The sequence below is a fragment of the Phyllostomus discolor genome, chromosome X, assembly GCF_004126475.2.
Source record: "Phyllostomus discolor isolate MPI-MPIP mPhyDis1 chromosome X, mPhyDis1.pri.v3, whole genome shotgun sequence".
Lineage (NCBI taxonomy): Eukaryota > Metazoa > Chordata > Mammalia > Chiroptera > Phyllostomidae > Phyllostomus > Phyllostomus discolor.
In genome coordinates, this window is record NC_050198.1 from 58,186,572 (window position 1) to 58,258,660 (window position 72,089).

At 40.0% G+C, this 72,089-nt stretch overlaps 1 protein-coding gene across 2 annotated transcripts; it reads right to left on the reverse strand.

The window, feature by feature from the left end:
• Positions 1 to 23,305: 23,305 nt before the first annotated feature.
• PLP1 (proteolipid protein 1) lies at positions 23,306 to 39,182 on the reverse strand. 2 transcript variants are annotated; one of them, XM_028523155.1, is made up of 7 exons: positions 38,985 to 39,182; positions 31,072 to 31,258; positions 30,146 to 30,302; positions 28,803 to 28,971; positions 28,266 to 28,339; positions 26,269 to 26,334; positions 23,306 to 25,165 (listed from the first exon to the last, which is right to left on the reverse strand). In XM_028523155.1, the coding sequence occupies exons 1-7, from the start codon at positions 38,986 to 38,988 to the stop codon at positions 25,094 to 25,096; spliced, it is 729 nt and encodes a 242-aa protein (XP_028378956.1). In that variant the 5' UTR covers positions 38,989 to 39,182; the 3' UTR covers positions 23,306 to 25,093. The 2 variants fall into 2 exon arrangements, with proteins under 2 accessions (XP_028378956.1, XP_028378955.1); XM_028523154.2 differs by having other exon boundaries at positions 30,041 to 30,302; positions 38,985 to 39,143.
• Positions 39,183 to 72,089: the final 32,907 nt, after the last annotated feature.

Below are 72,089 nucleotides of genomic sequence, written 5' to 3' on the forward strand. Positions count from 1 at the left end.
ATTCTCTTCTAGCATGTGGAGTTTTTGTTGAGAAGTCAGCTGCTAGCCACACTGGGGCTTCCTTTTATGTTACTTCTTGTTGCTCCCTTGCTGCCTTTATGATTTTGTCTTTATCTTGAACATTTGGCATTTTAATTATGGTGTGTCTTGGAGCAGGCTTCTTTTGGTTCATCTTGATTGGGAGCCTTTGTGTTTCCTGAACTTATGTGGCTTTTTTTTTAATTGTGTGGCTTTTCTCCTCTCCAGATTATGGAAGATTTCTATCATTACTTTTTAGAGCAGGTTTTTATTCCTTGTTCCTTTTCTTATCCTTCTGGTTTTCCTGTGATTCAAAAGTTGTTGTGTTTCTTGTTTTCTTGCAGTTCCCTTAAACTACCTTCATATTTTTAAGTCTTTTTTTCTTGCTGTTCCTCTACCTGGATATTTCTTTCTACCTTGTCTCCAGATCACTTATTTGGTCCTCTGCTTCATCCAGCATGCTTTTAAGTCCTTCTAGTGTATTTTTCATTTCTGGAATTTTATTCTTCATTTCTTTGTGGTTCTTGTTTATAGTTCCTATTTCCTTTTTCATACTGTTGCAGTTCCCACTCAGTTCCTGTAGTTGTCAGTGAGTTCCTTGAGCATCCTTATAATCATTCTTTTCAATTCTATATCTGATAGTTTGCTTGCCTCCATTTCATTTTGCTCTATTACTGGGGAATCTTCCATTCTTTTTGATTGTGGGTTCTTTTTTTTTGTATCTCCATTTTAGGTGACTCTTTCTGTTTGTTTCTGTGATTCCCAATGTTATTATTTGGCAGGTGCCTTCACAGAGTGCACTTCTGTGGTAGGGGTTCTGTGGGACTCAGTGGTGCCGTCTTTTTGATCCCCTTGTCTGGATGCTCTAGGGTTGCCCTTTTTTCCCCTTTGTGTGGGCTCTCTTGTTGTACTCAGGCTTTGCCTTTTGGTGGCTTCTTTGTTAGTGGGTTCTCCCCTCTTGCAGACTCACTGGTAGTCACAACTCCCACCTTTTCTGGTATGCATTGTACATGTGTTGGTTAACAAAATAGTATTACCAGACAACCAAACTTACACCAGGAAAAAGAATCCCCCTAGCACTTCAGTAGTCTCTACTGGAATTGAACTAAGATTAAAAAAAGTGAATAGAGATCATGGATATTATAAGATATGACAAAGGTAATATGAGATGACTAAAAGAGAGTAAAATGTTGTTGTATGGTAAGAGGGAGGAGAATTGGTAAGAGCTGTGGTAGAACTGAGGCAAATAAAAGGAGAGAGCAAAATTTATAATGGAAGTAAAACAGAAAAGGTTGATGGGAACAATGGGATAAGAAAAGGTAAGAGTATGCTAAAAGGTTTGAAGTAAAACTGAAAAGGTACTGGAACAACAGGAGCAAAAATTGCAAAAGAACCTCAGCAGGGTTGATAGCAGCAACTGCTGAATGAAGTTTAATCAGGTGTAATGGGAATAAGAATAGTGTAGAAAAACAAAAAGTGAATATGAGATGTCTACAGTAAAGAAAAATGATTATAAGAGGGTGGAGAAAGCAAACTAATAAGAGTAGGGAGTTAAGTCCAGGTTGAGAAAGGGAGAATAAAGAAAGAAAAATAAAAACAGGGAGAAAGAAAACAATGAAGTAAAATTCCTTACTCAATTGATCTTGGTCAGGGAGAAGGTAAAATGGAATAAGACAGTGGAAGAATATCTATGAGATTTAAAGTACAAATAAATAGTGAATAAATAGGAGTCCCTTTGGAGAAGTACAGCAATAACCATGATATTTCACTCAACTATCCACTGTTTATAAAAGGTGAGGAGTAAGTCTCTTAGTTAAAAAGGAAAAGGAGTGTGAGCTGACTTAAGAAAAGAGAGCGCTTATGTGAGGTTAGATGGAGGAGAAATATAGACAGAAAGGGATAGAAATGTGGCATAGTGTGAGAGAAAAATAAAGTTAAACACAACAGTAATAAATCTCAGGAAGATGGTTAAATGGATTAAGACCTGGGAACAACACTGTGTGGGATTTGGAATGACAATAGTATGATAAGAAATATGTAATCTGACTAGAAAGAATAAAAAGTAAAAGACCAAGAGTACTGTGTTATTAGGAATATGAGTGAAGTGAAAGAAGAAAAATTAAAATGCAATATGAATGGGAGAATAAAAAACAAATCAAACAATAAAAACAAACAAAATAAAAAAACCAAATTAATGGAAATGAGAGAAATTAAAAAAACATGTAAGTTCTGAAGGATAGCAACGTGAAATTTGTCTCAGCTGTTGGTGTTCACCTTCTTACTTCTTTCTGGATCTGTCTCTGGTTTTCTCACAGCTCTAGGTCTTATTGTCTATTCTTGAAAAAACAATCTCCTGCTGATTTTACACTTGCCAAACCATTTTTGCAGGTCTTCCTGGATCCTGCAGGCACAGCGGGGTTGGGCCCCATTTTTTTCTTTTCCTGTGGTTCCACAAGGATGGGGGCTCAGTCTGGGATGCAATAATCACATGTGCCCAGTTTCCAGCCCCCGCCGTCCAAGCACTGTGTGACCTGCACTGTCTATTGCACATTTGTGCCAGGCTGGTGCTGATAATCCACCTAGTCTTGTGACCCTTGTTATCAATCTATGAGGTGCACTGAATGGGAGCAAATGGTGGCCTAGCCACTTCGCATGTGAGGTCCCTACACAACTGCTCACTTTTTGTTTTTTTCTTTGTTTGTTTGTTTGTTTTAGAAAAGTCCCATTGTGTGCCTCCTGCTGATCCTTACAAGAACTCAGCTTTCCACATAGTCCAACTATCTGATCAGCCCAAGGTCTATCTGGGTCACAGTCAATCCTGGCCCATCTCTTCTCCCAGCTCCAGGTGTCGCCTGACTCCCTAATTTCTCTGGTACTGTTCCAGCTGGGGCATGCCACAAGCTATGTGTCACTTACTGACTTTTTATCCCCACAGTGACTTTACGCATCCAGGTCTCTGCTGGTGCAGGTATGAGTCTTCGCTGCTCTGGGAGGGTAGGGAGACACTCAGTGGCCATCACTGACCTGGCTCTCCTTCAGTGCTCCCTTGGCAGCCTCCATCTCTGGAACACAGCCCGGGGACCTTGTCATCAGCCTACAGAATATCCTTACTGGTCATTTTGAAGCCTCCTCTGAACAGTTTCACTTCAAAACTTCATATCAGCTCAGATTCTGTTGGCTGTTCACTCTGTTCTTCAGAAGATCAGCTAGGTGTCCCGGTTGGGTGCACGAGCAAGTGGACCCAGCTCCTACCTACATCGCTGCCATCTTCCTCCCACTTAAGATGGTTTCTTATCCTAATTCTGGCAGCCACTGTATTTTCTATTGCTCTCAATCTTGTCATCTGCAGATTTAACATGCAAACCCTTTATATTTTTACCTAGGTCATTAATTAAAAATTGGACAGGAGGTACTGAAGGACAGAGTCCTTCAGATTGACATAAACCCACTAATTAACACTTTTAGTGTACAATCGTTAAACTTATTACAAACCCCCTGAATTAAATCATTCAACAATTGGCATTTTACCCTAAGTTTCCCTCAAGAGTCATGAACAGACCTGGTTAAATTTATTCCTGAGGTATTAATACATTCTCTTATTACTTTGGAATAGATTGGACCTGAGCAACCTTCAGGACTATATCCCATATATGCATCCAACAACAGAGCCCTAAAATATACAATGCAAAGAAAATCATAGTGAATTGAAAGAATAAATAAACAATTTAAAAATAACTACTAATGACTTCAAGACACACTTTTCAAAAATAAATATAACAACTAGACAGATGATACACAAAGAATTAGAGGACTTTAACAACATTCTATATCAAGTAAACCTAAAGGGGATCTATAGAAAAGACTACCCCAACACAGCAGACAATATATTCTTCTCCAGAACACAAAGAACATTCTCCAGAAGAGATCATATATTATACTATAACAGAGGTCTCAAAATTTTGAATTAAAAATATATAAAGACTATAGTATTCTGACCACAGTAGAATGAAGATAGAAATGAACAACAGATGAAATTTGGGAAATTTATAAATATGTGGAAATTAAATGCATACAAAGAGAAATCACAGGAAAATTAGAAAATAGTTTAAGATAAATGAAAATGAAAGTACCATATGCTTAAACTTAGAGATGCTGTGAAAGTAGTATCTAGAGTCATTTATATTTGTAAACACCTATATTAAAGAAAAAGAGGGTGCAAGTAGGTGGAGGAGTGGATGGAAGCCACATTAACCACCTTCCAGGACCAACCTGGAATTACAACTAAATTGTGGAGAAATCACCCCAAACAAACAACTGAACAATAGTGAAAGAGAAAACTTATAACTTCTGAGAGATAGAAGAATCCAGTTCAGCATAACCTGACTGATAAGGAGTGTGGTGGAGGCTCTAGAAGGTTGGCTGGTCACCCACAGCTGGCAGCACCATGGGGAAAACTAAGCAGCCAGTTGGATCTCCCTGAAAAGTGTGGGGTCTAAACCCTAAGCTGGGATCCCTAGCCTAGAGTGCCAGAGCCCAAAAAACTACGCAGATAACAACAAATGGTGAAAAGCAGCAGGGCTGCTCTCTACCAGAGACAGATGGCTGGAGATGCAAAGAGCTGTTTAAATAGCCATGGCATAAATTTTCATTTGTAGCCACTTATCCTGGGCTCCAGCAAAAGCAGGGGCAGAGTGGGCTAGAGATGCCCGAGGAGAGACTGGGGACAGAAGCTTTGGGGAGAAAACTGAGAGAGAAGACACTGGGGTCCTGGTGCTGAGTCATGCTCCATAGGGCAGCAGCCATCCTGCTCAGGCAGACCACTCCCCTCTGAGCAGCAGCAGCCTGAAAAGAAACAATAGCAACAAACCCAGGGAGGATTCTGCTCTAGCTCTGCAGGGCTTAAACCTGACTGCTGAGTGCTCAGTGACTAGATTACCACCTGAAGTAAGTAAAAAGCCACAGACAGTAGATCCCTGGCAGTCTCAGAGCAGGCTGCCTAAGGTCAGACAAGGCCAACATCTGATGTCACTAGGGGATGATCCAGAAAAATAAAGTAGTAAATACTAGAGGCTACTGAGACAAAACCCACTGTGATCTCCATGATTTGTGATATTTCTTTTCCTGCATAGCTTTTAAACATTAATTACTTGTCCATCAAGTTTGTGCATATTAAGTCACTAGATTTTATACTATAGTTTATTTCTCTCCTTTCTTATAATAGTCTTATTCTCTTTACACCCTTATTAATACTGGTTCATTTGCTGTTGATAGTGTGATTGGGGAGGGGAAGTTTTTTTTGTGGATGCAGATTTGTTTCCTAGGCTTTGTGGTTTTGTTCTGGCAGCACCTGCACAACAGCATACAAGATGTAGTGGGCAGAGTGATGCTCAGTCAACCTGCTGGAGGAAAGGACCCACCAAATAACTACCCAACAACAATCAAAACCCAATTACATCCAGAGAGCCAACATAAATGGCTAAAGGGTATACCAAGAGCATCATGTTAAGGAAATCAGGGAGACTGCACCACTGAATCTCACAGATGTCCTATGATAAAAGTTAACACCACAAACTCACAGAGTCAAAACAGATTGATTTAAGAAGCAGAAGTAAAACAGAAGAGTCTCACAAATAATGCGAAGGAAAAGAAACAATCCCCAACTGAAAGGAGAGGAGGAATTAAAAGGAGTACTAAGTGAAATAGAGGAAAGTCAACTATCAGATATTGAGTTCAAAACAAGGGTTATAAGGAATCTCAGTTAGCTCTGTGAGAATTACCAAAACTACAAAGAAACCAGGAGGAACTCACTGCAAAATATATCATCATGGAAAAGCACATAGAAACAATCATCAAGAGCCCAGAGGAAATGAAGAATATAATTTCTGAATTGAAGAACACAGTAGAAGGTATCAAAATTGGACTAGATGAAGTAGAGGATTGAATCAGAGAGCTGCAGGACAAGCAGAAAAAAAAGTCCCAGAAAAAGAAAGAAACGACTCAAAAAAAATAAAAAGGGATTAAGGGAAATGCAGGACAACATGAAATGTAATAATATCCATACAGTAGGGACATCAGAAAGGGAAGAAGAAGAAGAAGAAGGAATAGAAAACCTGTTTGAAAATGTAATGATTGGAAACGTCCCTAACTTGATGAGAGGAAAAAAAAATCACACAAATCCTGCAATCAGAGGGCCCCAATCAAGAGGAAATCAAAAAAGCCCACTCTAAGAGACATCATAATTAAATTGGCAAAATTCAAAGACAAAGAGAGAATCTTCAAGGCAGCAAGGGAGAAACAGGAAGTAACATACCAGGGAGCTCCAGTAAGGCTAGCAACTGATTTCTTTTTGGAAACACTACAAGCCAGAAGGGAATGGCAAGAAATATTCCAAGTAATGAAAAGCAACGGCCTGCAACCAGGACTACTCTACCCAGCAAGGCTCTCAACTATAATGGAAGGCAAAATAAGGAGTTTCCCAGGCAAAAGAAGGCTGAAAGAATAAACCTCAACCAATCCAGCACTACAAGATATGCTAAAGGGACTGCTTTAAGAAGAGGAAGAAAGAGTGAGAGATGAACACAGGTACAAAGGAGGTAAAATGGCAATGCATAAGTTCCTATCAGTAATAACCTTAAATGTAAATAGATTAAATGCTTCAATCAAAAGACATAGGGTAGCTGAATGGATAAGAAAACATGACCCAGGCATATACTGCCTACAAGAGACCCACCTCAGAACAAAAGATCTACACAGACTAAAAGTGAAGGGTTGGAAAAAAATATTCCTAGCAAATGGACAGGAAAAAAAAGCTGAGGCACCAATACCTATATCAGACAAAAGAGACTTCAAAACAAAGGCCATAAAAAGAGACCCAGAAGGACACTTCATAATACACAAGGGAAGAATCCATCAAGAAGACATAAACAATATGAACATGTATGCACCCAATATAGGAACACTGAAATATATAAGGAAAATGCTGGAGGACTTCAGGTAAGATAGACACAACAACACACTTATACTCAGGGATTTTAACACCCCACCATTAACAATGGATAGATCTACCAAACAAAACACCAACAAGGGTATTGTGGCACTGGAAGACGCACGACATCAAATGGACTTAAATGATTATATATATATATATATATATATATATATATATATATATATATCTCCTCTCATCTGGGAGGAGCAAAATACACATTCTTTTCTTTTTTTTTTTATTCTGAAAAATTTATTTATTTATTTTTTTAAATATATTTTATTGATTATGCTATTACAGTTGTCCCATTTCCCCCCTTCTCTCCCCTCCACCCTGTACCCCCTCCCACCCACATTTCCCCCTTTAGTTCATGTCCATGTGTCATATTTATGAGTTCTTTAGTTTCTACATATCCCGTACTATTCTTGCCCTCCCCCTATCTATTTTCAACCTACATTCTATGCTACTTATTCTCTATACCTTTTCCCCCTCTCTCCTCCTCCCACCCTCCTGCTGCTAACCCTCCATGTGCCCTCCATTTCTGTGGTTCTGTTCCTGTTCTAATTGTTTACTTAGTTTCTTTTGGTTTTGCTTTAGGTGTGGTTGTTGATATCTGTGAGTTTGCTGTCCTTTTACTATACATGTCTTTTCTTTATCTTCTTTTCTTAGATAAGTCCCTTTAGCATTTCATAAAATAAGGGCTTGGTGATGATGAACTCCTTTAACTTGACCTTATCTGAGAAGCACTTTATCTGCCCTTCCATTCTAAATGAGAGGTTTGCTGGATAGAGCAATCTGGGATGTAGGTCCTTGTCTTTCATGACTTGGAATATTTCTTTCCAGCCCCTTCTTGCCTGTAAGGTCTCTTTGGAGAAATCAGCTGACAGTCTGATGGGAACTCCTTTGTAGGTTACTGTCCCCTTACCTCTTGCTGCTTCTAGGATTCTCTCCTTTGTTTTTCCCTTGGCTAATGTAATTATGATGTGCCTTGGTGTCTTTCTTCTTGGGTCCAACTTCTTTGGGGCTCTCTGAGCTTCTTGGATTTCTTGGAAGACTGTTCCCTTTGCCAGATTGGGGAAGTTCTCCTTTATTATTTGTTCAAATACGTGCTCAATCTGTTGCTTTTCCCCTTCCAATTCTGGTACCCCTATAATTCGGATATTGGAATGTTTAAAGGTGTCTTGGATGCTCTTAATCTTTTCCTCAATTTTTTGAATTCTTATTTCATCATGCTTTCCTGCTTGGTTGATTCTATCTTCCTTCTGGTCCACTGTATTGTTTTGAGACTCATAGTCCTTCCTTTCGCTATTGGCTCTCCTCCGCGTGTCTTCCTGCATCTGTTTTATGGTACTCCGCATTCTTTCATCTAAATTTCGTCCAAAATCCACCAGTTCCGTGAGCTTTCTGGTCACCAGTGTTTTGAACTGCGCATCTGATAGATTGGCTAATTCTTGGTCGCTCAAAAGGATGAGTCCTGGAGGACTGATTTGCTCTGTTGAAAACATGGTTTTTTTTTTTCCCCCTGTCTCTCTTTTTTTTTTTTTTTTCTGGTCTGGTTGCTCTTGTTACGGTGGGGGGCGGAGCCTTAGGTGCTCACCGGGGCTGGGCACCCCGGTCGCTAGATTGTGACGTTATATGTGGGGGCGGGGCGGGAGCGGGGCGGGAGAAAACAATGGCGGTAGTTCCGTTCCCCTGGACTCAGACCCTTGTCTGGGCTTCCGGGCCGCGAGTTCTGCCCTGGTCCACAATCGCTGCCCCTCTGGGTCTGCCAGCCGCAGCTTGTGTACTCAGGGGTCACCGCTGCCTTCTTACTCGCCCGATGGCTTTTGCGCCAATTTCGCGCCAAACCTTCCCCTGACCTCCGCACGCCGCCACCCGAGCCAGCCCCGCACCCGCCGGCTCGTCTTCTCCTACCAGTCCGGATGAACGCGTCTACTTCAAGTTCTTGGCTGCCCGACTTCCATTCAGATAAATCCTCTGCTGGATCTGGGTGTTATTCTGATAGTAAATTATTGTTGTAAATTATTGGTTTTCTAATCTTGGTTGTATGAGGAGGTACGGTGCAACCACCTATTCCTCCATCTTGCCGGAAATCCCAAAATACACATTCTTTTCAAATGCACATGGAACATTTTCTTTTTAAAAAATATATTTTATTAGCCCTGGCTGGTGTAGCTCAGTGGATGGAGCACGAGCTGGGAACCAAAGTGTCCCAGGTTCGATTCCCAGCCAGGGTACATGCCTGGGTTGCAGGCCATAACCCCCAGCAACCGCACATTGATGTTTCTCTCTCTTTCTCTGTCTTTATCTCCCTCCCTTCCCTCTCTAAAAATAAATAAAATCTTTAAAAATTTTTAAAAAGTATACACTTAAATATATATATATATATATATATATATTATTGATTATGCTATTACAGTTGTCCTACTTTCCCCCCTTCATTCCCCTCCACCCTGTACACCCTCTCCCACCCATATTCCCACCTTTACTCATGTCCATGTGTCATACTTATAAGTTCTTTAGCTTCTACATTTCTCATACTATTCTTACCCTCCCCCTGTCTATTTTCTACCTGCAATCTATGCTACTTATTTTCTGTACCTTTTCCCCCTCTCTCCTCCTCCCACTCCCCTGTTGCTAACCCTCCATGTGATCTCCATTTCTGTGGATCTGTTCCTGTTCTAGTTCTTTGCTTCATTTCTTTTGGTTTTGCTTTAGGTGTGGTTGTTGATAATTGTGAGTTTGCTGTCCTTTTACTATACATGTTTTTTCTTTATCTTCTTTTCTTAGATAAGTCCCTTTAACATTTCATAAAATAAGGGCTTGGTGATGATGAGCTCCTTTAACTTGACCTTATCTGAGAAGCACTTTATCTGCCCTTCCATTCTAAATGAGACCTTTGCTGGCTAGAGCCATCTTGGATGTAGGTCCTTGCCTTTCATGACTTGGAATACTTCTTTCCAGCCCCTTCTTGCCTGCAAGGTCACTTTTGAGAAATCAGCTGACAGTCTGATGGGAACTCCTTTGTAGGTTACTGTCCCCTTACCTCTTGCTGCTTCTAGGACTCTCTCCTTCATTTTTACCTTGGCTAATGTAATTATGATGTGCCTTGGTGTGTTTCTTCTTGGGTCCAAGTTCTTTGGGGTTCTCTGAGCTTCCTGGACTTCCTGGAAGTCTATTTCCTTTGCCAGAATGGGGAAGTTCTTCTTTATTGTTTGTTCAAATACAAGTTCTATCTGTTGCTCTTCCTCTTCCCCTTCTGGTACCCCTATAATTCAGATGTTGGGATGTTTAAAAATGTCCTGGAGGTTCCTAAGCTTCTCCTCATTTTTTTGAATTCTTATTTCTCCATTCTTTCCTGTTTGGTTGTTTCTTGCTTCCTTCTGGTGCACTCTATTGTTTTGAGTCCCAGTTTCCTTCCCATCACTATTGGTTTTACGTGCATCTTCCTTCATCTCTTTTATGGTAACCTGCATTTTTTTCATCTAATTTGTGCCCAAAATCAACCAATTCTGTGAGCTTCCTGATCACCAGTGTTTTGAACTGTGCATCTGATAGATTGGCTATTTCTTGGTCACTCAAAAGGATGAGTCCTGGGGCATTGATCTGTTTTTCTGTTTGAGACATCTCTCTCTCTCTCTCTCTCTCTCTCTCTCTCTCTCTCTGGTCTGGTAGCATCTGTTATGGTGAGGGGTGGAGCCTTAGGGGTTCACTGGGGCTGGGCACCCCAGTCACTAGATTGTGACATTGTATGTGGGGGTGGGGACGGGAGGGAACAATGGTGGTAGCTCCGTTCTCCTGGGACCTCAGTCCCTTCTCTGGGATCCTGGGTTTCCACTCTGCCCTGGTCCACAATCTCAGCCTCACTGGGTCCGCCAGCTGCCGCTAGCGTACTCAGGATCCACCCGCTGCGATCTTGTGTGCCCAGATGCCTTACATGCTCCTGGTTGCCTTATGCGCCCAGTTCTCCCTGTTCTCCACATGCCATGACCCGCACCCCGCTGCTCCTCTCCGCTCCTCCTACTGGTCTGGATGAACAGGTCTACTTCAACTTCTTGGCTGTCCGACTTCCATTCAGATAAATTCTCTGTAAGTTCTGGTTGTTATTCTGCCTCTAAATTGTTGTTGTTCTAATCTTGGTTGTGTGTGGAGGTACCGTGCATCCACCTATGCCTCCATCTTGCCGGTAGTTGGAACATTTTCAAATATAGACCACATAATAGGACACAAAACAAGCCTCAACAAATTCAGATAATTGAAATCATAATAAGCATTTTCTCAGACCACAAGAGCTTGAAACTGGAAACCAACCTCAAAGAAAAACAGAAAAGCACTCAAATTTACGGAGATTGAATAGCTCGGTATTAAAAAATGAATGGGTGAATAATGAGATCAAGGAAGAAATCAAAATGTTTCTGGAAACAAATGAAAATGAACACAGAACAGTCCAAAACTTATCAGACACAGTGAAGGCAGTCCTGAGGGGGAAGCTCATAGCATTATAAGCCTATTCTAAAAAGATAGAAACATTTCAGATAAACAACCTAGACCTAAAACAACAACAACAACAACAACAACAAAACGGGAACAAAAACAAAGTCCAGAGTGAGTAGAAAAAAGGAAATAACCAAGATCAGAGTAGAATTAAATGACATACAAACTAAAAAAAACAATTCAAAGGATCAATAAATCCAGAAGCTGGTTCTTTGAAAAGAAAAATGAAATTGAAAAGCCTTTAACAGAATCAACAAGAAAAAGACAGAGGATGCAAATAAATAAAATCAGAAATGAAAGAGGAGAAATTACAACTGATACCACTGAAATAGAAAGGACTGTAAGAAATTACTATGAAAAACTATATGCCAAGGAATTTGAAAAGCTGGGTGAAATGGAAAAATTTCTGGAAAAATATAATCTTCCAAAACTGAATGAAGAAGTAGAAAGCTTGAACAGCCTGATAACAACGCATGAAATTGAAGCAGTGATCAAAAAACTCCAGGCAAACAAAAGCCCTGGACCAGACAGTTTCACAGGAGAATTTTAGAAAACATTTCAGGCAGAGCTAACCCCTATCCTTCATAACTATTTCAAAAAATCCAAGAAGAGGAAAACTCCCAAACTCTTTTTAGGAAGCTAGTTCTGTCCTAATCCCAAAACAAGATAAAGACGCAAACAAAGAAAGGAAACTACAGGCCAATATCCCCAATGAACATAGATGCCAAAATCCCCAACAAAATATTGGCAAACCACATTCAGCAATACATTAAAAAGATCACACACCATGATCAAGTGGGGTTCATCCCAGAGATGCAAGGATGGTACAATATTCACAAATCAATAAACACAATACATCCCTTAAACAAAAGGAAAGACAAAAATCACATGATTGTATTGATAGATGTGGAGAAAGCATTTGATAAAGTACAGCACCCATTTATGATAAAACACTCAACAAAGTGGGAGTAGAGGGAGCATACCTCAATATAATAAAGGTCATATACAAGAAACCTACAGCCAACATCATATTTAACAAGCAAAAAATAAAACTTTCCCACTAAGATCAGAAATGAGACAAGGATGTCCGCTTTTACCACTTCTATTTAATATATATTTGAAGTCTTAGCCACAGACAAGAAAAAGAAATAAAAGGCATCTAAATTGGAAAGGAGGAAGCAAAACTATCATTTTTTGTGGATGACATGATGGTGTACAGAGAAAATCCTATAGACCCCACCAAAAAATTACTCAATCCAGTAAGTGAGTTTGGCAAAACAGCAGGATACAAAGTCAATATTCAGAAATCGAAGACATTTTTGTACAACGATGAAATATCAGAAACAGAAATTAGGGGGCAAAATCCCATTTGCTATAGCAACCATAACAATAAAGTACCTAGGAATAAACCTGACCAAGGAGATAAAATACCTGTACTCAAAAAACTACATAACACTGAATAAAAAAATTAAGGAAGACAAGAACAATTGGAAGCATATATCACATTCATGGATTGGAAGAATTAATATCTTCAAAATGTCCATACTACCCAAAGCAATTTATAGATTCTTTGCAATCCCTATTAAAATACAGATGACATGTTTCACAGATATAGAACAAACATTTCAAAACTTTATATGGAAGTATAAATGACTCTGAATATCTGTAACAATTTTAAGAAAGAAGAAAAAAGTAGAAGGGATCACCATATGTGACATCAAACTATATTACAAGGCCACGGTAATCAAAACAGTCTGGTACTGGCATAAGAACAGACACATAAATCAATGGAACAGATTAGAGAGCCCAGAAATAAACCCAAGTCCATATGTTCCATAAATATTCGACAAAGAGGGTAGAGGCATAATCCGTAGTAAAAATAGACTTTTCACCAAATGGTGTTGGGAGACCTGGATAGCTACATGCAAAAAAAAAAAAAAAATGAAATTTGACCACCAGGTTTCACCATACACAAAAATAAATCCATGGTGCATAAAAGACTTAAATATGTGTTTGACAACATAAAAGTCCCAGAGGAGAACATAGGCAGGAAAATCTCAGATATTCCATGCAGCAATATTTTCACCTATAAGTCCCCTAGAGCAAGGGATACAAAGGAAATAATAAACAAATGGGACTATGTCAAGTTAAAAAACTTCTGAACAGCTAAAGAAAACATCATCAAAATTAAAAGGACCCAAATACCACTAGTCTTTGTAGGGTGAGCTTCTGTGGTAGGAGTTCTGTGTGACTCACTAGTGCGGTCTCTTTGATCTCCTTGTCTGGATAATCTAGGGTTGCCCTTTCTTCCATTTGTGTGGGTTCTGCTGTTGTACTTGGGCTTTACCTGTTGACGGCTCCTTTGTTGGAAAACACTTGCAAAATGAAAAGGGAACCAAATGTATGGCAAAATATATTTGCCAATGATACCTCAGACAATGGTTTGATCTCCAAAATATATAAAGAACTCACAAAACTCCACACTAGGAAGACAGAAAAGCCAATTAATAAATGGGCAGAAGGACTTCTGGCCAAGATGGAGGCATAGGTGGACACACCGTATTTCCATGCACAACCAAGATTGGAACAACAACAATTTAGAGGCAGAATAACATCCAGAACTGACAGAAAATTGATCTAAATAGAAGTCAAACAGCTAAGAAGTTGAAATAGACCCATTCATCCTGACCGATAGGAGGGGTGGAGACGAGCAGCCAGGCATGGGTTGCGGCATGGAGAGCAGAGATAGTTGGGCGCACAAGACATCTGGAGGTGTGTGAGGCATCCAGGGTGTGCAAGACTGCAGTGGGTGGACCCTGAGTGCACAAGCGGCAACCGGCAGACCCAGTGAGGTGGCGATTGTAAAGCAAGGCAGTGCGCACAACCCAGGATCCTATCGTTGGGAAATAGAGCCTCAGGACACTATTTGAGGTGGCCTGTGGGAGTTGAGGCACACAGAGAGACATCCAGCCTCACAGGACAGGTCCTTGGAAGGTCCCACAGTGTGCACAGGCCCACCCACATGGGAACTGGCACCAGAGGGGCCCAGTTTGCTTGGGGGAAGCAGCAGAAGGGACTGAGGTTCCACAGAGAACAGAGCAACCGCCTTGTTCCCTCTCGACCCTGCCCCCACATACAACATCACAATCCAGAGACTGGGGTGCCCAGCCCTCATGAACACCTAAGGCTCCATCCCTCACCATAACAGGTGTGACCAGACCCCCCCCCAAAAAAAAAAGAGAGAGAGAGAGAGAAATGGCTCAAACAGAAGAACAAATCAGTGCCCCAGAACTCATCCTACTGAGTGACCGAGAGATAGCCAACCTATCAGATGCACAGTTCAAAACACTGGTGATCAGGAAGCTCACAGAATTGGTTGATTCTGGCCACAAATTAGATGAAAAAAAATGCAGGCTACAATAAGAGAAATGAAGGAAAATGCACAGGGAACCAATAGTGATGGGAAGGAAACTGGGACTCAAAACAATAGACTGGACCAGAAAGAAGAAAGAAACAACCAAACAGGAAAGAATGGAGAAATAAGAATTCAAAAAAATGAGGAGAAGCTTAGGAACCTCCAGGACATTTTTAAACATCCCAACATCTGAATTATAGGGGTACCAGAAGGGGAAGAGGAAGAGCAACAGCTTGAACACGTATTTGAACAAATAATAAAGGAGAACTTCCCCATTCTGGCAAAGGAAATAGACTTCCAGGAAGTCCAGGAAGCTCAGAGAACCCCAAAGAACTTGGACCCAAGGAGGAACACACCAAGGCACATCACAATTACATTAGCCAAGGTAAAAATGAAGGAGAGAGTCCTAGAAGCAGCAAGAGGTAAGGGGACAGTAACCTACAAAAGAGTTCCCATCAGACTGTCAGCTGATTTCTCAAAAGGGACCTTGCAGGCAAGAAGGGGCTGGAAAGAAGTATTCCAAGTTATGAAAGGCAAGGACCTACATCCAAGATGGCTCTAGCCAGCAAAGCTTTCATTTAGAATGGAAGGGCAGATAAAATGCTTCTCAGATAAGGTCAAGTTAAAGGAGTTCATCATCACCAAGCCCTTATTTTATGAAATGTTAAAGGGGCTTATCTAAGAAGAGAAGATAAAGAAAAAACATGTATAGTAAAAGGACAGCAAACTCACAATTGTTAACAACCACACCTAAAGCAAAACCAAAAGAAATGAAGCAGACAACTAGAACAGGAACAGAACCACAGAAATGGAGATCACATGGAGGGTTAGCAACAGGGGAGTGGGAGGAGGAGAGAGGGGGAAAAGTTACAGAGAATAAGTAGCATAGAATGTACGTTGAAAATAGACAGGGGGAGGGTAAAAATAGTATGAGAAATGTAGAAGCTAAAGAACTTATAAGTATGACACATGGACATGAACTAAAGGGGGAGAGAAGTGGTTGGGAGAGGGTATACAGGGTAGAGGGGAGTGAAGGGGAGGAATGGGACAACTGTAATAGCATAATTAATAAAATATATTTTTTAGAAAATGGGCACAGGAGCTGAACAGACACTTCTCCAAGGGGGACATACAGAAGGCCCAGAGGTATATGAAAAGATGCTCAGCATGTCTAGTGATCAGAGAATGCAAATTCAAATCACAAATAGATGCCACTTCACTCTGGTCAGAATGGCCATCATAAACAAATCAACAAACAAGTGTTAGAAAGGACATGGAGAAAAGGGAACCCTAGTGCACTGTCGGTGGGAATGCAGACTTGTACAGCCACTGTGGAAAATAGTATGGAACTTCCTCAGAAAACTAAAAATGAACTGCCTTTTGACCTGGCAATTCCACTATAATACTGGGATTATACCACTACAAATCCTGAAACACCAATTCAAAAGTACCTATGCACTCCAATATTCACAGCAGCACAATTTATAACAGCCAGGTGTTGGAAGCAACCTAAGTGTCCATCAGTAAATAAGTGCATCAAAAAACCATGGTACATTTATCCAATGGAATACCATGCAGCATTAAGAAAGAAGGAGCTCCTACCCTTTGTGACAGCATGGATAGATCTGGAGACGATTGTGCTAAGTGAAATAAGCCAGGTGGTGAAAGACAAATACCATATGATCTTGCCTGTAAGTGGAATCTATTCATCAAAACAAAGAAGCAAGCAAAATATAACCAGAGACTTTGAATTAAAGAACAAACTGACAGTAACCTGAGGGGAGGGGGAAGGTGATAACAGGTGGAAAAAGGGGAAGAGTCATCAAGGAACATGTATGAAGGACACATGGACAAAGCCAAAGGGGGTAGGTTTGAGGGTGGAAGTGGGAATTGGTGGGGTTGGGAGAGTCGTGGGGTTAAAATGGAAACAAGTGTACTTGAACAACAATTTAGAAAAAGAAAGAAAAAGAAAAATATGTAAAGTACTTTGTAGGGAGCTCAATAAAATATCTGTATTCTTGTTGGAGGTATGGCTGTCTGTACACCAGGCCAGGATTCTTTTCAGACATTTATTTTAGGTCTTTCTTTAACGTTGAGACAAATAGATGATCAAAACTTCATTTCACAAAGGATGACATTAGATTTTTTAAGTGGAAATATTTTAAAGTGGTTATAACCATCTCAGCTACTACGAGCAAACAGAAAGCAAACACACAATAATAGCAATAACATAGATGCACACATACACTTCAGTAAGAATAACCTGGCTTTGAAAAATGTAACTTACTTGTGTCCTCCCAGATACACTAGCTATAGAATACATCCCATGATATGTACTCTACAGAATTATTTATGCTATTCACCAATAAAAAGTTGGGAACAGTGACTAAAAATTATAAATTTTTTGTAAAGATTTTATTTATTTATTTTTAGAGAGAGGGGAAGGGAAAGAGAAAATGTGTGAGAGAAATGTCAGTTTGTAAAAGATACATCTACCAGTTGCCTCTCACACATCCCCCACTGGGGACCCAGGCACCTGCACTGACTGCGAATCGAACCAGCAACCCTTTGGTTTGCAGACCGGCACTCAATCCACTGAACCACACCAACCAAGGCTGAAAATTATAATTTCTTTTAGGAAATTTGATATGTAGACTTTTTTTTTCCTTAGCAATAATTAGCTGAGGCATTGCTTTACTAAGACCACTCCTAAGTTGTGGTAATAATATCATATGCATATAGGACAATGGTTATGGTTCTGATTACACTTTTTGTTAATGTGGGCTGCTTTCAGATTTTAAATGAAATGAGAGTTCACACAATTCATATTTGGTACATTTGGGTACATGGAAGAGAGCTTTGATCACAAGGGCCACATTTCCTCTCTTTTTAAGTGGCTCTACATGTAAGCTCAAGTCATTAAATAAAATTAGAGCCATCTATACATTTTCAAATATCACTGGCTTATTTAGTTTTAAATTGTAACCCTCAGATCCAGCTTCATGGTCTTCCCTTTTCATGTTTGAAAGGTAGAGTTTCAAAAAAAATTAAAAAAAAAAGAAAGGTAGAGTTTCACATAGTACATGGACTATCAGTGAAGCTAATTTCTTCTGAGCCTAGAGTTGGCTTACTATTCACATTGATGAGCAAAACAGTAAGAGGCCATTTTTAACATTTTTGACTATAAATACAATAGCATACCAGACTCCTTCTCTAGATACAGAATTGCATCCCACGTCTTTTACTTGACCTTTTGTTTTTCCTGGAACTATGGAAGTTTCTCCCTGATTCTGTCTTTCTGCCTTTCTGGTCAAAGGATGTTAGTTTCATCCTTTACCACTCTCCTATCTCCCTCCCTAATCCTATTTGTATTTAGTTGAGTTCTATGAGAGCGGAAACTGTTTTCTTCATTGCTGTATTACTAGCACTTAGCATAATACTTGGCATAGAGAATTTATTAAATAAATATCTGTTGAAGGTTTGAATAAAATGTTATGGTTGGATTTCTTTTGGTTATTTCATAATCTAGAAAATACTTATTGCTTTATCTAATTTTTCTTTCCTTTGGAATAAAGTATATCAGTTCAAGGAGTACCAGAGTAGAAACACAGGCAGCAAACTTTGCAGGACAACAAAAATTGTGAAGAGCATGGCTGCTTGTTTCAAACACAAGTGAATGAACAAGGAAAATCTTTCCCAATTTGTAGATATTGACTTGAATTCTATACCTGCTATTGGTATAGGAAAAGGCCAAATTTTGATTTTGTTTGTGTAAGAATCAATTTTTCTTCCATTTGTTACTTAATATTTATCAACCTAACTGTTAATGTCAAAATAGACACGCTGTCTGTGCTGACAGTAAAGAAATTCAGAGAGAAATATCTTGTATCTTATCACATACCCTCCCATGGCTTATCAGATTTAGCCTTGATGGAAAGCAAAAGCAATGATAAACAGCCTGTGTTCGTGTAAATCCTGATCCATGTGCCCTCTAACTCCTCAGATGACTGAGTGGGTGAAAACACACACATGCATTGTAATAGTGTGTGAATAATACTGTCACATGTAAGGCCAGAAACAGGCTGACATAGAGAGGGCAAGTCACAAGCTTTCAGGACTCTAAATTGAAGTTTTGTTTTGTCAGGGCCTAAGAGAACCACAGCCACGTGAGATCATGGCCCTTAACCACCATATCTCCCACATACTAAGAGAAGAATTCAGATGCCTTTGCAGTCAGCTGGTCAGATTGCTTCTTGCATGCTTCTTGCCTCCACTCTGTTCCACCCTAGGAGATGTCTCTGTTCTGGTTGAGGCTGAGTAAGATCTTTTAATGTAAGATCATATCTTCATCACCTTTCTACCCACATGGCCCCCAAACTTGAAACTCCCAGGTTTTAGTATAAAGCTTAATATGTGCTCCATAAATGTATGTAGACTCTATTAATGAATAAACAAATGTAGCTCTGGCCACATTTGCAGCTTCAACACCCTGCATAACTGTATGCAGTATTGACCCTGAAGATAGGAAAAGCAACATAACTGACACTGTAAGAAAATGTTTCTTGTTTATACTCATGCATCTTGAACTTTGACTGATCTAAGCACAAAGAGAGCTCTTTCAGTTCAGAGAAAGGAGGTTTATGATGTGTGGGAGAGCTAAGAACAATGGCCTCAATTGATACACTGGAGATGCTCTCAGCTTCCGAGAGCCTGGAAACTCCATCTATAGTTCGGTCCCAGAGGGCAGAGCTAAATAAGGGTAGACTAACACAGCTTTCTTGGGAACTAGCTTTCTGCTCCTCTGAGGGGAAAATACATTCACTTTATAGTATAATGAATCAATTCTCCAAAATATGGTGCTGTGTCCTTTTGTGCCAGTGTCTAAAAATAATGCCTTGTCAAATCTTTATCCTTTTTGTCTTAAAGTCGTCCAACCAGACTTTCTTGAAGATTATTGATTGTGATGAAGCAGAAATCAGAAAATTAAATTGAAACAATTTTTTAAAATTTATTTTTATGGTATTTTTTCAATTACCATTTATCCCTCTTATATGTTTTTCTACCTCCACCCATGAAACTATTTTTAAATGGCCATTTTAATTCATTTATTTTTCATTTTTATTGATGTTTGAATATAGTTGTCTCCATTTTTCTAACACCACTTTCCCCCATTCTACCCATCCCCACCTCCCACCCTCTATTCTACCCCCTTTTGGCTTTGTCCATGGGACCTTTATACATGTTCATTTACAGCCCTTTCTCTTCTTTCCCACATTATTCACCTCCACTCTCCCCTCATGAAACATTTTTGAATGGAGCTCCTTAATTGAGAGCTGACTTGTTGCCCCAGCTAAAGTTCCCTTTCTTTTCAACCATGTTCCTTGCTAGCTGCAACTATAAGACAATGAATCTACACCTAGTTTTAGGTCAGAATTCTTTTTTTAAGATTTTATGTTTATTTTTAGAAAGAGGGGAAGGGAGGGAGAAAGAGAGGGAGAGAAACATCAATGTGTGGTTGCTTCTCAGGTGTCCCCCACTGGGAATCCACCTGCAACCCAGGCATATGCCCTGACTGGGAACTGAACCAGTGACCCTTTGATTCATAGGCCAGCACTCAATCCACTGAGCCACACTAGCCAGGGCTAAGTCAGATTTCTTTCTTTTTTTAAATAGTTTATTGATTATGCTATTACAGTTGTCCCATTTTTCCCCTTCACTCCCCTCTACCCTGTATACCCTCTCCCAACCACTTCCCTCCCCCTTTAGTTCATGTCCATGTGTCATACTTATAAGTTCTTTAGCTTCTACATTTCTCATACTATTCTTACCCTCCCCCTGTCTATTTTCAACGTACATTCTATGCTACTTATTCTCTGTAACTTTTCCCCCTCTCTCCTCCTCCCACTCCCCTGTTGCTAACCCTCCATGTGATCTCCATTTCTGTGGTTCTGTTCCTGTTCTAGTTGTCTGCTTCATTTCTTTTGGTTTTGCTTTAGGTGTGGTTGTTAACAATTGTGAGTTTGCTGTCCTTTTACTATACATGTTTTTTCTTTATCTTCTCTTCTTAGATAAGCCCCTTTAACATTTCATAAAATAAGGGCTTGGTGATGATGAACTCCTTTAACTTGACCTTATCTGAGAAGCATTTTATCTGCCCTTCCATTCTAAATGAAAGCTTTGCTGGCTAGAGCCATCTTGGATGTAGGTCCTTGCCTTTCATAACTTGGAATACTTCTTTCCAGCCCCTTCTTGCCTGCAAGGTCCCTTTTGAGAAATCAGCTGACAGTCTGATGGGAACTCTTTTGTAGGTTACTGTCCCCTTACCTCTTGCTGCTTCTAGGACTCTCTCCTTCATTTTTACCTTGGCTAATGTAACTGTGATGTGCCTTGGTGTGTTCCTCCTTGGGTCCAAGTTCTTTGGGGTTCTCTGAGCTTCCTGGACTTCCTGGAAGTCTATTTCCTTTGCCAGAATGGGGAAGTTCTCCTTTATTATTTGTTCAAATACGTGTTCAAGCTGTTGCTCTTCCTCTTCCCCTTCTGGTACCCCTATAATTCAGATGTTGGGATGTTTAAAAATGTCCTGGAGGTTCCTAAGCTTCTCCTCATTTTTTTGAATTCTTATTTCTCCATTCTTTCCTGTTTGGTTGTTTCTTTCTTCTTTCTGGTCCAGTCTATTGTTTTGAGTCCCAGTTTCCTTCCCATCACTATTGGTTCCCTGTGCATTTTCCTTCATTTCTCTTATTGTAGCCTGCATTTTTTTCATCTAATTTGTGGCCAGAATCAACCAATTCTGTGAGCTTCCTGATCACCAGTGTTTTGAACTGTGCATCTGATAGGTTGGCTATCTCTCGGTCACTCAGTAGGATGAGTTCTGGGGCACTGATTTGTTCTTCTGTTTGAGCCATTTCTCTCTCTCTCTCTTTTTTTGGGGGGAGGGGAGGTCTGGTCACACCTGTTATGGTGAGGGATGGAGCCTTAGGTGTTCATGAGGGCTGGGCACCCCAGTCTCTGGATTGTGATATTGTATGTGGGGTCAGGGTTGAGAGGGAACAATGGCAGTTGCTCTGTTCTCTGTGGAACCTTAGTCTCTTCCCTGGGATCCTGGGTTGCACGCTCTGCCTTGCTCCACAATCGCTGCCTAACTGGGTCAGCTAGCTGCCACTTGCATACTCAGGGTCCACCCGCTGCGACCTTGCATGCCCCAGATGCCTTAAGCACCCCCAGATGCATTATGTGCCCAATTCTCCCTGTTCTCCGTGCCACGACCCACGCCTGGCTGCCCGTCTCCACCCCTCCTACCGGTCTGAATGAACGTGTCTATTTCAACTTCTTGGCTATCCGACTTCCATTCAGATAAATTTTCTGTCAGTTCTGGGTGTTACTCTGCCTCTAAATTGTTGTTGTTCCAATCTTGTTTATGCGTGGAGATATGGTGCATCCACCTATGCCTCCATCTTGGCCGGAAGTCTAAGTCGGATTTCTTTAGGCTGGTCATTAGAGTGCTCACCAAGAGCATCAGATTCTAGCCTGGGGTTGTCACAGGCATTTAATGCTGTGTCCCAATGGCTAGTGGGTTAACCAATCACAGTTGCCACAAACTGATTAAATTTATATTGCTCTTGCCATATGTGCTCTGCCTTGACATTCAATCTTTCCTCTAGTACTTTCCAGATAAAGCTAAACATTACTCATGTATGAAGCATTAAGGGGTCATTATTGGAAAATTCAAATATTTCAAAGAAAAGCTAAGAATAACTTAGTCCTAAAGACACCAGAGCTGGGCACCATTATCGTATCAAAGAAGTAACCTTGTTTGATTCTGAATTAGCAGACCACTCTGAAACCTAACTTAAGATAAAAGAAACCTTAAACCATGCAATGAATTGTTATCAAGATCTGAATTTTAGTCCAAGCTCAAAAATGTTCTTTTTGGGTTTCTTTGGGTTATCACTGTTGCTTCTATTTCTCAGTGTCACCAACTATAAAACTAGAAGTGATCTATCTAGTATATTTTAGAGAATTGTGATAATGACTTGGATGACCTGAAAAATTAATGAACTTTTTAAACAAAGCACAATAAAGATATAATCTTTCAAGTTCTCTTGTGGGGTTAAAGAGAACAATTCACTCAGAGGACACAATGTTTTATTGAGAACATTCTTAATTTTATTTTCTTTAATTTTATAAAATACATTTTATAAGATAAGTTTCTAAAAGCTTATCCATTATGTGTGTTAAAATTGAAATTCTATATCAGAAATGAGGCAAACTCTTGCAGTTGATTAACTCTCTTTGTGTGTGTACGTGTGTATGTGTGCTTGGGGGGTTTTCAGGAAAGGCTGGTTATTTATGTTGTTAAATCAAAACAAAACACAAGGTATGAATTACTTCACTTTTTTTTTTTTGATCTTGATTGGTTTCTTACAGAACCTTTTGCATCTCCTTCTTCTATGCAGCCTGGAAGCTTATCTGGTATACTGGTCTGAAAACAAATATCAGGTGTCTTTTTGTAAAGATATATCTCCTTAAACATTGCTGAAACCAGTTTGGGAGGGAAACATACAACTTTTTACAACAAAAGAGCCATCTACAGTTATACCCATAAAATCTTTCTTTCAGTAAAGACAAAGCAGCCTTTTATCTTTAAACCAAAGTTAATAAACAAGAAAGAGAAGACTAAAACCTGAGAGCTATTCAGGTTTCAAAATCTTTCCACCTTTCCTTTTCCGTGGAATCTTGCCAACTGAATATCTGACAGGTGGTGCATTCAGTTATGTGTTCTACACCAAGAGAGAATAACCTGTATGATAAATCCAACTCTTTAACACACCAAGGTAATATTGCTATATTAAATCACTTCCCACTAGCTAAAAAGAACAATCAACTAATAATTAAAATAATAGGTTATTCAAATTCACCAAATCTGTTTCTGCAAAAGGCAGAATAATTTATAGAAGATTGCAATAGATGCATGGAACTAGCCAATTTTATGTATCATTTGTGATGTTTACTATCCAGTTTTCATTTGTTAGAGAATCATATTCAAAGAATCATTCTCCAGACTGTTCTGGTACAAACCCATCCAAGTGAAAAACAAACTGGAAAATGTGAAATGTGCATCAATCTGAAACAAATCAAGATCTTCAAATCACCTATAGTGACTGAATGAATAATACCCCATGAGAAGAGCACCACTGTGAAGATATGGCGGAGGCCAGAGTACACAACTAATTAACAGAAAAAAAAATGCTATCATAGAGTTATCTACCCTGTGTCTATCAGAGGGCTGGCTCAGTTTACACTATTAGCCACTAGCAACTGCTGCTTCTTAAGTGAGTCTTTTAAAAATCTGAGCTAGTTTCTCTCTATTCTCAGCTCCTTGGAAACTACAGGGTTGTCATGGTAGCTGCTCTTAAGGAGGAGAGAATAAGAAAATGCTGATAACACCCTGTTTCTCTTCTCTAATAAGGTGTAAGAGCAGGTTTCTCCTCTGTCTACACAGACACTACGCTCCCTTATGCTGTAAGTAAGGTTGACTGAGTTACGGCTTAAATAGTCCTTCGCCATTGGGGTCAGTGCTCTCTTTCTATGGGTGAAAGATCCTTGCTTTGACCCCCTTCTCCCAGCTGCAATAGGTAGATTTGGAGAAATGCTTTTATTGTTTTACTGGCATTCCTTTTTTTCTTCTATCTTCAATGGTAATAGGGAAACAGAACTGAATTCTCTGTTTTGCATATCAAGGAGAATATATTTGGTCCCTATAGATGGTAATAGGATCAGGTACATTCCTTCTTTCTACCTGAGCATCTTTCTTTTCACTTTGTTTCCATCAGTGGAAGTGCCCTTTGAGAAGAAAACACTCCCTGGTCCTCAGGGGATGCTTGAAAATTGTGGTAGATCCTCCATTTCTTTGTGGCTTGCAGTTGGGGAGTCACCATCTTAAGCATTTCCCATTTCTACCAGGAGCCAGCTGTGAAGCAAAATGACTAAAACAAGTACATACGAGGAGAGAGTCCACAGAGAGACATCAATTACCACAAGACTCTCCTTTCTTGTTACACTCATCAAGTAAGAAGAGGGCCAGTCAGTGGCAAAGGCAAAAAGTTAACATGGGAGACGTAGTATGTAGGCTGTGCGGTTAGAGCCTCGCTAACTAGGGAAAGGGAAGTTTCTACAGGCAATCAGAACTTGGTGCCTCGGCCCATAAGTTTAAGGACGGCAAAGTTGTAAGTGGCAGCAATCATGAAGGTGAGCTGTAGGGAACAGAAGAGAGAATATGAGTGCAAGTAGGAAAGGAAACTATCTCCCTCCTCCAATATTCTTGGGAATGAGGAAGGAATGAACTAAATTATAGCTAAATAAAGGAAGAAAACGTGTTCTTTAAAAAGTATCACATCCCAGGCTTTTGTCCTATCTACTTGACTACCATTCTTCTCTGAAACATTTCCTTCCAATGGCCCAGGCCCAGAGAACAAACTCATCAAGGATTTATTTCACACCTATGCTTGGCCTAACACAGACATTTCCCGGGGAAAGTGAATAATACATGGGCTCTGCCATCATCTTACCCACATGTTTAAGTGACCTGGAATGATAGGGTGTTTGCTGCAGGCAACACAGGCCTCCAGTGCTTAATGCATCAGTTTATTTTACAAAATGAGAAACAACTAGACTATATAAAACCCTCAGCAGTAGGGGCCAGGAGTTCTGTGAGGTTATCCTTGAACATTCACCACTTACTCAATGACTTCAGATAAATTGTTTCACTCTTCATTGCCCTAGGTTTTTAATGTGAACAATGAATGCACAACCTTGACACTGTGCTATAATACCACCAGCAGGACTTGGAATATAGAATTACATCATAGTAATAACAATTCTCATACTGTTAGGGGGTCCTTCCGGTTTTTACAGGAGAGTAATTAAATCCCTTGGAGAATATCCAAGATGGAGTCATATTTACAGTATATAGAATTTCAGTGTTTGGAACACTATGTTTGGTAATGTTTCAGTGTTCTTAACACTGATCTGACCAAGATGTGTTGGGAATTAACTACAATGTATGACTGACTGTAAGTCATTTGATGATATTGTATGTTCTGTAAATGCTAAATATTATTCTTGACTACAAATCTCTTACTTCCTCTTTCCTCATTTGTTTTGTTCCTAATTTCTGTCTTTTATGCCTTGCCAACACAAAGTAGAAGTACACAGTCTCTACACTTTGCTGTCTCTTCCCAGTAGCTTCTCTCTATCATTTTAAGGTTAGAAGAAGTCTATTTTTTGACTTTCAATATAAGTAGACCCCAGTTATTCAGGCCCATTTATTTGCCAGTATCATTCAAAGATAACTCACCAGTGAAACCAGTGTGGCTGCAGCCCCCACAAATGCAGCAATAAACAGGTGGAAGGTCATTTGGAACTGTAAGAAAATGCAAAAGGAAGAACCATTTCTTGCAACAGAAAAAACATGCTCTGCTATATATCATGAACCCAGCTTTTTAAAAAGAAAAATATTTTATTTATTTATTAAATATTAAATAGTTTTATTATTTAATTAAATATTTGACATATTTAAAATATATTAAAATATATAATAAAATATATTATATAAAATAAAATAAAAAATTTTTATTTTATTTTAAAATAAAATAATTTTTATTTTTATATAATAAATAAAAATAAATAAAAATAAAAATAAAAACTTATTTTTATTTATATAAAATAAATATATAATATATAATAAAATGTTAAATATTGTATTAAATATTTAATTTTATTAAATATGTTATTAAATATTTAATATTAAAATGTTTAACAAATATTTAATATTTGTTAAATATTTTAGAGTAGAGAAAGGAGGGAGAAAGAGAGGGAGAGAAATATCAATGTGTGGTTGCCTCTCATGCACCGCCTACTGGGGACCTGGCCTGAAACCCAGGCATGTGCCACAGACTAGGAATTGAACCCACAACCCTTTGATTCACAGGCTGGTACTCAATCCATTGAGCCACACCAGCCAGGGCAAATTCAGCTTTCTGAATATGTGTTGATATCTTTCTCTGTGTTACTTCTGCATCTCTAAATTGTCACTTCTCTGACAGTAGGTCTTCCATTCTTCAATGTATACCAAAATACCTAGCTCCGTAACACCCAGAACACAGAATACACATGAAATACTCATAAAATATTTTAACCAACTTGTTCCTTACAATTGTGCCCAGGATCCCAAAATTTTAAATCAACATTTTGTTTTCTTTTTTTTATTTTTTTAAAGATTTTATTTATTTATTTTTAGGGAGGGAAGGGAGGGGAGGAGAGAGAGAGACAGAGACAGAGAGAGAGAGAGACAGAGAGAGAGAGAGAGAGAAACATCAATGTGTGGTTGCTGGGGGTTATGGCCTGCAACCCAGGAATGTACCCTGGCTGGGAATTGAACCTGGGACACTTTGGTTCCCAGCCCGCGCTCAATCCACTGAGCTACGCCAGCTAGGGAACATTTTGTTTTCAAATAAATTATTTTTGCCTTCTTCCTCAGGATTACTTTTATTCCTCTGCTTCATTTGTGTATAATATCTGTTCTCAATATAGTATTTTCGTTTTTCAAATGTACTGCTTTTTACTTCTCACTAGAGATTGAGAAGCTCCAAACTAAAAGTATTTTGTACAACATATGAACATCTCTAAGCACGATTTTCCTGATGGGGTGTTTCATCTAAAATAATGAAAATATTCATTTGGGGGATTTTACCATTAAGCTCTATCTTCACCTAAAGTTACAAATTTCTCATTTAAGCAAGGGAGTCTTGGAATGGAAGTCTTTCTATACAGCTCTAGGGAACATAGATATTTTACCATCTATGATCATTGGCTCAGGCACACTAAGCTAATATTTTTTTTATCCTCATGTGAGGGCATTTTTTTTAGAGAGAGAGAAGGGAAAAAGAAGGGGAGAGAGAGAAACATTGGTGGGAGAAAGAAGCATTGACTAGTTGCCTCCCATACACAACCAGACCAGGGACTGGCATCTGTACTAGGTATCATATGCATCCAGACTAGGGATTGTTCACATCCAGATCAGGGGTTGCATGTGCTCATACCTGGACCAGGGGTCAAACCTGCAACCTAGGGATGTACCCTGACTGGGAATTGAACCCACAACCTTTCAGTTACAGGATGACACTCTAACCAACTGAGCCATACCAGCCAGGTCTATGCCAATATTTTGTGGAAGACAATGTCCTAACTCAAAATCCAGCAAACAGAAACTGATCCTTAAAATTAAAGGCCACAGGAAGGAATTTATATGGTACTAGTCATTCCACTGTGAAGTAATCTAAATGGCCTACTCACCTCAGCTGTTTTGCAGATGGACAGAAGGTTAGAGCCACACACCTTGCCAGGGAAAGCATTCCATGGTAGAACACCTAAGTAAGACACACAAGTCAACCAAGGTAAGCTTCATGGAGTTGTGGGGTGACGTGAAGACTTTTTCTTCAGAGCCCTTCTTTCATTTTTAATCATCCTGGCTGAAAAGTTGGATCCTACTAACAATCGGGATTCTCTTTTCTAAAGATTTACCAAAAAATAGAAGGTAGTATTGAATAATTGTAAAATCTTGTGTTTGTTATTGAAATGTAGTGTTCTGGGTTGGGAACAGCAGTCAAATAGGATAGAATTGTGTATACAGCCAAGAAATCTCCCACTTTCAAGAATTTCCCTTCCAAGGGAAGAAATATCTTCAGTTTTGGTGGAGAGGGGATAACAAACTAAGATCCAGGGATCCCCCTTACATTCCCCCATAATTACCACCCTCCTTACCCTAAGAACCAAATTTATAGTGCTTCCATAAAGGGGTTGAGAAGCCAAGGCACACATGCACTAACTCACCATACATTCTGGCATCAGCACAGAGGCTGCCTATACTGGCAGAGGTCTTGCTGGGGGAGGCAATAGACTGGCAGGTGGTCCAGGTGTTGAAGTAAATGTACACAGGCACAGCAGAACAGGCAAACACCAGGAGCCACACAACAGTCAGGGCATAGGTGATGCCCACAAACTAAAACAATTGACATGGGTTGGTCAGAAATGAGCATTAGCCTATAGATGTTAAAACACAAAGTGGGAGATCCTGGAGTGGCATGTGCCAGAAATGGAACCAGATGCCAGGGATCTCCAACCAAATGAAATTAGTAAGCAAGGCACCTCTGACAAATGTCATTGGCAGTATCTACTAGACAACTGGCCCTGAGTGTGACAGAGGATGGCAGGAACAGGTGGGGGGTTGGAGTGAGAAGGATCCCTGGGTTAGAAAGGCTTCAGGAGACTTTTGGGGCAGATAAGGTGTGAAGAAATCAAAGTAGATCTTGAAAGAAAGTTGTGCCATTTCTTGCCTTAGGCTGAGCTTAGAAAAATCTTTCTTGTCACAAGACTTTTGATCCCTAGTCATTAAACAAAGCCAATAGGAGATTTAAATTTCAGACTCAAACAAAACCTTTCTAAGTCAGCTGCTGGTCTCAAAAGACATCCACAGATGTTCAGCCCCCAAAGGAACTTTTAACTTTCGAGACTGGAAACCACTGTGTGCCTCAGTAGAAGCATGGATGGCCTTCAGTCAAAAGATGAAGCATTAAATATGCAGATTTATCCTAGTTACCCCTAGGACCTCCAACAGTGTATGATCCCAAAATATTGTGAATCCCACCTTGGAGTCAATTATTTAATTTCCATGATCTACCATCCCTCTCAGATTAGCTACCTATGTCTCAGCTACATGGGTGACATTTTAGACTCTTAGGCAGTCAGATCTATTCTTGTTATGGCCCCTCCAAGGAGGGAAGTAAAGGGATACCAACAGATGACTTAGAAACGGTCTGATTATACAAAGCATTCAATAAAACTCATGCTTTTTATTTTGAGATGAAATTTTCTAGGGAAGTTTACAAAGGTGAGGCTAAACCAGATGGGCACCACGTTCTTCCTGACCTTGTTCAGCTGTAGCCATCACTTCCTCACTAAAAGGCCAGGTACCTGGAGAGGAACCAGCCTTGTGAGACGGTGAGGCCACAGAATCACACCCAATTGTCCCCCACCCCTTGTTATTGCCACAAAATCCTGAGTATGATCACCTTGTCGGGATGTCCTAGCCATTTTCCCAAACAATGACACACCCGCTCCAAAGAATGAACTTGATGTTGGCCTCTGGAACCCCTCCCCTTCTGGCCCCCTGTTACCGTTGCGCTCAGGCCCTTGCCGCAGATGGTGGTCTTGTAGTCGCCAAAGATCTGCCTGACTGCGCCAGTAGTGTAGAAACCCTCAGCCAGCAGGAGGGCCCCATAAAGGAAGAAGAAAGAGGCAGTTCCATAGATGACATACTGGAAGGCATGGATCCTGCATTAACAGATAGACAAGTAAGACCAGAGAATCTTATTAATCAAGGAACCAGTTCCCTTCCTGTATAAGTGAGGTGGGCACTTAAATGGGCACCTAAAAAAAAATGCTCAGGAGTCTTTAGAGGGATCACTAGGCTCCATCTACATACTTCCACCTTATCTGGATTGAAGTAAAGGAAGACAGGGAGTGTGTGGTTAAATGCACATGTTTCTCTACCCACACCTTGCCTACCCTATGACCTAAACAACCAGAACTCTACTCTCTTTTGCCTAACCCTTCAGAGATGCTCCCTCAGAGGAGACAGGAGCTGGACAAGACCAACAAAGGAACAGGAACCTAAATTGCTCTAGAAATAGAAAAAGCTAGTACTGGGCCTGAGCAGACTCAAGTGGTGTGTCAAACCAAGTGCAGTGACCCTACTCTGTCCAGTCATTATGCCTCCCCTGAGTTCTCTGTACCTACTACTTTGGAAGCTCCAACTCCGTCAGTGTTAACCCTACTGAGCAAAAGCTTGAATGCATGGGAGAAAACAAGGGCTGGAGGAGTCGCAAGCAGACAGGCTCCTCTTTTCTGAAGTTGGCACTTTCCCCTTATTTACAGGTTCAGATGTGGTATAGGTGAAATCTGCACACAGAAGGAGGACTCAGGAATCCTTTCCGATGTCACGCCAATCCCCTACTTGTTACTAAGGTACTTATGAGTTCTGTATCTCCAAGATGGAGAGAAGGAAAAAGAGAGGGGTTTGTGTGGGATGACAAGTACTCACACATTGATAAGATACTCATAGTCCTGGTAGTTTTTGGAGAAATAGGTCTCAATTAGTTTTTCTGTACCAGTGAGGGCTTCATGTCCACAGCCACAGAACAGCGCCACCCCAAAGAAACACAATCCAGTGGCCACCAGGGAGGCAAAAGGGGCCCCTACGAGACATCTTGCACAGCACTCTAATAAACCTGGGGGAGAATGAGGGGAAACAGTCAGTGATGTACAATAGGAAGGCCATGACACTCATACCTCCCTACCAAACCATTCAGATCCTGTGCTCACATGCATGGATGGAGTCTAATTTCAGAATCCAAGAAGCAGGAGAGTATAGAGCTTTAGGTTTCTGGAATGTGAGATGGACTCTAAAACTATGCATTCCAGGTGGGAGAAACTTTGGAAATTGCATGCTTCTGGATATTCCTGAACACTGTGTGAATATGCTACATGGAATGCTTGATTAGTCTTAGTCTAGATATGTGGACAGAAGTCCAAGGAGATGGAGGGGACTGGCAGAGGGCAGAAAGTGGTAATGGGAGAATTACTATTATTATTCCCAGTAATAAAAATTCTTAGTGATTTTTGAACATTTTTCCATGGCTGATTTGTCCCCTTATATTGTTGCTTAACCAATGTCCCCATCCTCAGTCTTATCATTTCTGTCAAAATAGCTACAAAGAGACTTTATACAAAGTCAGCAGAGCATGAAATGTCTTACTGGCATGACAAAAACAGACAAGGGTCTTGGAACACAGGTGTCTTAAAGTGCTAACAGTCCCTGAGATCCCCAGACCTGCTGAGACAGGAAAAGCATACAAGAAGTCTCAGGCTCCAAGAGAAGTTGTGCCCTCACTACTAGGCCCATGGTCTAAGGTGCTACATGAAGTAAAACTCAACAAATTTTAGGTAGATGACTGTCTATATGAGGAAAGGATGGCTCCCTCTGGCCTCTTGGTCTGATCCCCAGAAGGCAGAAGAAATAAAAACATTAATCCTGTCAGAAAAGAATTCTTTATATATATATACATATATAAATACACACACACAGACTTTATATAGCTATTCATATATAACATATATAGATATGATATGTGAAGTATTTTATATTTTTGTGTATTATAGGTACATGAGTTATTTATATACATATACATACACATATACACACAAATAATCAGCAATTGTGCTGAAAAATTCCTATTTTGGAAAAGCATCTTGGGAATTCTTATAAAAAGAAAATAAATTGTATTAATTTTTAGGTTTGAATTTTTGTACAAAGCTCAGTTATTTATACCAGAGTATCAGGGAATACAGGAGTCCTTTGCCCAACCTTTCTAATACTGGTGCGGTTTCTTTTTAGCCCTGAGTGCTTGATCATCTGATGATTTGCATGGCTGTATTGCACAAGTCTGAACAGATTCTAAAGGACCAAATTATCTCTATAATGGGAAACTTGAGTTAGACACATTTGTCTCTGTTCTCAGAGCTACAGAATGAGTGAGTCCTATACCTACCATCCCCTAGAATGACAGCCATTCCTTGTCTTCAAAGAGCTTCTCCTTCAAAGATTCTTCTATATCACATCATAGATTAGGCTTGGAAGCCCAAGCCAAACAGAGTAAGTAGTTAACATTTGCAGCAGAACTGAATTTGTTTTCTTTTCCAAGAAATGAAGCACTGCTGTCAAAAAGCTTGGCCTCTTTTGGAAGCAATTTGTAGCTATGCTGCTGTAAGTAAAGGCAGAGTTTACTTAGCATGAACTTTGTAATAGTGCTTGGTAAAAATGTCTCAACAGAACTGGTCCATGGTGTGTGTGTGTGTGTGTGTGCACATGCACATACATGTATACCTACAAATGTGTGCACATGTGCATGTGTATACCAGAGGGAGAAACACAGCATTTGAAATTTATTGTTATTCTCAGGAAAATTTTCAGAAATTGATCTTCTTTTCATAACAGGTTAAAATACTAGATGCATCCTGTAAGTCAAGAAAAGAAGTTTGAGCCCTGGCTGGTGTGGCTCAGTGGATTCAGCATTGGTCTGTAACCCAGAGTTGCTGGTTTGATTCCCAGTCAGGGCATATGCCTGGGTTGCAGGCTAGGTCCCAAGTAGGGGGTGTGTGAGAGGCAACCACACATTGATATTTCTCTCCCTCTCATTCTCCCTCCCTTCCCCTCTCTAAAAATATATAAATTCTCTTTTAAAAAAGGAGCTTGAAAATAAGTAGTGCTGCCATTTTCTTTCTCTGCCTATCCAACTTTTCTCCACCCCCAAACTCTTAGACTCTTCTAGTAAAGAAGGTCTCTGAAGCCTGGAGGTGGGGAGAGGGAAACATCAGTGACCCCACTGTTCCCTCTCTCCCTAGCACAGGGTCAGGGCTTAGACAGAGCCCTCCATGCTCCCTCAGACAAAGAAGCCTTGTTTTTCCCAGAGATCTCAGGAGCCTCATTGGTATTCTGCAGGGGCCCACAGGCCTGGGCATGGAGAGGGGGTCAGAATCAAGAAACAATGGCAGAACTGTTTGTTTAGAGTAAGGAGAGCCATCCACCCTAGCAAGTGACTACCCTGTGCCCATTCACTCACCCCAGCTTTTTCACCCTGGGAAGGGCTAAATGGTGGTGCAGGTGTGATCTGAGGTGGAGGAACTTGAAGCCTTGCTAACCAGAGAATTCCAATCCAAGTTTTAGCTGATGCCTCCTCCAGAGTTGTAATCCTCTTTAGTGTATCTGATCCATTGATCATTGTCCACATAACCAGGGAGTGTCATATGTATTGTTCTTATTGGGTGATGAAGAGCTAAACCCGATACCCTCTTTTTACATCCATTTTTCCTCTATTTTCTTAGAGCTCAAATAACATAGCAAATCCTTTTCTGCTCTATGGCTACTCAAAGCAAGAGACAAGAAGGACACAGGCTTTAATGAACCTTTAATGTGGGGTCAAAAATAAATGAGCCTAGATAAATCTATCACTGTTGAGCTATAAACAATTCAATATCAACATAAGCATCATATGTCCATCTTGTCACAATTGAAATAAAATGTTTGTTCTGGGGCATTTAAGTCTAGGAGAAGTGAAGAATCTGTCAGTCTGTCTAAGTAAAATATCAAATTTTGGGTTCCAACAGGGAAAAACTAAGAACATGCAAGAAACTGTGTCTTCTTCAAAGTAGCTGACAATCTAAACATTCTGAGAAGGGTCCATTGGGTTCACTTTCATTTTTCATAGCCCAAGAAATGTCCATGGGGATGGGGGAATAAGAGCCTAAATCCACAGGCTCTCTATTTCAGAATCCTTCATGGTTGAAAGGGTATTGGTGTAATTCTGGAAGGCTGTGAGGGATTCTGAAGAAGTTTCTTGCCTCTCTCAAGAAACAGTCTCACATTTTCCAGTCTAAATACAAACTGCAACATAGCAGAGTTGGCATAAAAAAACTGTATAGTGATCATATTACCCAATGCAACTCAGTTGGATTAAAACAACTAACTTTGATGAAAGATCATAGAGAAAAATAATGACCCTCCCTCAGTGTTTCTCTTTCATTTCTGCTTATGTAGATTCAGTACAGTTATTAAATACATTAGCACTAACCTAGATCCTATGATAAACAAAAGGGAATTATAAAGCTCAGCCCCTTTCTTCAAAGACTTTTCAGTCTTGGGGAGAACAAACTTATGTCTATGAATCAAAGACCAAAGCTACCTATCATCTTGTGCTAAAATGTATATAACCAAGTCCCATGGGGAAAACGTAAGGAAAGGGGAAATATTCAGTGTTGACTAGATTTATCTGCAAACTCCTCAAACTAGTATAATAGATCTGTGATAGAACTTAAAGCTCTTTTCACCAATGTTCTTCACAGGAGTTTGACAAAGATCAACAGGAATGTTGTGACATGTCCATATCTATCCAAGAGACTGTGTTGATCCTGATGCTGGCACTTTAAGCAGGAACCAAAAGCTCACAATCCCTCCCTCCTTTCCTGTGCCCTGGGCATGCCTCAAGAACAAGCTCCATGATGGAAATTCATCATGAATCTGGAAACTTATCAAAGGGAGGAAAGGAAGGGCTTCATAGAAAGGGATGGTAGAAAGAAACCAATTGTGCATTGCACAATTCCTACCTTGTCCCTTAAACCCAGCTAACAAAGGGAAAAATAGAGCCCTATACAATATAGCTAAACAACAGGCAGTCTCATTGAGTAAAAAACTGGCCCTATCTCCCTAGGTCTTTAATTTGTACTATAGTCTTACCCTCCTCCCAGATCCCACCCCTTAACCTCACCCCATGAACAGAGGTCTCCTTGATCAGAGCCTAGAAGCAGTTGACAGGGCCAAGATGCTAGAACAGCAGTGACTGGTACTGGGGATGGATGGGGATCACTGGGTGGGTTTTAGGAGTAAAACAACAATCATCAGGAGGTACCAGCAACAAAGACTTTTGCTTCTGGGTTTATCCTGGTCAGACAAAGTCCTGCTTATAATCTTGTCTTTCCTACATGAAATCAGCTCTTATACCAAATTCAAAGACTAGAAAGGAGCCCTACAGCCACTGGAGCATGGGAATCCAAGTCTCCCGGATAGACAAGTCCTGTGGACAGAGTTAAAGCAAAAGAAATCCTAGACTCCTCTTCAATTGGGTATTATTATTACCATGGCAACCGCATCTGGACCACCTTGTTTCCTATACTCTCTGGTCCTCCACAGCATGTGTGTGCATGCATACACACACACACACACACACACACACACACACAACCAATGTATGTCCAAATATTGGGAGGATGGGGTAGAAGTTTGATTGTTAAACTCTATCCATAACAAACTGCCTTCACCTTGCCCACATTTAAGAAGGTAAAACAGAAGTAGCTGACACTATGCTAAGAGACAACATTTTTCATACCTTATTCCTTGTCAGTGTCCTACCAATGTCTCCTCTCTGGTTGCAGTGTAAAGCTGATCTGGAGAGCTTTGTTGTCTTCCTTGGAATATCACTGACTCAGCGTTGTGCCTGGCAGAGAACTCAGAGGCCAGCACAGAGCAGACAGATTGCCCTTAGGATCATTTGAAAATAGCCAGGGAGGAATTAATAATCCATTAGTAATTGCTGAGCTTATGATATAAGTTTAGTCCCTGGTGGTGGCAAAGGAAGGAACAGCTGTTTTGTTTGCCTTTCATGGTTGATGTGATTCTTCCTGATCAACTCACTATTCTGACTAGACCTTACCCCGGACCTGAGTTTCTGGGGGCAAAGAAGGCATTTCTACCATTGCTTTCTTTCAAGACTAAGAACTATCCCCTGATGATGGTTTTCAGGGCTTCAGGGTAATATGCAAAAAAGCAACAAGAGAAAAAAGATGCCAGTCTGGGGTTCTGCCTTGATGGGTTTGAAGGCTGTATTTCCCCTATCCAACCAAGTCACAAGAGGTTCTTGAGCCTTATTATTACTGAGATAGTTTTGAGAGAGTACTTCTAGTTGTCAGACTGTTGAGTAAACTGGCTTTCCTAGCACAGAGCCAGAACAAAATCCCCTCGAAGCAGAGCAGATTTTTACCTCCACCTCATTCTCCAAGGGCTCCTCTGGTTCTGCAGGGCTGAGGTGAGGAGTGGGGTACAGAATACTGTCCATGATCATTTTAATAAGTATCTCTAAGAAGAATAAGTAAATGTGCTTGTTTGGATCTGGTTTCTTTTTAACTCTTGGCATTCTTGCAGCATTTTTGGAGTAGGGTGGGGTTCAGTTAGTCTTCAGGTATTTTGTAAAACTGGGCCCCTGCTCTGCCTCCACACTTTGCTTGGCCTACACCAACTTACTCTGAGCTAGCCAAAACTACACTGCTAAGCAAAGAGCCACCTTTGAAGGAAAACATCAAAGTCTGGTCACCAGGATAACAGCCACTGTTCTCAAACATTAGGCTTACAGGAGTCAGTGTTTTTGCTGTTCAGTAATGTCATTGTTTTACTGAACAGAGACCAATCAGCTACTGTCCTTTGGCTCTTTCCCAGTTCTAGTGTTATCCCAAAGACTCATTTGGAACACCTTCCTCCCAAGTTGGGACAAGGTTTAAAGAAATATCATTTCCCCTATAAATCTTTTGTGCAGACACTACTGAATTAATTGTTCCTCTTTGTTTCCAATGCTACAGCATTCTATATGGTTGAGGTAGTGAGTTCCCTGTACCTGGAGGTGATTAAGAAGAGGCTGTAGGAACATTTAATTGGCTACTGTAAAAGGGATTATTGCATTAAGGTTTGGCTCAGATAGTTTCTAAAGTTTCTTCCAACCACAGATTCCATGATGTAATTGTCTACTATAATTGTTAAAGATCCACATACTTTCATCCCCTGAAGAAGTAATATTTAGCACCATTCTTTACTCCCTCTCCATTTTAAAATCACAACCTACCTAAACAGCCACTCTGACATCAGGTAGGTTTTCTGATGTCAGGAATTGGGAAGGAATTGGGTTTCCCCGACATTCACCTCTCACCTGGCCACACTCAATTGGTAAAATGATTCTTACCCAAGTGCACAAAGTGCAGACAAAGAAAGCCCAACCACTTTGGAAAAAATATGAGTTAACCTGTACACAAGTTACTATATAATAATTGGTATTATCATAATTTACAATGGTTAGCCATTTTCAAAGGACTTTTACATCATTATTACTTGATTTTCACAACCTTGAAAGCAGACAAAACAGTTATTGTGATCCTCATTTTCCAGATGAAAAAGTGATAATTCACAATGACCTACCCAAGGTCACAAAGTTCATATGTGGCAGATCTGGGATATAAACTTGATTGTACTGACTTTTGATTCAGTGCTCTGCCCTCTTAATTATCCTACCTGAAAACATGCTGAAAAGAGCTCTCTTGATGTTTCAGGATAAAACAACCTAAAGGCTGACATCAGCTTAATAGAATTGAAAACCTATCTTTCTGAATGTTACTAGAGTCTTCTGGGCACTACATTTGATGGTGAATATACAGGGCAATAAATTTTCATTTTATTTAGGATGTATTCAAGCTGCTACTCTTGTTTTGCCCTGTGTGATTAACGTCTACATGCTTCTGTAGCATATTGTGTGGAAAAATACCCTTGTGCTCTGCACACCTTGCTCTTAGTAAACATTACCAAAAACTAAACATCATAGCTTTTCTCTTTGTTCATGGAAACTGGAAAAGTCCTCAGTACTCAATCAAGTCAACAACAGCCCTAAGGCCCTAGCAGCCTTGTCATAGCAAGGATTTAGAGTTTGGACTATGCCCTCATGAAAGCTAAACTTGTGAATATTTTTTGGATATGGCCACCCATACATACATGCATGCACACACACACAACTACTCATATCCACAAACCACGGTAAAGCCATTGAAGACTTTATTTTCATGTTCTGAACTTGAGATTGGCCTCCTTGGCTATGGCCAAGCCTGAATCCATTTTGCCTAATTCACCAATTTCCTACTGTTGCCAAATAGGGTCCAAATTTTGTATAAAGCAAGCAGTTATTTAGTACATCTGAGAGGTACCCAACAATCAGTTGCCTCCAGCAGAACCAGGGATGTCAGCTGACATGGCCATTACCAGGGCCTGAGAACCAAGGAAGAAAAGAAGGTAGAAGAAAGTGAGGGGTCAAGAGGAGACCTAACCATATCCAGCCTGCTGGGCACTCCCTTCAAGGACCTATGGGACTTTGCAAGTGCTGTGCTGGAACTCTTTGCTGACAAAGCATCAATCTCAATATGGCAGAGAAGGAGTTAATCTAATTGAGTATTAAAGAATTAAAAAAAAAAAAAAACAAGTGCCAAAGCACAACTCACTTAAACCGTTGAAAACCCTGAACCCCAAAGTTGGAAATTCTCTTGTGCATTCCTGTGCCTGTTTAAATATTCCATGCTAAAGTTTTTGAAACTCACCCATGTCTTTGGGACTCTGACTTCAACTGTAGCCGGCTGGCTAGTCTGCTTTACAGCTTTGTTCAGCTGGAAGGATCCTGGTCTCTCTAGTCTCCTTCTTCGGTCCTTTACTTTTTCTCTCTGAATATCTTTGTCCTTTTCTCCAGCAATGAAAAGGGCTTTCTGATTGACAGCCAATCCCCTTAAAGGGATAGGCCTGCTTTCCGCCTCCTTTCCTCCTCCCCTTCTCCTCCCCTTGTCCCCACCTCCTCAGGGATACTCCCTTCTGTAATGGCTCCATCTTTTCTGCTTTTCACTACCTTTTTTTTTTGCTTTCTTTTTGGTTTTCTTTTTGCTAAGAGTTACCTATATGGAATTTCACTTTGCTGCAGAGATATCTAGAAATGTGTTTGGGGCTGGAAATGCAAAAAAAAAAAAATAGAGATCCTAAAAGACTCCAACTGATATTTAGATCTATTTGGTATAGGATGTGGCAGCACAAGTGCCAGAAGCTGTGGAAGTGGTAGCTCTGGTGAGGGTTCAAGGTAAAAAACCTAGATGCTATCTTTCAGAGTCCTTCCTTCCAACTCTGGCACCAACCCCAACCCTCACTCATAGCTTCCCTTGGCCCTGTCCACATTTCCCTTCTCCTCATTCCTTGGCAAATAAGCACCTACCCCACCCAGCCTCAGAAACACAGCAGAGAAGAAAAATTTGTCTTTTAAAATAATATCCTCCAACTGAATAAGGACAAAATGCAAACTGTTGATTACACAAATAGATTGTGACCAAGCACTGCATCAGTTTATCAAGAGGATAATAGAGACCCAGAGAGGAGTCAAGTCCTGTGCAGGTTCACTGAATAGGCTAAAGAAAAGATCAAAGTTAAGAGTGTGGGTGATTTCCAAGGAAGATAATTAACTTTGATACAAGCCAAGAACATGGTCTTGGAATCATGTAGTCAATATCCCATCCTGAGAATGCAGTACCATTGGAGAACTAAGGCTGGGCTCACAGGGAGGGTATGGGTTGGATTAAAGCAGCAGATGCCAGTGAGGGTGGAGAGAAAGGGGGAAGGAAATATAGTGATTGCCCCCGACAAAGAAGCACTAAGGAAAAAATGGCCAAACATAAAAAAATATGGGACTAATATATGAAACCTGCCTTACCAATCAATAATAGTTATTTATAAAGACTATGAAGGTATTTGAGGGCCAAGAGCAATTAGCCTGGGAAGGTTTTCTAAAAAAGGTGAAAAAAAATTTTTTGTAAATGTACCACAGTTTTTTGATCCACTCATTTACTGATGAGAACTTAGGTTGCTTCCAGCACTTGGCTATTGTAAATTGTGTTGCTATGAATATCGGGGTACATAGGTTTAAAAAGGTGAATCTTAACCAGTATCTATACAGGCTCTTTGTTATTGTTCTTTATCCTTTAAGGAGCCTCAAAAAGGCATAGATCTCTTGAAATTGAGGCCCACATCCTTCTATGGATGGCCTATAAGGAAGGTGTTGGCATATAACTGGAGGAGTACCTGTTGGAAGACTCCAGGGAAAGAAGGCATGGGCCTCCAGAATTTTTCCTATGACTTTGCCTTTCGGTCAGAGAGAAGGGGATGTACTGAGCAGAGCCTAGAGTCTTCTTGCAGAGGCAGAGAGACAAGGTTGTGTCTTACACTTTTTTCTTTGAGCTGTAACCTTGAACTTATTTCTGGCTTGGACTCTGCTGTTAGGAAAAGGGAGAGTCTTCTACAGATGGCCTTGTGGGTCCACTGAAGTCCTGAGTTCTTCAGTGTTTGAGGCCTGTCCAGAGTCCTAGAACTCTAGGTCCTTTGCTCTCATTCCATCCCTGTAAATGCAGCCCTTATCGCAGAGTGGTACAGAAGTAGCTTCCCAGAGCAGACCAGAATAAGGCCATACGACTGAAGTCAGAAGGTCCCAGGTCCCCTGACCTCACCAGCCCTGCTTTATAGCCATACCCTCTACCTGTTGAGGAAGCTGAGTTGTAGTATTGTGCCAACAATTAACTTCTGGATAGTTCTTTTTCAGAATGGCCCTATAGGAGAGGGGGGACCAAGAGCAAGAAATCCCCAATTGTGCACCCTCAGCTACTCAGATAACAGAAGGAACTGAGTCCAAACTTTGGGGATTCTGATTTAGGGATTATAGAGATGGTTTTTAGGGATTAGATAGACAGGATAGGCTTGTATGCAAGGGAGATTGCTCAGGCTGAGCCTTCTCATAAATCTGCCCCTGGATTTTCAGCAGCAGTTCTGAAGACCACTAAGATCTTCAGAAGAAAAGATGTGTTCTCAATAAACCCACAGATACCAAATTTTCAACCATGTTCACCTAACACACATTCTCTTCTCCTTTCCTCCATCTCTATTGCCTTACTATGCATTTTGTATTCTCCACAAGTCTCAATCTGTTTCTATCTCTCTCCTCTGTCTCTGTTTCTCTCTGTGTATCTGTTTTTCTGCCTCTCTCTTTTTTCTTTTTCTCTCTGTACACTCCGTGATGGAACATGTCTTCCTGTCTCCACCTAGTTCTTATACCCAGGGATGGGAAAGGGGCTTGGCCAGGTGACTACATCATGTTCACTGTACCCAGTGCCTTAAGGTTCCCAGATCCCCAGAGTCTAGTGTGTTGCAGTTATCCCTTTGTCCTAACACTCTGCCTCAGCACCCACTAACTAGCCCTCTCCTGATCCTTTCCCAGAGCCCTGATAGGGTTTCTTTCTAGGCCCCCAAGGGTTTTTATTTTTTAATTTACCCACCCCTACCTATTTCTGTGATTCTGTTTCTAATGGTTCTGCTGGGTGTTCATGGCAAAATTTTTTTGAGTCCAGCTGGGTTCTCCAGCAGTGCCCAGGGATTCCTTAGGAGGGCACTGCCAGCTTTCTTGGTGGCAGCCTGCTGCCTGCACTTTTGCCTGTGGGAACAATGTAGGATTGTACAAAACTAGTAAACAGTTTGCTTCATGCAATTCTGATGGGACCTCAGAGAATATGGGCCCATTTGATCATAACTTGCTTTGATTGTGCAACTTTCTTACAGATAACTCCAAAACTCTTGGATATTGCCTTCACTCTCTGCTCCATGGCCCCATAGTACCTGATTCTTGAAGGCTACTGGGCAAGTGGGCACTCTTTGCACCATTATAAAGACTGAATTCTGAAACTCAGGGAGTTCCAGTGAATTTCTCCTAGAAAATTAAATAAGGGTTCAAGTGCCCAATTCAACAGTTCACTTCTCCATGTCCACAGAGAAGATCATAAAGGGGAACAACAAAGATATGGTCCTAGTGAAAGCCAGGGGTCACCTGCTAGCATTTGAGCTTATGGAGCTGAGTTTTTGCTTCTCCACAAGATAATGTCCTCTCAGGACAAGTTTAGGAAGTCAAGTGGCTTTTTCTTACAGCTTTTGTAGCCCTGGCACAGAAGGCTGGCTACCAAGCAGGCATTATATTATACTCTATGTACTTGCTGATAGAGCTTTCCATATATAACTTCATGCTAAGTGCTTTGACCATGCCTTTCTGAGCAAGAAAACTGAGGGCTGAGGACCAGAGATGTCACATACTTTGAGCTAGCATGGGCAGGTGGAGGCTGCTCTTCTTCCTCTCCTAAAGATTCAGGGAGAAGTGTGAGGATGGATGAGAACAAGTGATGACTTAAATGTGTATTTGGGAGGGGGGCTGCCCATGGTTTCTGGTAGAGTAGAGAGCAAAATAATCAGAGTAGGACTTCTGATCAAGATGGAGACATAGGTAAACACGCCTTGCCTCTGCATACAACTATAGCAAAAATAAATAAATAAATAAAACTAGACTACAAAACAAATATCACAAGAATTGTCAGAAAATCTAACTGTGTGTAGGTCTGACAACCAAGCATTTAAAGAAGCCACATTCATCCAGATGGGTAGGGGAAGGAGAGACATGGAGAGGCACAGAGAGGTACAGAGAGGTAGAGAGGCCCAGAGATGAGAATGGGTGGTTCCACATCCATACGTAGTACATAAAAATCAGGAAGGATACCTCAGGAGGAAGGAATACCTTGGGAGTGAGGGGTCCCAGCTCCATACCATGACCCCAGCCCAGGGTTCCATTGCCAGGAAGATAAGCCTCCATAACATCTGGCTGCAAAAACCAGTGAGGGTTGGGGCAGTGGAAGAAGCTACAGGATTCTCAAGAGACTTCTCTTAAAGGGCCCACAACAGAGTTAGGACTCATGCAGACTCACTCCCTCTGGGATTCAGCACCAGGGTAACATCTAGAAGGGCACATAACGTATGGGGAGAAATTGAAGTGACTGGCATTAGGATGATTGCTGGGAGACAGCTTCCTCCCAGGCAAAACTCCAGAGACCAGGGAAGGGCATTGTCCCCTCTCCGAGCCCTACCCCACACAGAGCCACAGAGCACTGACACAGGTTGTACTGCCCTGGTGAATACCGAAGGCTCCACCCCATACAACTTAACAGGTATGCTTTTCTACAACAGGCCACACTACTAAGATGGGGAGTCAAAGCAGCTCTACCTAATACACAGAAACAAATACAGGGAGGCTGCCAAATTGAGGATAAAAGAAATATGACCCAAATGAAAGAAAAGAACAAAACTCCAGAAAAAGAACTAAACAAAATGTAGATAACCAACCTCTAAGATACACAGTTCAAAACACTGGTTATCAGGAACTTACTGAGTACTTCAACAGCATTAAAAGAGACCCAGGCAGCAATGAAGGTTGAATTAAGCGAAGTAAAGAAAAATCTACAGGGAACCAACAGTGGAGCAGATGAAGCTGAGAATCAAATCAACAATTTGGAACACAAGAAAGGAAAAAGCATTGAATCAGAACAGCAGTAAGAAAAAATAACTCAGAAAAAGAAGGATAGGCTTAGGAATCTCTGTGACATCTTTAAATGTACCAACATCTGATAATAAGGGTGCCATAAGGAGAAGAGGAAGAGCAAGAAATTGAAAACTTATTTGATAAAATAATGAAAGAAAACTTCCCTAATTTGCTGAAGGCAATATACATACAAGTCCAGGAAGTACACAGAGTGCCAAACAAGATAGACCCAAAGAAGATCACATAAAGACACATCATAATTAAAATGCCAAAGGTTAAAGATAAAGAGAAAATCTTAAAAGCAGTGAGAGAAAAGCAGAGAATTACCTACAAAGTAGCTCACATAAGATTATCAGTGGATTTCTCAAAAGAAACTTTGCAGGCAAGAAGGAACTGGCAAGGAGAATTCAAAGTGATAAAAAGCAAAGACCTACAACCTAGATTACTCTATCCAGCAAAGCTACTATTTAGAATGGAAGGGCAGATAAAGTGCTTCCCATACAATGTAAAACTAAAGGAGTTCATCATCACCAAGCCATTATTATATGAAATGCTAAAGGGAATTATATAAGAAAAAGAAGATCAAAATGATGAACATTAAAATGGCAATAAACTCACATCTATCAGTAACTGAATCAAATAACAAATGAAACAAACAAGCAGAATAGGAACAGAAACATAGATATGGACATCATTTGGGAGGTTATTAGTTGGGAGGGGGAGAATGGGGGAAAGGTACAGAGATTAAGAAGCACAAATAGGTAGGTACAAAATAGACAGGGGGATGCTAAGAACAGTGTAGGAAATGTTTAAGCCAAAGAACTTATATGCACAGTCTGTGAACTAAGGGAAGGGATTGCTGGAGGGAGTGAGGGTACTGGGTGGAGGGGAACAAAGGGGAAAATTGGGACAATTATAATAGCATAATCAATAAAATACATTTTAGAAAAAAATCTTAATTATCTTGATGTCATCTAAGAAATTATTTTATCAGGACTTCTGGCCAAGATGGAGGCAAAGGTAGACACACTACTTCCTAGCACAGCCAAAAGAAGGACAAGAACAAATTTAAAAACAAAAAACAACCAGAACTGACAGAAAATTGAACTGTATGGAAGTCTGACAACCAAGGATTCAAAGAAGAAACATTTATCCAGACCCGTAGGAGGTGCACAGCCGGGCAGCCAGGTGGAGAGGACTCACAGCAAGGCTGTGACTAGAGGACCAGGGCAAGAAAGGTGGTGGCTACCAGAGTTGGCAGCTCTACATTCGTGTGCAGATAAACCAGGAGGAACAACTGGTGATTGAGAAAGACCATGCAACCCAGGGTTCCAGTGAAGGGAAATAAAGCCTCAAAACCTCTGACTTAAAACACCTGTGGGGGTTGAGGCAGCAGTGCGAGAAGCTCCCAGCCTTACAGGAGAATTCATTGGAGAGACCCACAGGGTCCTAGAATGTACTCATACCCACTCACCCAGGAATCAGCACCAGAAAAGCCCAATTTGCTTGTGGGTAGTGGAGGAAGTGACTGAAAACCGGCAGGGATTGGAGCAAATGGCATTGTTCACTCTTGGACCCCTCCCCCATATACAGCATCACAACACAGCTATGTGGGTTGCCATGCCCTGGTGAACACCTAAGGCTCAGCCCCTTACATGTAACAGGCACAGGGAGACAAAAAAAAAAAAATGGCCCAAATGAAAAAACAGATGAAAGCTTCCGAAAAAAATACAACTAAATGACGAAGAGATAGCCAACCTGTCAGATGCACACGTCAAAACACTGGTAATCAGGATGCTCACAGAATTGGCTGAATATGGTCACAAACTACAGGAAAAAATGAAGACTATGCTACGTGAAATAAAGGAAAATGTACAGGAAACCAACAGTGATGGGAAGGAAACCAGGACTCAAATCAACAATTTGGAACAAAAGGAAGAAATAAACATCCTACTGGAACAGAAAGAAGAAACAAGAATTCGAAAAAATGAAGAGAGACTTTTAAACCTCTGGGACAACTTGGAATGTTCCAATATCTGAATTATAGGGGTTCCAGGAGAAGAACAACAGCAAGAAATTGAAAACTTATTTGAACAAATAATGAAGGAAAACTTCCCCAATCTGGCGAAGGAAATAGACTTCCAGAAAGTGCAGGAAGCTCAGAGAATCCCAAAGAAGTTGGACCCAAGGAGGAACACACCAAGGCATATCATAGTTACATTATCCAAGATTAAAGATAAGGAGATAATCTTAAAAGTAGCAAGAGAAAAGGAGAGTGTTACCTGAAAAGGAGTTCCCATCAGCTGACTACTAGCTGATTTCTCAAAAGAAACCTTGCAGGCAAGAAGAGGACAGCAAGAAGTATTCAAAGTCATGAAAGGCAAGGACCTACATCCAAGATGACTCTATCCAGCAAAGTTATTATTTTGAAAGAGAGGGCAGATAAAGTGCTCCCAAGATAAGGTCAAGCAAGTTAAAGGAGTTCATCATCACCAAGCTCTTATTATATAAAATGATAAAAGGACTTACTTAAGAAAAAGAAGATAAAAAATATGAACAGTAAAATGACAACAAACTCAGTTATTAACAACTGAACCTAAAAAAAAAACAGCTAAGCAAATAACTAAAACAGGAACAGAATCACAGAAATGGAGATCACATGGAGGGTTATGAGTGGGGGAGTGGGAGAGAGAAAAGGTACAGAGAATAAGTAGCATAAATGGTAGGTAGAAAATACACAGGGGGAGGTTAAGAATAGTATAGGAAATGTAGAAGCCAAAGAACTTATATGTATGACCCATGAACATGAACTAAAGGGGGGAAATGTGGGTGGGAGGGGGTGTGCAGGGTGAAGGGGAATAAAGGGGTGAAAATTGGACAACTGTAATAGCATAATCAATAAAACATTTTTTAAAGGAATTAGTTTATCAACCCCTCCTCTTGCATAAACACAATCCCTGTTACTCTCACAACACATGAGGTAGGATTGTTATACCCCTTTTATACATGAGCAAATTGAGACTAATGAAGCCCACAGCTAGCACTAGAAAAGCTGGTATTCAAATCTAGTTCTTCTAAGTCTGAGTCTAGTGTTCTTCCCATTCCTCAAGGGTGTTGCTGCGGAGAAAATATATCAGAAAGTGCTAAACCGAGTATTACAAACAACTACAGAACAAATATATCAGGGATGAGCTTAGGAAAATTACTCTCAGGTGGAGGAGCCCCTGACCCTGGGGAGGTGGGTGAAGGGATGGGGGAGGTCCTCTTGCCAACTTTAAGTCTCTCTCTCCCTCAGGCCAGCTCTAGAACCAGCAGAGCAGTGCTCTTTTGCTACAGCAAAATCATAGGCACTGAGATTCACCAGGCCACTTGATTCTTGAGTTGTTTAGTTTAGGAGTCACTTCAGACACAATCTCACTATCATACACACTTTTTTTTTTGCGTTTTAAACAAATTTTACTTCCAGGTTTTACAACAGCCCAAAGAAGTGGATAGTGTCCATTCTATAGACAAGCAAACTGGGTATCACTGAACTCAAGTGACTTGTCCAAGGTCACACAGCTAGTAAGTGGTGGAATCCAAAATGCAGGCTCTCTGGTTTCAGGTTCTGTCAATGCTCTTCATCCAAAGACTTCCAGAAATACTTCTGGGGTTGATCAAGTTGGTTTTATTGCTCATTGCTATAAAGGGAGATACCCCAGCACCCCACTGCCCCCCAAAGTGTGTGTTCTCCCTTGTAACAACAAGCAATAAACCTAATTTGCTCAACCCCAGGTGCGATCCTTTGGCTGAAGGGCACTGACAGAAATGGAGGTTCACTGAGATTCAGCTGAAGCCCCCACTGCCTTGGACTCAGATAATCCACTTAGTAATTGAGACCACAGTTGAGACTCCTTTTGTCTACTTGTTTGAGGTGCCAAATTGTCCATATCTGGCAGATAAGTTCATGCTGAAGTGAGCTCTGATAGTTCATTGAAGTCCTTCCACTTAGGATTTATTTTCCTTTTCTAGAAATGAGATCCCTTGAGGTAATTTTGGTTATCTGGTAGGATTTGTATTATTATTTGGTGAAATTGTTTTCTAGCCTTTCTAACACATGCTCCTATAATCTGCTTGTCTAATGTCTTTAATGTTGTTTATAAGAGGAATAATCTACAGAAACAGTATGGCATAGATTCAACAAACTTGTTCTTGAGTTGGCCTCGGGGACTGAGTTCAGTCTCCTCAAACCAGTGTCCTTCAAACAAACTTCTTTTCCAAGTTATCATTTCAAAACCTTACAAAGACTTCTTAATCTTGTTTTTGTCCCTGAGACTTGCTTTCTTTAGTTTAATCTACCCAGAATCAGGTAGAATCATTTGTTTGGCCCCTAATTGATAGCATCTGGCCTGTGGCCAAACTCTGGAGACAAAAAGTTCACCACCATCATCTTCAAAAACCACTGAGTACTCGTGGGGTTTTCTCAGTCTAAAAATCTACCTCTTTCAGGCTAAACACCTGCTTCCTTCATGTTTTCTTCCCATTATGCTAACTTATATGATTATTCCTCTAAATAGAACAGTTCAGTAGGGATAATTTAAAGTTGCAGTCCACGTAGATCTTTGTTAATCATACTTAGAGACCTTGTACATTATAAGTTTAACTATGGAAAAGAGAAAATTAATAGAAAAAAGACTAAGGAAATATATGAAAATATGAACTCTACTTATTTTAGCTAATAGAATTCTAGGGGATTTAATTTCCTTTATATTTTTTCAAGTTTTCTATAATGTGTGTGCTTTCCCTTTAAAATCAAAAGATGTTAATTTTAAAAATATTGATACTTCCAGCCCTGGCTAGTGTGGCTTAATGGATTGAATGCCAGTCTGCAAACCAAGGGGTCACCAGTTCTATTCCTGGTTGGGGAACATGCCTAGGGTGCTAGCCAGGTTCCCAGTTGGGTATGTAAGAGAGGCAACTAATGAATGTTTCTCTCACACATTGATGTTTTTCACGCTCTTGTCCTCCCTTCTCCACTGTCTAAAATAAATAAATAAAACTTTTGAAAATCATCAATACTTCCATTTTATATGCCATGTATTCACATTTACATTAAAAAATATACACAGTGCCCTGGCCAGATAGCTCAGTTGGTTAGAGCATCATCCCAATAAGCCAAGGTTATGGGTTTGATCCCCAGTTAAGGCACATACAAAAAGCAACCAATGAATGCATCAATAAGTAGGACAACAAATGGATATTTATCTCTCTTTCCCTACCTCTCTCTCACTAAAATCAATTTAAATGTACAAAATAAAATAAAATAAAATAAAATAAAATAAAATGTCAGTGTCCCCTTTGGGGATATTTGGATATGAGCAAGAGAAATACTTCAGGACAAAAAGCAAAAGAAACCCTCATGAAGAGATTGTCCTGTTTGTCTAAAAGAGAAATCAGTTAGTTAAGCAAAGGAAATATTATTCCTCGGTTTCCATATTTGGGGAGCTAATAAATGCTAGCTTTTTAATTATACAGCTATATAAATTAGTCAAGGGTCCACATTATGTCAAAACCAACTATGTGCCATTCTCTTTTGTGTGTGTTTAGCTTAAAATCTGTATTTCTGTACAAAGGATTTTAAGAAAGTACTATGAAAAACTATACGCCAAGAAATTTGAAAACCTGTGTGAAATGGACAAAACTCTACAAAAATATAATCTTCCAAAATTGAATCAAGAAGAAGCAGACAGCCTGAATAGACCAATAACAGCTGGTGAAGTTGAAGCAGTAATCAAAAATGCCTGACACACAAAAGCCATGGACCAGATGGTCTCACAGAAGTTTACCAAACATTTAGAGAAGAGCTAACAACAATTCTCAAACTATTCCAAAAAATCCAAGAAGAGAGAAGACTCCCAAACTCTTCTTATGAAGCAAGCATCATCCTAATCAGATAAATACACAACAAAGAAAGAAAACTACAAGTCAATATCCCTGATGAACATAGATGCTAAAATTCTCAACAAAATATTGGCAAACTGCATCCAACAATACATTAAAAAGATCATACACCATGATTTAGTGGGATTCATCCCAGGGATGCAAGGATGGTACAATATTCACAAATCAATAAACACAATACATCACATAAACAAAAGCAAAGACAAAAATCACATGATCATATCAATAGATGTGGACAAAGCACTTGATAAGGTATAGCATCCATTTATGATAAAAACACTCAGCAAAGTGGGAATAGAGGGAGCATACCTCAACATAATAAAGTCCATATACAAGAAACCTACAGCCAACATTATACTCAATAGGCAAAAACTAAAAGCTTTCCCACTAAGATCAGGAACAAGACAAGGATGTCCACTTTCACTACTTCTGTTCCACATAGTATTGGAAGTCCTAGTCACAGTGATCAGACAAGGAAAAGAAATAAAAAAGCATCCAAATTGGAAAGGAGGAAGTAAAAATGTCATTGTTTGCAGATGGCATGATAGTGTACATAGAAAATCCTGTAGACTCCACCAAAAAAACTATTCAACTGAATAAATGAGTTTGGCAAAACAGCAAGATACAAAGTTAATCTTAAGAAATAAAGGGAATTTTTGTACATGAACAATGAAACGTCAGAAACAGAAATTAGGGGGGAAATCCCATTTACTATAGCAACAAGAAAAATTACCTAGGAATAAACCTAACCAAGGAGGTAAAAGACCTGTATTCAGAAGACTACACAACACTGAAGAAAGAAATTAAGGAAGATGCAAATAAATGGAAGTATATACCATGTTCATGTACTGGAAGAATTAACATAATCAAAATGTCAATATTACCCAAAACAATTTATAGATTCAATGCAAATCCTATTAAAGTACCAATGACATATTTCACAGATATAGAACAAATATTTCAAAAATTTATATGGAACCATAAATGACCCCAAACAGCTACAGCAATTTTAAGAAAGAAGGACAAAGTAGGGAGTTTCAGCCAAGATGGAGATGCAGGTAGAAACACTTCACTTACTCACACAACTGAAAGAAGGAAAACGATAAATTTGAAAATAATAAACAACCAGAAGTGCCAGAAAAATCAAACTGCATGGAACTCTGACAGCCAAAGAGTTAAACAAACATTTTCCCAGACTGGTAGGAGAGGTGGAGATGGGAGACAGGTAGCCTACCAGAGAGGACACATGACAAGGTGGCAGACTGTGTGGATGTAGTGCAGCTGGCCAAGCAGGAAACTAAAGACTCAATGCTAGGTGTAAAATACTGCAGGGGTGGCGACAGTGGGAGAAACTTCCATTCTCACAGGAGACTTCATTGGAAAGTGGGGCTAGAACAGAGCAAGCTAGCAGCATTGTTCACTCTCTGAACCCTCCCCCACAGACAGTGACACCATGCAGCAAAGAGGGTTGCCCCACCCCATTGAATACTTTAGGCTCCACCCCCTTACAACATAACAAGTGCGCTGAGACAAAGAAAAATGGCCCAAGTGAAAGAACAGATCAAAACTCCAGAAAAAGAGCTAAGGGACAAGGATATAGACAATCTATCTAATGCAGATTTGAAAACACTGGTAATAAGGATGCTCACAGAAATGATTGAGCTTGGTTGTAAAATGAAGGAATGAATGAAGACTACCCAAAGTGATATAAAGCAAAATATACAGGGAACCAACAGTGAAGGAAAGGAAACCAGCACTCATATCAAAGATTTGGAATAAAAGGGAGAAATAAACATCCAACTGGGACAGAATGAAGACACAAGAATTCAAAAAAAAAAATGTGGACAGGCTTAGGAGCCAATGGGGCAACTTTAAGCATTCTAACATCTGAATCATAGGGGTGCCAGAAGGAGAGGGAGAACAAGAAATTGAAAACTTATTTGAACAAATAATGAAGGAAACTTTCCCAATCTGGCAAAGGAAATAGACTTCCAGGAGTCCAGGAAGCTCAGACAATCCCAAAGAAATTGGATCCAAAGAGGAACACACCGAGGCACATCATAAGTAAGTTACCCAAGGTTAAAGAAGAGAGAATCTTAAAAGTAGCAAGAGGAAAGCAGAGCGTTATCTACAAAGGAATGCCCATAAGACTATCAGCTGATTTCTCAAAAGAAACCTTGCAGGCAAGAAGGTGTTGGAAAGAAGTATGTAAATTCATGAAAGGCAAAGAACCTATATTCAAGATTACCCTATCCAGCAAAGCTTTTATTTAGAAGGGGAGGGAAGATAAAGTGCTTCCCAGATAAGGTCAAGTTAAAGGAGTTCATCATCATCAAGCCCTTATTATATGAAATGTTAAAGGTGCTTATCTAAGAAATAGAAGAAGATAAAAAACTATGAATATTAAAATGACAAGAAACTCATAACTATCAACAGCTGGACCTAAAAAACAAAAACTGAGCAAACAACTATAGCAGGAACAGAACCAGAGAAATGGAGATCACATGGAGGGTTTTCAGTGGGGAGGATGGAGGGAAGAATGAAAGGGTAAATGTACATGGAATGAGAAGCATAATTGGTAGGCATAAAATAGACAGGGAGAGGATAAGAATAGTATAAGAAACAGAGAAGCCAAAAACTTATATGTACAACCCATGTACATGAACTAAGGTGGGGGGCAATGCTGGAGGGCAGGGGGAGCTGGGGGGATGGGGGATTCAGGGGAGAAAAAATTGGGAAAACTGTAATAGCATAATCAACAAAATATACTTTAAAAAAGAACAAAGTAGGAGGGATCATAATAGCTGATATAAAACTATATTACAAGGCCACTGTAATCAATATAGTCTGGTACTAGCATAAGAACAGACACAGATCAATGGAACAGAAGAGCCCAGAAGACAACTCATGTCCCTATGATCAATTAATCTTCAACAAAAGGGGCAGAAACATAAAATGGAGTAAAATAGCCTCCTCAACAGTGTTGGGAGACCTGGACAGCTACATGCACATAAATTAAACTCAACCACTAACTTACACCATACACAAAAATAAACTCAAGATGTACAAAAGACTTAAATATAAGTTGTGACACCATAAAAGTCCAAGAGGAGAACATAGGGAGGAAAATCTCAGATATTGCATGCAGTATATTTTCACCAATAAGTCCCCTGGAGCAACAGACATAAAAGAAAGAATAAACAAATGGGACTTCATCAAAATAAAAAGCTTTTGCATTGCTAAAGAAAACATCAGGAAAATGAAAAGGGAACCAACTGTATGGGAAAATATATTTGCCAATGATACCTCAGGCAAGGGTTTGATCTTCAAAATATATAAAGAACTCACGCAACTCCACTCCAGGAACACAAACAACCCAATTAACAAATGGGCAAAGGACCTGAACATACAGTTCTCCAAGGAGGCCCAGAGACATATGAAAGGATGCTCAGCATCACTAGCCATCAGAGAGATGCAAATTAAAACCACAGTAAGATACCACTTCATACCAATCAGACGGGCTATCATAAACAAATCAACAAACAAGTGCTTGGTTGTGGAGAAAAGGGAACCCTAGTGCACTCACTGATTGTGGGACTGCAGACTAGTGCAGCCTCTGTGGAAAACAGTATGGAATTTCCTCAGAAAACTAAAAATGGATCTGCCTTTTGACCTGGCAATTCCACTGCTGGGATTATAGCCTATGAATCCTGAAAGGCCAATTTGAAAGAGCCTATGCACCATAGTGTTCAATTTATAATAGGGACTACTATAAAGTGCTAGCTGGTACCTAAGTGCCCATGAGTAAATGAGTAGATCAGAAAGCTATGGTACATTTATAGGGTGGAATACTATGCAACAGAAAGAAAGGAGCTCCTACCCTTCATGACAGCGTGGATGGAATTCGAGAGCATGATGCTAAGTGAGATAAGCCAGGTGGTTAAATACAAATACCATATCATCTCACCTATAAGTGGAACCTAATCAACAAAACAAACAAGCAAGCAAAATATAACCAGAGACATTGAAATAAAGAACAAACTGACAGTAACCAGAGGGGTGGGGGTAGAGCAATAATGGGGAAAGAAGGGAAAGTGTCATGAAGGAACATGTATAAAGGAGCCATGGAAAAAGCCAAAGAGGGATAGACTTGAGGATGGGGGAAATTGGTGGTGGGGAAATGTGGACAACTGTACTTGGACAACAATATAAATAAATAAATAAATAAATAAACTAACTAACTAACTAACTAACTAACTAACTCTTGGTTCACTTTTTAAAAAAAATCTGTATTTCCGCCCAAGCTAGTGTGTCTCAGTGGATTTAGTGTCGGTCTGTGAACCAAAGGATTGCTGGTTCAATTCCCAGCTCAGGCACATGCTTGGGTTGCAGGCCAGGTTCCCAATAGGGGGTGTGAGGCAACCACACATTGGTGTTTGTCTTCTGTCTTTCTCCCTCCCTTCCCCTATCTTTCTCCCTCCCTTCCCCTGTCTGAAAATAAATCTCTTTTAAAAAATGTTTATTTCTGCATGTGGACTTTCTTCCTTCTCCTTGAAGAGGAAACATAAATACTCCTTTACAGTAATAATTACATAGTGGGTTGGCCAAAAAGTCTGTATGTTTTTTTTCCATAAAATAGAGGACACGTTTTCCATTTTCACTGATAACTTTATTGATTTGGATATTTTGAGTATGTCGACTATCTTCCACGTGGTATAACATTGATTGTTCCCAATAAATGTCTGGAGTTGGTTGCTATCAACTTCAACTGGTCTACTCAACCATGGAGCATTGTCCAGAAAGAAATATCCACCTTGAAACTTCGCAAACCACTTTTGACACATTCAATCAGTCAGAGCACCTTCTCCATACACTGCACAAATCTCTTTTTTTTTTCATTTCAGTTGCATTTTTACCTTTCTCAAAATAACAAAGCATAATATGCCAAAAACGCTGCATTTTCTTCCATCTTCAATATTAAAATGGCTACACAAAAATTTACCAATTTTGATAAGTTTTTTTTTAAATGCACACTGATATGACAGCTGTCCTAATGCAATCTAACAAAATTGTTTCAAATGAAATTGAAGAAAACTAAGTGCTACTACAGCCATCTTATGGAAAAAAACAAATGAACTTTTTGGCCAATCCAATATTTGACTGTAGCTGACTCTCTGTAACATTTTTTCCTGTTCCATTTTCTTTTTCCTTTCTTGTGAAATTTTAAATATTAACTTATTAAACAATAATTTAGTTATTTTATACACTCTAGGGATATCTAATCAAGATAAAGTCAAATTTGTCTGCACATTTTAAAAAGATTTTCGTTATTTAGTTTTTAAAAAGTGGAAGGGAGGGAGAAAGAGAGGGAGAGAAACATCAATGTGTGGTTGCCTCTTGTACACCAGCTACTGGGGACCTGGCACACAACCCAGACATGTGCCCTGTGGTTCACAGGCCAACACTCAACCACAGAGCCACAGCAGCCAAGGCTGTCTACAATTTTTTCAAAGTTATTAAACTGTGTTACTTTTTGTATGCACTGAAACTATATTAATAGAATAGCCTCGTTACCGTAGCTGTAGGAATATAAGAGGATTTAGTTTCAAGATAAAAGAAGAATTTTTGTGTGATTCAGCATCTTTAGCATACTATTTTGGTTTGTTCAAGACCCAATTTAAGCCCTGGCTGGTGTAACTCAGTGGATTGAGCGCGGGCTGCGAACCAAAGCATCGCAGGTTCAATTCCCAGTCAGGGTACATGCCTGGGTTGCAGGCCATGGCCCCCAGCAGCCACACATTGATGTTTCTCTCTCTCTCTCTCTATCTCCCTCCCTTCCCTCTAAAAATAAATAAATAAAATCTTTAAAAAAAAGACCCAATTTAAATTTCTCATAATTCAAACTTCCTTAATTTCCTACATTTGCTTTATGAATTAAATGTTACCACTGTTTCCATAACTTGTTAAAATTAAAATTATATGTATAAAATTTCATTCAACTAAACAAAATCATAATAATGGATATCTTTCCAAAAGTTTAATTTTATGAAATTCTTTAAATGCTATAACTCATAAGAATTCCAGGTTGTTTGGTAACTTTAAGATCTTAGACCTAAGCTAATTTTAAATAATATTTGGATGCCTGGACAGTTCCAAAAAGAGATAAATAAACCAAATACAAAAATAATTTTATTATTATTTTAATGGCAATCAACTAACAAAATAGGCAAAAACTTTGATAATATTTTATATATATTTTGCCTCCTAAAACTGTTTAAATGATATGAAATAATTGGTTATGGAGGAAAAATATAGCTAAATAATTATTTATTTTCTGTTCTCTTATATTTGAAGAAATAAAAGCTGGTTACCTTGTAAAGATAATTAATATAAATGGTTATCTTGGGTACAATAATTATATAGAATTAGAAATATGTATAATAAGATAGTGAATATTCAGTTTGCTTATTTAAAAAGTTGTCATAGTTTATTAATATGATAAATTTAATATGATATATACTTCATTTAATATACTAATAAGCTAATTATATTTAAAGCTATAGTTAAAAGATTGAGAGTATTATCTGTTTTCATATTTATAAATTTGTGTGTACATAACTGCATACATATAAAGGTATATTAATAAGTATTTTACTACAATTTGTTATATGAACAATGTAGCAAATTCTAAAATTATAGTTTGAGCCCTGGCTGATATGGCTTAGTGGATTGAGTACAGGCCTGCAAACCAACAGGTCACTGGTTTGGTTCTCAGTCAGGGCACCTGCCTGGGTTGTAGGCCAGGTTCCCCATTGTGGGGGGAGGCAACTGATCCATGTATCTTGCACACTGATGTTTCTCTCCTCTTTCTTCCCACCTTCTGCTCTCTCTAAAAAGTAAAGAAATAACATTTTTAAAAATTACAATTTGGGTGTTTTTTAAATTCAGAACGACTAAGTTATGCTGTGCCCAGATTTGTAGAGGTTCCTTTTTGTCACCAAATTATTCCATTAACTCTCAGAGCTTTGTGACACACTCCAAAATTATTTTTTAAAACACTCCTTACTTTAAAAAACAGTTAATTCCCTACTATAGATTGTTGCTTATTGCTGGATAATTTTGCAATGTTAATTATAAATATTTCTTGCTTGACATATTTGTGACTTATATCTTGTCCCTACTAATAACTATTCTTAATTTTGCCTTTCCCAAATGCAGAATAATAAAACTATCAAGATATCTTTTATGCCTAAATGTTTGGGGTTTCTTAAAATGGCCATTAAGTAACATAAAGTTCTGCCCTTTCACCCTATAAAAGACAATAAGAATAATTGTCTCCAACTTTTAATTAAGTCAGACTGTTGCAAAAACTTTGCCTACCAAACTTTGTATTAAAATAAGTTAACAAATTAAAAATGGTGTGTGTGTGTGTGTGTGTGTACACACAAAAAATACAGATATATATATATATATAGAGAGAGATCTTTCCAGGTTTAATAATTTTCAAATTAAAAGAAACATACTCATATTTAAGCACAAAGACTGATACAATACTTGTCTACCAAAAGAGTTTTTCAGGATTCTAGATTCAAAAAACTTTTTTCCCTTTTTGTTTATAGAGTTTCTGGATAGGCACTAGGGGCACTAACAATTACACAGAAATGGTCATAGGTATATTGCTTATTTCAGTATTTTATTATATTCAGTAGCTAAGACATAGCACCTTGTCTAAGAGCTATACGAGCAATGTCAGACATGTAAAATCTTCAATTAGCTTAGTTCTAGATCACCACTAAACTCAATGATCCCCCATGCTGTGCAAACTCTTTTATTGACCAAAAAATACCACTTTTTAGCTAGTGGCCTAACCTTCTAGGAAATATTGCTTTGGCCTTCACATTGTCATTTGCTGTGTGACACTCAAAACCCAGTCAAGTTTCTCCACTCACCTGAAGAAGGGAAAACCTGCAATCGCTTACTTCTCTTGGGGAATTTTTTTATGCTATAGAGACTCCAGAGATACTTCAGCCTTCTTTGTAAGAACTGTTTTACTTTCCCTGGTTGATGTGGCTCAGTGGATTGAGTGCCAGCCTGAGAACCAAAGGTTCACCGGTTCAATTTCCTGTCAGGGCACATGCATGGGTTGAGGGCCAGGTCCCCAGTAGGGGGGCGCAGCGAGAGGCAACTGATAGATATATCTCTTGCACACTGACATTTCTCTCACTGTCTTTCTCCCTCCCTTCCCTTGTCTCTAAAAGTAAATGAATAAGTAAAATATTTTGCTTAAAGAACTGTTCAGTAAAAAAAAAAAAAAACTTGATTAACTTAGAGGAACACAAAATGGGCTCACTGTTATTGTTACAAATGACACTTTTGCTCCTAATATAGTCTGTGCCTCCCCAGGGTAGTGCTTCATATGTAGATATCAGACATCAATGTCACACATTAACTTATCCTATGTATTCAGGATAATTTTTAGGGACTTTTGGATGTCTGAAATTACCACCCTCTACAAGATCATGTTTTTCCATAAATAATTTTTAAATTACCCCCCAAATGAGGCATATATAAGATACTTTGGAGAATTTCCAGAAGGAATAACTAATTGGCTCTTCACATGTGAATACTGTCTCAGCTGTGATTCTCACAACTAGGAATAATACAGCTGTCAAAAATGGTCCAAAACTTGTTTTTGACCCTAGAAAAAGTCATAAATAATATAACCTCTATTCTAAAAGCCCAACAAGCTAGTCTAAATTTAGTAGCCAGGGCTGTTGCAATCACATCTCCCTTCATTTTTCTCCCAACTAGTCAAGGGGAATTTTATACTATAGCAAATACTTCTTACTATGTGTGTATACTATAATATAAGTAAAACAGTTCAAGGCAGAGGGTAGTCACTTGTTTCCTGGGAAAATCATCATTTTGTTTCTGATAATTGTCAGCATTATAATATCCTGTTTCATATTTCAAGTGCTACTTACTACCCAGCCATTGATACACCAGAAGACTCAACAACTCCTTCTGCAACATAATGAGCATAACAGGCTAAACTTAGTCCTACTATAGAGCACCTCTTCCAAACAACCTCCTGATCAGCAGAATCTTGGCAATGGTGAAAATCTGGACATCACTGATTTATGTCCTACAGCCTGACTTTGTCCACCCTTGGCCATAAGGAAAGCACTAAGAAAAAAACAAGCAGTGCCTGACAGCTGAAACCTGGCCTTGCTGTTCTGCTAAATGGTTTCACAGAAAGTTAAATTAGAAAAGATCACTCTTTGACCATAATGGATGAAGACCAAAAAGAGCCACTGTGGGAGCTGAAATAGCTCAGCTGGAAGAGTGTCAGACTGAAAAAGAACGTTGTATAATCAGGTCTGAACACAGACAAAACATGTACATTACCTAAACCATAAAAATGATCATAATTCTCATATTCTGGTTAATATGACTATTGTTCCTTTAATTACATCTTTGTCTTTGTTCTAATCTTCCATATTTTTAGATAAGATTTATCGAGATACCCAATTATAGGATTATTCCTGGTTTCTGATAACATCCAATCCAGCATAAAACCCCACTTCCTTAAACCAACTCCAAAATCACTTAAGTTAAAATCCTGCATGGTGTGCATTCTCCCTCAATTCAATGAGTAAGACATACATTACTTCACTTTTATCCCACAAGGAAGAGATTATAATTATCACTATTTTGCAAATAATGAAATTGAGACTCTGAAAATTTAGATAACTTCCCAAAGACTATCCAGCTAGTAAGCATAGAAACCCACCAAGAACCCAGGATTTGTTCTTTGTGGTTTGCCATACTGCTTTTAAAAGTGCCGAGCCCTAGCTGGTGTAGCTCAGTGGATTGAGGATGGGTCTGGGAACCAAAGGGTCATTGGTTCAATTCCCAGTCTAGGGCACATGCCTGGGTTTTGGGCCAGGTCCCCAGTGGGGGGCATGTGAGAGGCAACCACACAGTGATCTTTCTCTCCTCTTTCTCCTTCCCTTCCCCCCTCTCTAAAAATAAATAAATAAAATCTTTAAAACAAATAAAAATAAAAGAGTGACTAAAGGGAGCTTCTATTAGATTCCTGGCAATTCCCCTATAGGAAATTCCATTTTCCAATAGGTTGCATCTTACTCCTAGTTGATATATTGGTGTATCATTCCAACCTCGATTATTTTCTCATTAACCTTGCACACAGCATTTGCTCATTAAGTTGTGCATGTGCATTTTTGTATGTAAGTATGGATGTGGTTTGGGTTTTGGGGTATGTACAATACTCCTCCCTTATCTGTGGTTTCTCTTTCCACAGTTTCAGTTATCCAAGATCCAAAATATTAAATGGAAAATTCCAGAAATAAACAATTCCAACTTTTAAATTGCATACAGTTCTGAGTACATGATGAAATCTCATGCCAACCTACTCTGTCCCACCCAGGATGTGAAGCATCCTTTTGTCCAATGTCTCCACACTGTAGCTGCTCCAGGCCCCTTAGTCACTTAGTAGCCATCTGCCACATCAGCTCTCAAGGTATCACACACAGTGATTATGTTCAAGTAGCCCTTAATTTTCTCTAATAATGGTCCCAAACACAGGACACAGGATTAGTAATACTTGCAATTTGGATATTCCAAAGAAAAGTCATAAAGTGCTTCCTTTGAGTAAAAAGCTATGTATGTATAAGAAAAAACAGTGTGTGTGTGTGTGTGTGTGTGTGTGTGTGTGTGTGTGGTTCGGTACTGCCCACAATTTCAGGCATCCACTGTGTGTCTTAGAAAATATTTTCCACAGAGAATGGGGAAATACTGTATGTTGATGTGTTTGTCTTGATTTGTTTTGGGGTCTGCACCTAGTTACTAGAATCATCCCACAATATCTGCCCCAAACAAAACCAGGCAAACATCTTTCTTCAAACCCCTTCCAGGAAAAAGCTGAGGAAGCCTGGTGAAGCTGCTAGCTCAGTGCAGGGATTGTAGGGAGCATGAAGGAGGAGCCAGAACTGCCAACTGCACAGCTTCTATTTAGTGCTGACAGCAGATAATGTGCCTGTTAGTCAGCCAGAAAGGGTAAAGTGAATTTTTACGTTGTCAGCCTCCTGCCTACCTTGGACTAGGCACAAGGGGTGAAGGAGAAGGTTCTAAAGGGCTATAAGGTATGACTTCTGCCCTGAGGAACTTAGCTTCCTCTGATGAGCCTGTCTCTTGCCTCATGTTTTCTCCTTCACATCTGGTGGCATGTGCTGAGATGCTAAAGGAAGCACTCTTGTGGGGGGAGATGGATATGCTGGCTGATGTGGGCATGAGACCCAACCCTGAGAGCCCTCTAATGAAGAAGTGGGAGCATTCATTGACCTAAGCTTGTCTGCTCTCAGATAATTACTAATCAATAAAACCTCAAGGGATGGTGAAGAGGAAGAAAGAGAGGGATACCATGAACAAAGTTCCAGACATTTTTATGCAGCAGCCATTTAGGGACAGCTATCTGAAATGTGTGTTAAGGGAGAAGGGAAATTTGCCTGGAGGCTGCATCTACTTAAGGGTACTTTGTTTAGATTATGCTTTCATTAAGAGTGGCTTGGTAAACAGGTGACAGCTTACAGCAGTAAAGGTAGAGCTAAAGCTGCCTGTAGCCACTTTTGCTTTCAAATGTGATGGAAGGGGCTCCTTCTCTGGGCCAAGCAGGCAACAGAGGAAACAATAGGTGGTACCAAGCAGGAGGGTCTGGAGTCCTGAGAAAAAGCTGGCAGGGGGAAAACTATTTCAGATGACTGTTTATGAATGGCCCAAGGCCATATACAGGGCCTTCTCACAAGGGCACTGTAGCTGTCAGGGGCAAAATATATGCTGTATATATTCCCATGTGTAAGGGCTGTAGGGATCAGATATCCTCTCCCCACAAAGCCGTTGTCTAGTGCAGTGATTTCTTCATGGTTGGCTTTTATTAGATAATAAGAGAACATTTTCCCATCTCTACTCATAGATTTAAGAGGGGAATACAATCTTTGGAATGAGCCATGGCATTCTTGAGATTTGATCCTCCCGGCTTTGATCTGGAAGGTTAGAGTGGAAAGCTGACTTGGTCTAGCTGGACTTCTATCCTCTTGTTTATCTCACAGCCACCAGAGCACAAGCCCAGTTGTTGCTCTTCTTCTTAGAAAGTCCCAACCCCAACAAAGACACAATGACTCTTTTCCTGTCCCCAGCAGTCAGCTGATGCAGGCTGGCATTTTAAATTTTTTAAAATCTTCATCTGAGGATATGTTTATTAATGAGGGAAAGAGAGAAACATTGACTAATAAATGGTGTTGGGAAAGTAGAACAGATACATGCAGAAAAATGAAGGCACACCGCCTTTTAAAAAAAAAATTAAAGATTTCATTTGTTTATTTTTAGAGAGAGGGGAAGGGAGGGAGAAAGAAGAGAAACATCAATGTGTGGTTGCCACTCATCTGCCCCCACTGGGGACCTGGCGCACAACCCAGGCATGTGCCTTGATTGAGAATCAAAGTGGTGACCCTTTGGTTTGCAGGCCCACACTGTACCCACTGAGCTACACCAACCAGGGCACCAGGTCACCTTTTTATCACACACAAAAATGAATTAAAAATGGACAAAGAGTTCAATGTTAGGCCTGAAACCATAAAAACCCTAGAAGAAAACATAGGCAGCAAAATCTCAGACATTGCTCATAGCAATATTTTATTGGATATATCTTCCCAGGCAAGGGAAAGAAAAGAAAAAATAAACAAATAGGACCACATCAAACTAAAAAGATTTTTTACAGCAAAGGAAATCAACAACAAAAATTAAAAGGCAACCCACAGAATGGAAGAACATATTTGTTGATATATCTGAAAAGGGGTTAATACCCAAAATTTATATAGAATTTATAAAATTCAACAGCAAGAAAACAAACAACCCAATTAAAGCGGGTAAAAGATCTGACTAGACACTTCTCCAAAGAGTACATATGGATGGCCAATAGACATAAGAAAAGATGCTCATCATCACTAATCATCAGAGAAATGCAAATTAAAACCACAATGAGATATCACCTCACACCTGTCAGAATGGCTATCATCCATGAATCAACAAACAGCAAGTGCTGGCAAGGATGTGGAGAAAGCGGAACCCTTTTGCACTATTGGTGGGAATACAGACTGGAGCAGCCACTGTTGAAAGCAGTATGGAGATACCTCAAATAATTAAAAAAGGATCTGCTTTTTGACCCAGCAATCCAACTTCTAGGGATATATCCGAAGGAACCCAAAACACTAATTCCAAAGAACATAAGCACCTCTATGTTCATTGCAGCATTATTTACAATTGCCAAGGTATGCAAGCAGCCCAAGTGTCCATCAGTAGATGAGTGGATAAAACAACTGTGGGACATTTACACAATGGAATTTTACTTGGCTGTGAAAAAGAAGAAAAATTTATCCTTTGTGACAGTATGGATGGATCTGGAGAACATTATACAAAGTGAAATAATCCAGTCAGAGAAAGACAAATACTGTATGATTTCTACTCATGTGTGGAATGTAATGAACAAACTAAATTAACAAGGAAACTGGGGACAGACTCATAGATAGAGAGCAGGATGACAGCTAGGGGTTAGGGAAGTTAGGGGATGGAAAGATTGGGCAAAAAGGAAAAAGGACTCATGGACATGGGCAACAGTGTGGTGATTGTTGGGGGAAGGGGATATAAGGGAACTAAATGGTAATGGAAAATATACAATAAAGATTAAATCAAAGATGAAAAAGAAAAGAACAGCGATATGAAGAGAGAAACATTGGTTGCCTCCCATATGCACCCCAACCAGGGATTGAACTTGCAACTCAGGTATGTGTGGTGACTGGGGGTCAAATGTCAAACCTTTTGATGCATGGGATTTTGCTGTAACCAAGCCACCTGGCCAGGGCCAGGCTGGCATTTAAAAAACAAACAAACAAACAAACAAACAAACAAACCACAACAACAAAAAAACCTTCTATCCCTTCTCCAAATGAATAGGAAAGAAAGTATTCATAAAATCAAATGAAAACCTATCCAAAGTACTGACACATTTTATTGGAGTCCCTCACTGAAAGAAAAAGGGAGTTTCTCAAAGCTTGTTTCAGAGGATTCCAGTTTCACTGGATGTTGAAAGGTGTAATGTGAAAGAGAGGGCTCTGTGGGAAAACATGTTTGGGAAAGGCTGGGTTAATGAAAGTTAAAAATAAAAAGTGTTTCTACTTTGAGACTTCTCAGAACTTCCAATGTGCTAATGAGTATTCTGATTTCTAAAAGATGGAGGGAAATGAGTTTGCAGCTAGATGCCATTTATCAATCACTTACTGTATCCTAGACTCTGTGCTAAGTGCTTCTCATGTATATAATCTTCATGTAATCCTCATAACATAAGGTAGATGCTACTGTTCTTTTCAATCTACATATGAAGAAATGGAGAAACAGAGAGGCTAGATAACCCATCCAGGGTCACAAGCTAGCAGTCAACAGAGCTGATACTTTGGGGATTGCACTACAGAGCATGGGATCAAAGTGGCAGAGACTATACAGATGCCCACTGAATCCATTTCCTCTTCTTACAGGGCCCACCAGGAAATTACATTTCCCAGACTCCCTTGCAATGAGATGATCAATCTTTACCTTTGGAATGTGAGCAGAAATAATAGGCATCCTCTCTAAGCTGAGGCAGTTCAGAAAGGGTGTGCACCCTCTATATTCTCATTTTTCTCTCACCTATTAGTATAAATAAGCTTAGGTCCCTGGATGATTGTGTAGATCAGAGGCCACCAGCCTAGCCCACCCTGACTCTTTCTAAGCAACACTGGACTGTGACATGGATTAAAAATATAATTGATTGCATTAAACCGTGGAGCAGTGAAAGCTATTTGTTACAATATATACCCTAACGTATCCTGATTAATATAATCAAGAAATTTTTCATATGACATTTTCTGGGACAAAGATTCTAAGGAGTTCATGTTGAGGAATGGCTATGTAGTATGAGCACTAACTTTAAAGTCAGTCAGAACTATATTCAAATCTCAGTTCTGTACCAGCTGTCCAACTTCCGGCAGGTCACTTAACTTTTCTGAGCTTTTGTTACCAAACTTTTAAAACTTATTAAAAGTGGAGATAATAATGCCAAACTCAGAGAGTAGTTGTGATAATTAAGTGAAATCCTGTAGAGAAAGTGCCTGACACACAGTTTGTACTAATTAAAAAGTAGTTATTATCATTACAGGAAAGCCCTGACACTCTGACACATAATAATATGAACCTTATAAACAGTAGTTTCCTTTCTTTAATCCTGTCCCACATCCTCAGAGCCTAAGGGCTGACTGGACTTGGCAAACACTTTGTCTGGATTTCTACCCTCCGGGCACCCTCCAGTGAGTATTTTTTTGGCAGCACCTTCCTTTACCTCACCCTCAGGAGCTGGTCCATGCCTCATTCTCACCCTAACCCAAACAAATGGCAAAGCCCCATGTGACACATCTCTACTGAAGACCTGCCTCTTTAAAGGGCTTAGTGGGGTGAAGAATGTCACTCTTCCAAACTCAAGCCCTCAGCTCCAACTCCCTCCGGAGTCCTGTGAGCTTACTTTGTGATTGGGATGGGCCAGAGCTATGCTGCTGCTTTCCATCCATAGTGTCCCATCTAATGCTAACTTTAGCATGTAGGGACCAAATGTGGATTCTTCAAATGTCAGCCAACATGGTGCTACTGAATCCTGCAAAGAGGCATGCCCAGGCTTTGGGGAGACCAGAAGTTGCAACAGCTGTGGGTAGAGGCTTGGTGGGTGGTGGAGGGGTGTACCCACTGCAAAGAGAATTCTGGTAGCAAGGGGATCCTTGATCTGTGATGATAGGCGACCATTCCTGGCAGTGATCTCGAAAATAACTCAGATGCACTCACCTCTTCCTGGAGCAGGCAGAACAAATGTTTCTTACATCCTGTCCAACTCCAGTGCCCTCCTCAATTCCTGCCCCCCACCATTTTTTTTAAAAGGAGAGTTCAACAATTTTTAATTCTCTACTTCTTGAGAGTTGGCCTGGATGTCTCAACTGATTTTCCCCTTCCCTCTATGCTGAAGTTTTCATTGCTTTGAGACTTTCTTATTGCCTTTAGCTGATTAACCTCCTAAGGAAACCTCTATGGCAGGTTGGACTAATGAATGTCAATAGGGAGAATGCTCTTGAGGTCTCCAGGTCTAATTACTCTGGACTGAGGCTTAGCCAAAGGATCACTGAACAGCAATTGTCATGGCCACCCGTCATGACAGGCATTTGATAGAGATACCTGATGGATTAGGAGCTGGGAACAAATCTTCTTGGTTGTCTCCAAGAAGACAGACTAAAATGACATCAATAACAATTGCATGTTGGTAGAACAGATAACACATTTCCAAAGGGCAGACAAGCTCCAGTCTTGGAAGAACATGGCTGGCTAAGGGGTAGTTTATGAACTTCATCTTGCTTTGACTGTGGGTGGAGGATGTGGAAGGGAAAATAATAAATACAGCTCATAGTTATTGAGTGCTTAGTGTATGTCCAGCACTGTTCTAACTACTTTATAGACAATAATGTGTTGAATTTGTAACATACCCCTATAAGAAGGGTATTGCTATTATTCCCATTTTAGAGTCAAGAAAATTGAGGCACAGATAGGTTACACAGCTAGTTAGATAAGAACTAAGATTTGAACCTAGAGAGTCTGCCTCTAAATGCCATGTTCCTAACTACTATACACACTGCCTTAGTAGAGTGCCTATGTGTGGATGAGCCCCTGCCCCTGCCTTTCACCTTCTCATTTAGCCCTCTCCACTCAGGACCTTCTTCCCTGTGCCTGTGGTCTTCGTCTACTTGAAAGGAAATCTGTGTTTTGTCATAGTAAGGCCCTGGGCCAGTGTGGCCTTAGGACACAGAGCAGGGAGCCCTTCCTAGGAATCCTAGGAACACCAGGAAAGGAAAGGAGAGAGGGCAGCTAAATTCAAATGTATGGAAGAGAAGGCAGCTAGTAACATAACTGGAAGGTGGAAGAGAATCATCTCCCTCCCCAGGCTGTACAACTGCTCCTCCTGTGCTGCCTCCACACACAGATGCACACACTCACGTATGCATACTTCTGTGCTCAATTATTCCAGTAATAGGGCAGAACAGGGCTGCAATAGAAGAAACTGCTTGTTAGTGAGTGAAACTGGCAAATGTGCCCTTCAGCTCTGCTTTTGAACAAGGTCAAAGCACTGGGGGGCTGGGAGACCTGCAGAGCTCTTGGGGCTCAGTGAGCACCCTGAATGAGGGCAGATGCTGAGAAGATACTGGCTGTTTTGCAAGACAGGCTTATTCATGACTCTGTGAACAAAGCTTTGTAGCTAGCCTTCTGGATTGCAAATAAAATTCTGACTTCATTCTAGAACCTTCCTAAGACAGACTCAACAAAGATATTCAGTGGCAGCTTCATTTCTTTTTGAATCTATTTCCCCTGCAGGACCCCATCCATCTTCTCAACCTGAGGACAGCACTCAGACTCTGTCAATTTCCTAGGTTTTGACACCTATGCATAAAAATACTGTCCTGGCGACTGAACCCTGTTTCCCAAGAATGAGCTTGCTAAACATCAAGCAAAGCCTTCCCACAGTGCTTCTTTCCCAATGGCCCACCATCCTGTTAGAACCTATCCACCTCACATTATCACATGTGTCTGCAGTTGCCACCTACTCTTCTCCTGCTTTTATAGGCTCACACTGTACTTACATGACTCAGTTTACTCATCTGTAAAATGAAGATGACATTGCTCTGTGTATCTCCTAAAGTTTTGAGAATCTGATGAGATAAAGCTCTGAATGTTCCTGTAGAGTACACAAAGTGCTACATGTGCTAGGACACACATTTGTTTTACCCACCAGCCTGATTACTCCCTTTATAGTGCCCAGGAGAGTATTTTGCATATAATAAATGCCCAATAAAATTATGCTTCATGAATTCAAGACAGCATTTTAGAACTTCAAATGACAGTCAAAACCTCTATTACTGTCCTGGCTGGTGTAGCTCAGTGGATTGAGTGTGGGCTGTGAACCAAAGTGTCGCAGGTTCGATTCCCAGCCAGGATACATGCCTGGGTTGCACGCCATGACCCCCAGCAACCGCACATTGATGTTTCTCTCTCTCTATCTCCCTCCCCTCCCTCTCTAAAAATAAATAAAAATTTAAAAAATCTTTAAAAAAAGATTTTCATTAAAAAAAAAAAAAAACCTCTGTTATTGTAAGCTGTTTCACAGCCTAAGCCTGGGACTAGGACCTTCCTATATCCCCAACAGCAGTATCAGTAGCAGTAACTGTGGAATGATAATAGTACTAACCTCAAAGACACATAGTAAGTATTTCATAACTCTTAGTAATTCTTCCTTTTACTCTGAACCCTCACCTCAACATCAGTACCTCTCTCTTCAGAAAAAGTCCAGTGGGGCCCTGGCTAGGTAGCTCAGTTGGTTAAAGCATTGTCCCTATATACCAAGGTTATGGGCTCAATTCCCAGTCAAGGCACGTACAGGAATCAGCTAACGAATTCATAAATAGGTGGAAAAACAAATCTCTCTCTCATCAATAAATTAAAATATTAAAAATTAAAAAGAAAAAGTCCAGTGGGAGGAAGGGGTGGAGTAGATGGTAACAAAAGCTGAGAAAGTGAGGTTTGAAGCACACAACAATCAATGTTCCTCTATCACCTGGTCCCAGCCTTTCCTCCCCACCCCATCCCCCGAGGACACTGGACAAAAGAATACTCAAAGCTGACTGGCATTCCCCATGCCATTTGTGCTCTTGGGCAGGCAGCCTGCAAAATCTGTAAATAAAAAATTTTAAAACTAATAAATCATCAAATCCCAAATGCCTGACCTTGGAAGCAAAGAGACAAACAGATATACTACAGATGTAGAGGAATGAGCCAGGAGGACTGAGAGGTCCACAGCTTGGGTGTTGGGGGAGGAGATGAAGCTGAAGATAAAATGAAGGTAAGGCAATGTGTGCATAAATATGAATGCTTACCTTGTGCCTGAGTCTCTTTTCCCCCTGACAGACAGCCAAGCAACTTTGTGGCCTAGTAAGACCAGGCCTCCATCTCCCTTAACACCACAAAAACCAAGGTCAGTGTTAAATCTTGATACTAGGCCAGTGAGAATCAGCAAGTGGGAGCTTGGTTCAGAAAAGAAGGAAAATAAATAATAAACAATTGCTCTTTCATAAGCCCTTCCCCCATATGCCCTCATGTCTACTTGCTTGTTCCTTTACCTCTCTCCCACTCACTTGGTTCTTAGAACACTGACCTTGTTCTGTCTTGTGACCTGTATAAGGGAATGTCATCCCTCAGCTATAAAATAGGTCAGAGCCATGGGGACTTGAGGCATTCCTGTCTGGTTGCTTCCTTTGTCTTGGCTCAGGTCTCACAGATTGCTCTTCCTAAACTGTGTCCTTAGGGGCAAGGCTTTTCTCATTCTTTCTCTCACTTCTCTTTGACAGCAGATTCCATGAAGGTTACTATCTCTAGAACTGGCTGTTTAGGCTGAGTCAGGCTACAGGGCTCACCTGATTGGCCTCCAGCAGAAATCAAGGCTGAGGCAATTGAAAAGCAGGCTTTCTGAGAATCTCCCTGCCAGGGAGCCTTCAGCTCAGAGTGTGGGCTGTACCTTCAACAGTATCACTGCTTTGGGGTTCTTTCTTTGTGTCCCTATGTAGGAAGGGCATTTTCCTTGAATCAGCTGTCAGGTGTCTTGGTTCTTGAGTTCCTAAGCTATTCAGACATTTCTAAGAGCATTCAGGGGGTCTCTAGGCAGGTGTAGTGTTGGTTCATTCAGGAAAAGAGGTAAAGCTCCTCCCCACGTTTGAGCAAACAAGGAAGCTAGTCTCATTGGATCTAGGACTGCTAAGCTGGAAACCCTACTGATTGGGCTCCTTGGGTGAAGTTTTCAGCAAAAAGATGAAGGACTAGGGACATGAGGAGCAAAGTAAGCTCACATCCTAATGAGACACACTCAGGATATTGGAGTCTCTTGCTGGTCTCTAACCATATGACCTGATTTCACTTTTTGGTGTCTTACAGCAGGGGCACATCCTCCAGGCCCTTCAGGTGGGCTGATTGGCATCCACAAACACATCTAAGTACCCATGTGTTTGGCTTATGGGGCTTTTTGTACTCCCTACTCACCACCATTTCCCTCTCAAAAAGAAAAAAAGATGAAACAGGAAAAAGGAAATTCACACTTGCTGAGTAAGTATTGGTTGCCAGGAACAGTCTTGGGCATTACCTTCTCCCATTTCTTTCTATTTTTTATTTGAGGACGGTAGAGAGGTTGTGGCTCAGATGCAAAGAATGGCATTGACTGGAGTTCTGTACGAGTCACACTATCATTAGTTTATGCATCACCCAGTTTGCTTTATTTCATTTCTATTTTTATTCCTCTTATTTTATTTCTCTCCCTCTTTAACACAGTTCCCAATCCCAACTCCTTTCCTGGTAGATATCCACTTTGGTGTGATTGATGTACATAAATGATATTATTCTGTATACCCTTTCTGCTTCATCATTTCATGCAGGATCACAATTATAGAGACCTAATTATGTTGATGTCTATGGATCTAGTGTGTTCATTTTGACTACTGCATAGTATTCCACAATTGGCATATTTTTCTTTTTATCCATTCCTCTGTTGATAGACATTTAAATTGTTTCCAATTCCTCTCTTACAATTTTGCAATGAGCATTTTCATACGTCACTTTGTGTACCTGTGAGAACAGTTCTTGAGGGATGTATACCCAGACATGGAATTGCCCTGATAGGATAAGTACTATCTTAAGTTGTCTAAATACTTCCAAATTCCTCTCCAAAATGGTTGTATCCATTTACATAATTTCTAACAATGTATGAAGATCCCTGACTTTCTTTTTTTTAAGATTTTTTAAAGATTTTATTTATTTATTTTTAGAGAGGGAAGGGAGGGAGAAAGAGAGAGAGAGAAACATCAATATGCGGTTTGGGAGGCCATGGCCTGCAACCCAGGCATGTGCCCTGACTGGGAATCGAACCTGCGATGCTTTGGTTTGCAGGCCGTGCTCAATCCACTGAGCTACGCCAGCCAGGGCTAAGATCCCTGAGTTTCTACATTGTTACCAACACTTGTTATTACTCTTTTTTATCGTTTTCTAGTCTTATGGGTATAAAAGAGTATGCTTCTGCTGTTTTAACTTACCTTTCCTCAATTACAATGAGGATGAACATTGCTTCAGATGATTATGATTTGCCTAATTGAGTTTCCCCTTCTGTAAATTACTTATTTGTACATTTGCTGTTTTCTCCATCAAATTTCCAGTGTATTTCTTGCCATATATATTCTGGATATTAATCTTTTCTGCTCATATACAGTACAAATATTTTCTCCAAGTCTGTTACCTCTCTTTTTGATTTGCCCATTGTCTCTTCTATAGAAAATAAATTTTTACTTTTAATGGACTTTAATAAAATCTAGCCAATGATTTATGCTTTCCACATCTTAAGAAAATCTTTCTACCCCAGTGCTGCAAAGATAGTCTCCTACATTTTCTACTGAGTTGTATAGTTTTGCCTTTTATGCCTGTCTTTAGTACCTCTAGATTCTGTTTTGTATATGTCATGAGAGTAGCATTTAATTTTATTTTTTTCAATGTGATAGCCAATATTCTCACTATCACTACATTATGCTGGTTTTACATTACATGGACTTTTATTGTGACCCTCAGTTCTTGAGCAGCAAGTAAAGATCTACTTACCAAACTTCTATTGTGATCCAAAGCCCTGAAGAGGGAGTCAAGTGGAGTTTGTGACACAGAACCTGCCTTCAGGGAACATGCCATCTAGCTAGAAGGCTAAAACATGGACACAAGGTCTTGAGAGTATATGCAAAAGAACACTTAGGTAAGGATAAATAAAGACCTCAGAAACTGAGAATTTTGGTGGGTTATAAAGGTAACATGGTCTCTATTCCCAGGCTAGAATGGATGAAAGGATTGGACTAGGAGTATAGGGATATTATTTGATACCTTCACTCTAAGATGTTCATCTACTCAAGCTGGTTTCATGCAGTTACCACAGAATGAAAGAGAAGATAGGAACCACTGAAACATCACCATTTGCCATGATCTGGCCTTGGTGCTGCACTCTGGGTTTTCTTCCCATGTCCTTCCTTCTTTGTATGGCTCCTCAGCCCCAGGGTGCTAATTAAGAAGGAAGCAAGTTCATTTTTGACAGGAGTCTAGGCACCTAGTCCACAAAATC

Excerpts from the sequence above, each read along its gene's own strand:
- PLP1 (XM_028523154.2), bottom strand. Across the intron at positions 28,340-28,802 it reads TGCTGATGCCAGAATGTATG|GTGTTCTACCATGGAATGCT; the intron begins GTGAGTTAGTGC and ends TGTCTTACTTAG. Across the intron at positions 25,166-26,268 it reads CAGCCACACTGGTTTCACTG|CTCACCTTCATGATTGCTGC; the intron begins GTGAGTTATCTT and ends TGTTCCCTACAG.